General features: G+C 32.6%; 3 protein-coding genes and 2 long non-coding RNA genes across 7 annotated transcripts; 4 read left to right on the top strand and 1 right to left on the bottom strand.

Moving 5' to 3' along the window:
• The first annotated feature begins 13670 nt into the window (after positions 1-13670).
• LOC144558916 (tubby-like F-box protein 8) lies at positions 13671-19289 on the top strand. Of its 3 annotated transcripts, none has more exons than XM_078307789.1 (6): positions 13671-13945; positions 14170-14238; positions 15561-15947; positions 16557-16644; positions 16979-17111; positions 18148-19289. In XM_078307789.1, exons 3-6 carry the CDS (start codon positions 15576-15578, stop codon positions 18962-18964), a joined length of 1410 nt encoding a protein of 469 aa, XP_078163915.1. In that variant the 5' UTR covers positions 13671-13945; positions 14170-14238; positions 15561-15575; the 3' UTR covers positions 18965-19289. The 3 variants fall into 3 exon arrangements, with proteins under 3 accessions (XP_078163915.1, XP_078163922.1, XP_078163928.1); XM_078307796.1 differs by having other exon boundaries at positions 13700-13945; positions 15571-15947; XM_078307802.1 differs by lacking the exons at positions 13671-13945; positions 14170-14238; positions 16557-16644 and having other exon boundaries at positions 15809-15947.
• A 1785-nt stretch (positions 19290-21074) lies between these two features.
• Positions 21075-23474, top strand: LOC144566387 (uncharacterized). Its single transcript, XM_078316409.1, has 2 exons — positions 21075-21184; positions 21556-23474. Exon 2 carries the CDS (start codon positions 21574-21576, stop codon positions 23035-23037), a length of 1464 nt encoding a protein of 487 aa, XP_078172535.1. The 5' UTR covers positions 21075-21184; positions 21556-21573; the 3' UTR covers positions 23038-23474.
• A 12790-nt stretch (positions 23475-36264) lies between these two features.
• LOC144558902 (beta-fructofuranosidase, insoluble isoenzyme 3-like) lies at positions 36265-44190 on the top strand. Its single transcript, XM_078307782.1, has 6 exons — positions 36265-36564; positions 39173-40059; positions 40333-40494; positions 40981-41222; positions 43526-43619; positions 43861-44190. The coding sequence occupies exons 1-6, from the start codon at positions 36378-36380 to the stop codon at positions 44047-44049; spliced, it is 1761 nt and encodes a 586-aa protein (XP_078163908.1). The 5' UTR covers positions 36265-36377; the 3' UTR covers positions 44050-44190.
• A 6573-nt stretch (positions 44191-50763) lies between these two features.
• On the top strand, positions 50764-52072 carry LOC144566380 (uncharacterized). The gene is made up of 3 exons (XR_013515177.1): positions 50764-50925; positions 51004-51145; positions 51567-52072. It is a non-coding gene; the product is annotated as an uncharacterized LOC144566380 (long non-coding RNA).
• Positions 52073-55227: 3155 nt separating this feature from the next.
• Positions 55228-55981, bottom strand: LOC144547442 (uncharacterized). The gene is made up of 3 exons (XR_013509086.1): positions 55882-55981; positions 55461-55588; positions 55228-55327 (listed from the first exon to the last, which is right to left on the bottom strand). It is a non-coding gene; the product is annotated as an uncharacterized LOC144547442 (long non-coding RNA).
• Positions 55982-71369: the final 15388 nt, after the last annotated feature.

The following is a 71369-nucleotide window of genomic DNA, read 5'->3' as shown; positions in this document are numbered from 1 at the left end:
TCTCGCAAAACAAAATTCACAAGGTTTCATTTTACCTTTTTCGAATTCACACTAATAGATTATGGACTAGCTTAAGATTCCTTGATCTTTTACACTCTAGATTGATTAAAATCATGGCATAGACCTATATAGTTAGATGAAACGTATTTCATTATTAATTTGTTACGTTGCTGTAATATTTTCTTATTATAAGTTATCATTATATTAACAATTTTGAGCTCTGATATAAATTTGGTTCCTACATTATTAAAAAAATGATGGTTGAATCCATTAGTTGCATTATTTGAGATTCGAACCTAAATAGTCCGTGAATCAATTTCGAACGAATTATACTTAGATTGAGTTTGATTTGAATAAGATTCGAACCGAACTGGTTTGATTTGTTTCAGAACGAACTAATTTCGAATCAAAATAATTACAATTTTTTTCGAATCAAACTCAAATCGAATCATAAACTACGAACTTTTTGTGCAGCCTTGATATATATGCCGTCAATATTATATCTATAAAAAATGCTGAGATTTAATGTAAAATAATTTTAAGTGCACAAAATTTTGATTAAAAGACATATATTCATTAAAGGTAGCCCGCTAAAAGTGGCCGTCTCGCTAGCATTACACATGACGCTTCCAAAAATATCGAGCTCTGCACGGATAATGATTGATGTGTGTGTTTCTGTTGGGAATTCTCATCGTCTATCGTGCAAGTTGGCACACTCTAAATTTTTAGATTAGTATTCTTAGAATGTGTGTTAGAATGAATTTTAAAACTAATGGACATAAAAAATTTGTGTACAATCTTTTTGCATAAATAGTTGACATTTTTATAAGCTGCTCGTTTTTATTCCCCGAAATCTACCAAAAATAGAAAGAATAAGGTAATTAGTTAAAACAAAAAATATTATTATATATATAGATATTGACACTCAATTTAAAGTAAACCTAAATGAATACAACCATCGTGAATTTTTTCATATCCAACTATTAACTTCACAAAATTGTTGTATTAAACATGAATTTTCGCTCTCCTTCAATTGTTTTCTTGATTCTTGCATCTTTTATTTCTTTTAAGACTCTTCTACATTTCAACAACGCGCGCTTTCTTTTTATCATTTACCATTCTTAGAGCATCTCCAACAGTAATTGTTTATGGATTGCTTATGCTGAAACCATAGTATTAAAAATACAACAACAATAGTATCACATGTAAGATATCTACTTTCGGACTCGACGTATGCTCATTCCAAGAATGACATGAGTTGCTGACAAGATCTGTACACTGCAGAAAACGATCATCTATCTGAAGCTATTAATCAAATTACCAAAAAGCCTTCAAACAAATTCATACCACATATGCAATTCACGCAACTCAGGCTGACACTGTAATAAAAGCCCGAGCTAGTTCAGATAGACGATCGTTCACCGCAGAGTACAGATCTTGGCAGCAACTCAGGCCATTCTTGAGATGAGCATACGTCGAGTTCAAAAGTGTGACCCGTGGTCAGACGTACCATAGTACATTACTAGAGGGGAATTTTACATAATACTCTTATTTTTCAAAACAGAACAAAATACTCTCCTTCCAAAATTCTTAACAAAATGTCCTTATGAGCCCCATATTTCCCTCTCTTCCCCTCATCCCTCTGTCCTATTCGTCTCTATTTACTTCCCATTTATTATTCTAAACTTAAACTTTTGTTTTATATATTCAATATTATCCGTTGAGTTAATATGGTTTCATACTTGACAAAAAATTGGTTAACATTTTGATATTACATAAATAAATATTTTACAAGTTAATGATTAATCACTTATTTGTTAACAGTTGATTATTAAAAAAATTAAAACAAATCAAAGGTCAATAATTAATTACTTAAGAAATGACATTTTTTTTGTTAATAATTGATTATACCTAAACAAATAAGGGCGCTGATGCTTATTATTTATTTTTTTATAATTTGCTAATCACTTATCTTTATTGAGTTTTGCTGACGAATTTCGTGATGATTGGTGAACAAATTCAGAATAATCCAACTTTGGATGTATAAATCCATTTTCTTGAAAGAAATAATAGTATTATTTTACCTTTCCACCATGTAATCTATATCATTTTATCTCTACAAATATATAATTAAAATATTTGAACTTTGTCTTTTGTATTGGCATAGTAAATTGTCTTATACAATTTTTTTTTTCATATTCTTGATTCTCATTTTAAAACAAAAATGTTATAACCTTTGTGTGCATAAGAAAATAATATAGACCAAATGTAATAGCCTTATTTTTATCATTCTGTTTCAATATATTAGTTATAAAAAAAATTAAACTAAAAGCATAACAAGACATAAAATGAGCCCTTCGAATTAACTTTTATATCGTTACTTTCGTTAGTAATATACTATCAAATATTGATTCTCTTGCTGCAATGCATGAGATGGTCTTGTATCAAGATCAATTATTTAGTTTTATTTTGACTAAATCACTCGCTATCCTGCTCTATTTCTGTATAGTTTCTCATTTACATTTGTAAATTACATTGAATTTTTAGAGTCTTAATGAAACGAACAAGGATAGATCAATTCTCTACGAAAGTCATTTATACGATTATCGAATCAGTACCATATTTCATAAGATAGATAGATGTAATAAAAAAAATATATTAGATGCTCCGAATATGTCCAACTACGTCAGAGATATTAATTTCATATGGGTAATATTAAATATGTAAAACAAAAGTATAAGTTTATAATAAAGGAGAATAAATAAAGAAGAGTGGAAGGGAGGGAGGGAGGAGGTAAAGAGAGGGGAAATATGAGGCCCACAAGGGTATTTTGTTAAGAATTTTATAAGAAGGGTATTTTGTTCTATGTTTTGAAAAAAAGGGCATTATGTAAAATTTCCCCATTACTAGGTGTGCCAAAGTTAATATTAGAAGACATTAAAAAGTTTCTTTATTTTCTCTTTGAGCTGGTTATTTATTCTTTTCTTGATTCTGCATTTTTGCTTGCCAATTTAAGGTTTGGTTTAAGCTGATTGTTTTTCACTTTATTTTCTCTCTTCTGTTATAGAATTCAAATTTGTGGAGCTACTGAAGAAGTGTGGCTGGAAGGTGGTACCAGCTTTGAAGCGTCTGAACAGGTTTGCTATTAGTATAATTGTTTACATTTGGCATCTGGATTGATGTGGTAAGCATTGGAGAGTGATTGTTGTTATTTTATGAAAATTGGAAGGAATAGATCCTGGAACATGTTCTTTCCCCAATCTAATTAGATTAAGATTTTAGGTTAATGGGGTTACCAATTTAGATGTACCTGAAAATTCTCTTCTTCGTGACATTAGGAAGTTTCTCATGTTATGTGATGCAGGATATATATTGTTGTGTTAAAATATTGTGCTTTTTAGTTTAATCAATTTTAATTAAATTTACTTGTCAATTTTTATTATAGTAGAATAGTTATTCTGATTTAATTAGATTTTACTTTCTTTTCTGCAAGAGTTGATTATCATATTATTTGAAGTATTGAGTTCGTTTAGATGTTTGTAGTCCTCTTGTAGTTACAATTTTTTTATTATTGAAATATTGTTTGTTTTTGGTTTCCTTCAAAAATTCTCTCTTCTATCTGTCTTTAGTCTCCCAATATCTCAATCTAGATCTCAAGTATGTCTCTTCTATTTAGCTGAGACTTCTTTGTAAGCTGAAATGAATTGCGTTCTAATTAACTTTCTTTTTTTTGAAACCTTAGCAGCGGCTTCCAAGTATAATTTTCCTTAAATAAAATAAAACTACATCAATTCTCTACCACAACATCGTCACATTGAAGTCTAAACAACACATCATCTAAAGCATCTAACAGCACAACACATCATCTAAAGCATCTAACAACATAATACGACATCCAACATCACAACTTTTAGCAACCCGACTTTGAGTGATCGTCAATTTCTTCTCTCACCTTCTTGCTCTCCGTTACACCAATTGGCCAACAACATAAATGATGAGGCATCTATGACAACTGGTTTATAGGTAGGGAGAATGTCAAAGTTAGGGTTTGAGGTGGATCTAGGTTAAAAGCAGCAGTTTAGGGTTTAGAGACTGAAAAAGGTGGAGCGGCGGTGGTGGAAAGGCGGAGCAGATCTGGTGCTAGGGCAGCAGATCATAAAATGACGGCAGAGCTGACCTAGGCAGAGGCGGAGCCGACCAGTGGGGCCAGACGACCAGGCTAGAGACGGGCGGAGCTCAGGTGGCGGCACTGGCGAACTGGATCTCCTCTCTCTCTTCATTGGTTCCAGCCTTCTAATTAACTTTCTATATTAAAGAAGGCTGGAACCAATGGAGACACATGTGAAGAACAACAAACAGGGGTTTAGAAGTTTAGAAAGACCTATATGATCCTAGGGTACATTACGAGATCTTGATTGAGTTATCTTATTTTATAATATTAATTTTCCATTCAGCTTGTCTTATTGAAGTCTAATTTGTGCTAGCTTGAAATTCACCAATTGTATATTTTGAAATAATTTTATTTAAATATGAGTTTTAGATGGAGTAATTCCATGATACATGTAGAAAGATTTAGTTGTGATCCGTTGCAGAACTAAAGCACAAATGAAATCTCAATTATTATTTTTTATATAGCTTAATTTAAAAATTAGGGATTTTTTTTAGAATTCTTGTCCTTTTGTGATACTTAACTGATTATTTAATTGTTCATTGTGGTTATATTGTACATATTAAGGTACATTTTTTGAATTTGTGGTTGTTTTGATCATTGGATTGGGAATTAAAGGTGGATCAAATTTGGTTTGCATCGAGTCCAAATCATCTTTTCAACGTTTTAGTTTAAACTCGGATCATTCGATCAGAATTCAAATAAATTTGGTTCATGTAATGCGTAGCAGTCCTTTAAGATCTGTGTTAATATATAATTAACGGATCGGATCAAACTCAGACGGTGAGGTACTTTAGGGGAAACCCATCCGCTGCTTTTTTTAGTAGAAAAGCAGCCGGCTGCTCTCCATTTTCTCTCTATATCTCTCTTCAAAGAAGAGAAGAGAGAGAAAGTGAATCACATGGGCCTCAAAGTAAGAGGAGAGAGATAGAGAGAAGAGCACGGAAATAGCATGAAAAGAAAAGCACCGGATCTCATTCCTACTGTAGGTGACATGAATTCAGTTTGTATTTTGGGCCAAAATATCGATTGCTCCGATCCAATAAGCTGCTTTTCGACAAATAACCAACATTTTCCAATAATGTTTTTTAAAACTAGATTGAATCACTAAATCATATATTTCTACGCTGGACTTCTGATACTGAATTTTGGAGGATTTTTAATTTGGCCTATAATTTTGGTATTAGTCGAATACTATTGATTTTATATCAGTTTGGAACGGTTGTCTTAACTTTCCGAAATTTTTACTTATAGCATAAAAAAAAAAGATAAACCAAAAGACTATAAATTTGAGAGATTTTCATATTTACCTGGGTCACACAGCCAATTTGCAACCCATTTATGGGGTGCCGCAGATTGGCTTAGAGGTCCCCAAAAGCACAAAAAATGCACTCTACTATTGAATATATTTAAGTTTTGAGAACCTCTAAATCAATCTGTGGCCCCCATAAATGGGCCGCAGATTGGTTGTGTAGGCTGGATAAATATAGAAATCTCTCAAATTTAGAGTTTTGATTTATTTATTTTTTATTATGGTATTTAAAAAAAAATTCGTCTTAACTTTACCTAAAGAGCAGAGATTTGTATTACTTTTCATTTTGTGGTGCTTTTCTTTAGAAAATTTGGGAAGAGAGAAATAGGAAAATTTTCCAAGAGGCAGATGGAAAAGTACATTATTTCATATTTTCCAATATGTTTTAGTGAGGAGCTAGGGTTGGGTTCAAATGCCTTCATTTTTTGTGCTTTCATCGTACCTCTATTTTTAGAACCATAATAACATAAAATTTAAAACTTAAATGTCAAAATATAATATATATTATTTTCTATATGCACACTAAAAATATCATACCATTTTCATATTGTTTTGATTAGCATCAATTGCTTGCCAATATTCGTCGATGTGGACAAATTATAAACGTTTATTTTTCAACTTATTGATTGATATAAAACCAAAAGTTATATATTTTTTTATGTACACGTACAAAAAACAATATTGATGACATCTAACAGTTTTATTTTGACAAATAAATTTTAAAAATTTTATTATTAGAAAAGTAAAAATGAAGCAATGATAAATGCACAAAAAATAAAGGCATTTGAAACCTGTTCATTTTTAATATGTGAATTAGGAAGATCAGAGAACTAGAACATCAATTTACTGGATTTTATGTTCAGTTGAAGTAATTTTGTATGATCTTATTTGCTTTTAAGACTTGGACACAATACAGCGAATTGTGATGGACATTAATAATGTTCTCATCAATTTTTTGAACCGTTGAAACCCGCCTATCTCACAAGTGATGTGTTTACATGTAAAAAAAAAATTTAATTTTGAAATTAATTTTGCATAGACTCAACTTGTCAAAAAATGAATGCATTAAAATTAATTTATTAACTTTCTAATTTTGATCGCTCGACTTTATACTAAATTAATTCGAATGTTTAAAATTTTCACATGTAGACATTATTTGTAAGGTAGACAGATTTCAACGGTTCGAATTCGTCATTTGAAAATAATTCGATGAATTTTAAATTTTAGTTCACCAAAGAACTTGGTGAAACTTAGAAACATCCTACTTCTGCTCCGTATTTTTTTTCTTTCTTTTCAGCTTTGATAGATGTAAACTCGTGCAATTTTAGCGTTTAAGAAGGGAAAAAGGCAGACAACCCTACTGGCTACTGGGGTAGTTATTCTTTTTTTTTAAAAGAAAACAAAAACAGTATAATGACCCGAATCACATGATACTGATAGCATTCCAGAAAAACAGTAAAAGCTATTACCATGAAAAGCGAGAAAACCTAAAAGAAAAAAGAAGGGGGTTTTCTTTTTCTTTTGGTTTTTTTTTTGGGGGGTGGGGGGAGGGAGGGAGGGGCTGGGACTTCATTTTTAAAACGAAGGATAACAAAGAATTAACAAAAAAAAAATCAAACTTAATCTAAAATGCATCTAAGTTAATTTAAAAAAAAAATCAAACTTAATCTAAAATGCATCTAAGTTAATTTATATTTTTTTTCAATTTATTTAATATAAAATCAAACAGTAAAATAATATAAAATAATTTAATTTAATACATTTACTTTTTATTGTTTTCTGGGCATTTAATTCCATGCTAAATTAATTTATAAATTACATGTGAATATATTACTCGTAAAGCATATCAATTTTAAGAGTTTGAATTTATCGTTTGAAATCAATCCGTTAAATTTTGAAGTTAAGTTCACCAAGTTTAGCTTAAAAAAAATTGTAGTTCTATTCTTAACTTCTTATTATATTGAAAAATGAGAATACCATTAATTTTTGTTCGAGAGGTGTTTTTTTCTTTAAAATGCGGGAGCCATTTTTTTTTTTTTTGTGGACACTGAAACGCTAAAACTCACGTCCTTTTAGAAAATTATATTTTTTAAATCCATCAAGATGCCAAGTAGGTTACCTACTTATTTAGGATCTGTTCAGCTACTACTGTGTTCGTAGGGAAAAAAAAATTACTTAAAGTAATTTTTTTTCTACGCACACAGTGCTTCGACTATTTAAATTGGACTTAAATTCAATTTCATTTTCGTTTTCACGTGACAGCTGAACATGTCCTTATAAAAAATTAACAAATGAAAATAAACGGCTCAAATAATTTATATATCAGATATATACTATAAAATAAAAACTCGATACGAAATACAAATCCAGTCCGAGGAAATTATAGGTCGGTAGGTGAGGTCTTTACCTAGACGATAGCGACAAAAAGCTGCATCTACTAAAATATATGCTGAATGCCTGAATCACACTATAGGGGGAATATTAAATTTGTTATAAATGGAGATATCCGGTTTATGGAAACTGGAGATGACATGTAGCTGTCGACGTGTATTTCTCTCCGTTGTATCATGACGGAAGGGAACGGCTAGTCAACTCATACGACAGCCAGTGGGACCCGATCGGGCTACCATTGTAAAATGGTTTGGGCACACAAAACGCGCACCTAATTAACATGCCCAAGGATTTTGTTCTAAATTTAAGGATGATTAAGGTGCTTACTCTATCTTACTTGTTATGTTTTATGTGTACTAAAATGTATTCATTCAAGGATATTATTCTGAATGTGACGAATTATATTCGTAGTAAAAAAATTACAGTGTAACACTCTAACTAGAATGCGGCAAATTTTGCTCAAATGCAATTCGGAAATGGAGTTGTGATGAAATTATCGATTGGAAGCGGAAAATGAACAGAGTATAATTGATTCGGTGTGAATTTTGAGGGGATGAATTTTGCGCAAAAAAGCAAGAAATTTTAGGAGAATTGCTTTGTTGAAAGTGCAAACTCTGTTGTACTCTTGTTTTCTTATGCAACTTTCAAGTCCGGGAAATAAATATGTTGTTATTTCAAAAGAATAGCATGAATCTTCTGATCTCAACAGTTGATTTTCATTGAGATTCACGCATAAAAAAGCTTCTTTATTCACATTCGCACTTGAAAATTTAAATGGTGAAATTCGAAATAACAGGTTTCTATTATTCCAATGGAATTACAGCAGATTTATTTCCTCAAGCCTGAAAACCTTCAAAACCATTAAAAGAGAGTCAAGTAGTGGATTCAATTAGGTCAGCAGATAACATTTAAAGATATAGATAATAGACAACATTCTATATTTTGTCATTTTTTTTAAAGAATAATTTTTTAAAGCAAACTTATAAATTGATAAAGGATTAGCCTAATTGTAAATCCCTAACCAGTCCTACCGCATCACAATCTAATAAAAAGTTTCGATTTTTTTTTTTTAATCAAAATTGATTCGAATTCGACCTGAGTTGACCCCGATTTAAGGTTCGATGACTCAATCCCCGACCAGACACGAGCTGATCAGACTTGTGGTTGATAATTTTCCAAAGTCAATTTGACTTGATTCGAACCCGATCCGTTTAATGTCACTTTAAAAGTTACAAATCTAGGACCCATCCGTTCGACTCGACTCGAGCTCGAGCTCGAGCTCGAACACGAATCCAAACTTGATCTGGCATGATCCGAATTTTCTAGACATTATCCAAAACTAGACGCCCCGATTTGACTGCTGATACGATAGTTCTCCGAAGTAAAACTAACTGAACTTCATATGTCAGATTGCTAAATATCTACTAATAATTTCATGATAAGATTGTCTTGATATATTGTTCTTTTTTAAGGTTAGTGGCTTTAAATGTCTACTGACAATTTCATTGATAAAAAAATGTATTTACAATGGATCAAATGACCGTAATTTTTAAGTCTATTTTTTTATTCTCATAAAATCCTCTAAACTAATATAATATTCTATTCCTCTCGTAATAACTCTAATACCTTAATCATTCTCAACGACCGGATCCGCTTCTTCGACCGCCACCGCGTTTCGATGACAACCGAATCTACTTACTGTCGCACTCCAATCGAGATATTGATCACCCTAGTACTTTAATCACCATCTTGCTCTACGATCGGATCCGATTCTTCAAATGCCGCCGCGTTGTGACAGCCACCGAATCTACTCACCGTCGTGCTCTAATAAAAATGGAAACTCTACGTTCCGACCTCCGATGACAATCTCAAATATTATAAGCAGCCATTGTTCTATTTTTGGCTTGACAATCTCAGATAGTATTTTTTGTATTGACATTTGAGACCAACAATTATAGAAAAATAATTTAGCAATTGTCATCTAAATATTATTTTGTACGTCAAGCTAATGAGCTATTCAAGATGTACAAAAATCAATTCAAGCCTTTTTAAGTTTGTCAAGTTATATTGGAGAAAGAGGGCCTCAATATGTGCGATACAAGGACCAACTCACTCAACAACACACTGATAAAATCAAATTAGAATCACCAACAATCTGGTATGATAATCAAGACTAAATTGTTCTTTCTGCAAAGTCAAATTATTCAAAGTACCTGCTGCAATATCTTGAATAATCTTAAAAAAAAAATGTAAAATATGAATTGAGAAATAAATAAGTACTTTATAAGAACATTAGTATCAGTCCCTGTCCATAGAATTCAAACCTACAAAAAAAAAGGTACATTGACATTATGGAAGCGTATCCTCTACGGAGCCAATACCTGCGGAGCTTTTAATCTGATCCGTTCGTTTCGGGTCGGACGGATCAGATCAGATCTTTCCTGAATTGAAAAAAGAGAAAATATTCTCAAAATTTGTAAGATCTGATCTGGTCCGTCCAATTTGAAACGAACGGACCAGATTAAAAGCTCCGCAGAGGATACGCTTCCTTGACATTATGACACATTCAAAGTCGTTCAACAAGGCTGGGCTCCTTGGAAAATTAACACGTTGCGCTGAATTTGCCCATATATTTTAAGATAATTAAAATTTTATTTATGAATTCGGAATGAATCGATTTAAAAATTAATTGGGTTTCTTTAATATTCTTTATCAAAACAGAACATTCGGATTAAAATTAAAATTTTGAATTACTTTATAAGATCCGGTATTAACATCTTATCAAAATAGCTGCCAAGTCGATCCAATAACTAGTTTATTTATTGTACTAAAAATTAATCTTTAATCTAGTAACAAAATAATACTTTGCATACAAAAAGTCATCGGTTCAAATTGGAAAATCTTTTATAGATATTAAAGCAACTTGTGGTCATTTTTGCCCCTATACTTGTCAAACCTTGATAATTCGTTGTTAGCCAAAACACACAAAAAAAAAAAAAAAATTGTCGGATCTATTATTCTTTTCGTGGTCAAATCCATAAACAAGATTTATGTAAATTCCACCTCAACACTCCGCCTCAGAGGACAATTAATTAATCCATAATATTTTTGTAGGACCTGACTTATTCCAAAATAGATATCCACTAAAACAGAGGCTAGATATCTAGATTTCTTTGTAAAAAAAAAAAAAATAAGATCTCCACTGTATATTTTTTTAGATAAAGATGAAAGTTTTAAGTTTTTCAAATTTCAATATATACAAAAAAAATTATCTAAATTTCAAATCCGCAAATTTTTACACGAAAGACATTGTTTTTTTGTTTTTTCTACTAGACTAAAGTCTGGTTATTTTACAAGTTATATTTGTTCAAGTTAGAAAATAATATTTGTTTGCTGTGTGAATTATCTCCAAGAAATAAGATTTTATGGAGTATCGGGATATTTGAACTTCATCACGGCACACACTATTTTAATATAAAAGACAATAATAATATGATAAATTTGTGAATTTTTGAAATTTTAAAAAGTAAATATGATATTAATAAATTTAGAAGGCAGAATACATAATTTTAAAGTTTTTAGGAGTATAAATAATTTTTTTTCAAAAAATAAAATTGTAATCAGAAATGGAATTAGAAAATTTGAGGGGGGGGGGGGGGGGGAGTGATAAATCATAAAATGAATAATATGTGAAAATGAAAAAATAATGTGGTTACTAGAAATTAAATTCAAGACCTCACAAATATCAAATTTACAAGTACACTTTTGTTATTTTATGAGGAAAACTAAAGTATATACAAACTAAAAAAAAATCAATTCAATTAAATTTTAATATATATAATTAAGGATTTTAAAACCACAGAGTCATCTAACTTAGTATTCCTGACTTACATATGGTTCTTCACATAAGAATTTACGAAACTTCAAACAAGTTGGAATAAATTGTTTTGGATCTGTTGATCAGTTGGTGACAGTTTTTGTTGGGAATTGTTTTGATTTTATTCCCATCATTTTTTTTTCCAAATAGTAGAAATCATGAAAAAAATAAAACAAAACAATCACATCATAAAACACTCTTAAATCTGGTCCTTTTAAAAAAAAGTATATAGACTTTAGCCAATTTTTTTATAGGATCTGTTTTGAAGATACAGTGAAATTGAGGTCAATCGATACATTTAAAAAAAAAATAGAGATGTAAAAGTTTCTTTGCTCACTGACATAGAAAAAAAAACAAAATTTCTTAATTGCTCATATTACATGAATAATAGTGTCATTACATTTTTATTTTATTTTATTTTGATAATTAGACCTTTTCATTTCATTTTATTTATTTGTTGGACATCTTTCGCCTATGTATAATCACGTTTTCTGAAATATTCGAATTTTGACACGGTCGCATCCCCTAGATGCGGTCACTTTTTGGGGGGCGCATCTAGGGAATGTGGACCATAAATAGGGGGTTGCATCCCCTAGATGCGACCACCCCTTTTTTTTTTTTTTTTTTTTTTTTTTTTTTTTTTCTGTTTCCTTCTGCTACAGGAGAAAGGGAAAAAAAAAAGATGACCGTATCTAGAGGATGCAACTCCCTATTTATGGTCTGCATCCCCTAGATGCGGTCCTCAGAAAAGTGGTCGCATCTAGGGAATGGGGCTGTGTCAAAATTTGAATTTTTCAGAAAACGTGATTATTTGGTTTAGTGTTTTTTGGGTAGGTATATTTAAAAATTTCGGTTATTTTTGTAAAGGAATTAACTTTTAAGATACTTGTTGATCATTTTATTAGAAAAATATAATAACGTCATTAATATTATTTATAAATAATAATAATTCAAATATCTAGCTAAAATGACTAAATAATTTAAATCTAACATATTTCTATCAAAATTCTCATGCATACGAACAATTCGTTTATAAATTTATTTAACTGTTTTCAAAGAAATGAAATTTCATAAATCACCTAAATAAATATCACATTATTAAATCTCATCCCGTATAAATTCATCCTCCTTCAAATACGCCCGTATATCATAAAAGAAAAACAATCTAATTTATTATGTAATATATTATTTAATGATCTTGTGAAAACGCACCTAACTTAGATGAATAATCACAAGTTCACAACTGCTAGAAGCTTTGGGGGTAGGGGTGTAAACGGATCGGATAATATCCGATTTCGTCCGGATCCGAATCCGGAAAAGTACTAAAATTATCCGATCCGTATCCGTATCCGTATCCGAGACTATCCGTATCCGTATCCGAGACTATCCGTATCCGTATCCGTATCCGAGACTATCCGTATCCGTATCCGTATCCGAAAAATTATAACGGATACGGATACGGTAAAACCTTTAACTATCCGTATCCGACCGTTTACACTTTTAAACCACAACAAATGTGATATATGTTCTTAAATTGATTTATTAAATTGCATATTGGACGAATAATTTATTAAATTGCATATAGATATATATTTTGATGAACAATATAGCACTATGACATAATTAGTGACTAATATTTTAATAATATAATAGATGTTTTGTAACTTACAAGCTAATTATAAAAAATATCTGTATCTGTCCGATATCCGATCCATATCCGTGACATTTAATATCCGATCTGTATCCGTATCCGAGACTATCCGTATCTGAAAAATTATAACGGATACGGATACGGTAAGACCACTATCCGATCCGTATCCGACCGTTTACACCCCTATTTGGGGGTCCGTGTCCAACAGGAGCAAGTCACCAAGCAATTTCTATAACTATAATATAATTCTATTACTAAAATGGAATTAATAATTAATGAAAAAAAGTGAAGCAGAGCTCTCCTTTTCCTTTTTTTCCCCTTTCACACCTTTCCCCACTCTCTCTCTCTCTGCCTTCTCGACCTTGCCATTTCATTATTCACCAAGTCTCCTGTGTCTAGCGAGAAACCGACAGAGAGCTAGAGGCCTAGAGCGAGAGAACGAGCAACCTAGCAGGAGATTCATACGCTCTGATCCCTTCCTTCAGATTCGACTAGAAGGCTACTACAACCCAAAAGCGCGCAGCTTTCAGTAGATAGAGCAGCAATGTGAGTTCTTTTGGATTTTTGTTCTGAATTAGAGTGATTTCTGAACTGGATGCTGCTGGATCTGTGCTTCGATTTGGAATTTTTAGCTGAAATGTTAAGCGATTTCTTCCGAAACATTGGATTTTGTGAAAAGAAGCTTGCTTTGCTGTAATTTCCTTTCCGAAAAGAGAGGCTTAATAGTTCATCGAGACTTAATTTGAGTTCTAATTAATCCATTCCTGCAGATTTGCGCTCTTCTCAACATCGTAGAGTTGGATCTGTTGTTTCAGCTGCGGATTTGCAAATTAGTTTAGGTACGTTCCTTATAATTAATTTTAGTAATTTACTTGGGGATTCTTTCTATTTTATCTTTTCTATACATTTCTGCTATAAATACTTGTCAGGACTCTAGGTTAAATCTGTTCCCAGCTTACATGTAGTAAAAATAGTAGCAAGTACTCTTAAGGGGTGTTCTGTTATATACTGCTTAAATAATTTATCAGTGTAGATGCCTTATTTTGTAGACCCAATTATTACTGGTCCAGCTCAGAATTAACTTTATAATTATACTAGTTGTTGAGGTTTTTATGCACTTCTTTTACTTCCTCTCGTGTATAATCAATCTACTTCTTTAATTGACTTCATTAAATTGCCTTTTGTAAGAACAATTATGATTTCATTACGAAATTGGTTGCTTTCCCCCACTTTAATTAAAAAAATGTCTCTTGAGTGCGAAAAAAGCATGCATCTTTCTTGCGTGTCTCCCGACACTTTTTTTGGCTGTTTTTCAGTGCTTTACTTAATCAGAAAGTCTTGGTTTCGTAAAGCAATTCCTTTCAGGGCACATGTTAGTTTTTGAGGCTGCTTGTTTAACCAGTTTTGGCAAGAATCCTTTTAAAAACTTAAAGTATTTGGAAGGATACTTCTACAATTTCAAGCTATTTGTATAGCTAATTAGTTTGATAATAAAACCTACAGGATTAGGCTTAGTAATGTGCCATCGGTTCTGTAAACTACAGCCTGTTTCTCTACTATACTGATTGACTTTGGCTATATGGAACACAAAAAAGGATTTGTATTTTTATACAATTATGTCAAATATTTTGAAATAATTATTTTGACATGATATTTATAAGTTGGGCTTTCACATCAACATGTAATACTTTTCTGCCCATATTCAATTTCATAACACAAAAAGTGTTTACAGCTATACTCAACTACATCAGCCATTCAAAATTCAAAATGTTATTTTATTGTTAGTTATGGCTTTCATTGTCAACTGAACATATTGTCAATTTTATATAATTAATGACTTCAGATTGGCAACTTGCAGTTGAATTTTGTCAAAGAATTAGCAAATCAATTCAAAACCTAAATAGAATTTGTTATTATCATTTTATATCTGAAAGTTTCTATTGGCCAAAGCTTAAATCTTTCACATACTAAATTCTTCACTGATTACTTGCATCATTAAACAAACTATCATTTGCACAGGTGTTCATCTAGAACTAGCACATATTCCCACTTATTCCAAAACCTAATTTTCACATTGCAAGCAATAACACACACAACTATTATAATTACAAAATTTCTTCTTGCTTCAAGTGTACACTTATAAAATTCTAACTTTTGTCAGGTCGTTTCAGCAAATATGTCCTTTCGGAGCATAATGCTTGATGTGAAAGAGAGCTTAGGGAGCCTCTCTAGACGGAGCTTCGAGGTGAAACTCAGTGGGTTATCAGGTGTGAGCGGGCGTCACCGGGGCCGATCAGGAGCACCAGTTGTGCGGCCCCATGAGGAGCCCGAGGCGGTTGCAGATAGTGATAACACGTGGGCCGGGCTTCCTCCGGAGCTCCTTAGAGAAGTGGTGCGGCGGCTGGAGGAGAGCGAGGGCACATGGCCGAATCGAAGGAATGTGGTGGCGTGTGCTTCTGTGTGTAGGTCTTGGAGGGAGATGTGTAAGGAGATGGTTATCAGTCCTGAGTTCTGTGCAAAACTCACCTTCCCTGTATCGCTCAAGCAGGTCAGTTTGTTTATTTTTGTTTTATGATAGAGTTAGTTAATATTGGTATTTATTTTAGTCAGTTGAGTTGTTTCTGGACCTAGGTATGGTTAAAAAGGAAAATGAGGGGAAGGAGGTATGATTTGTTGTAGATGGTGAATGCATGTTTTAATTAGGCGGGGGGTGGGGTGGAATTGGCCTTTGCCCCCTCTTTAAATTTGCGCATGTGTGTGTGAGAGAGCAGGTAAGGCCATTGCCACCTCTTTATATTTGCAAATGTGCGTGAGAGAGAGAGAGAGAAATTAAGGCCAACATGGCATGGTTAGATTGCTAATAGAATGTTATAGTGGTTTAGGGATCGAATTTTGATGTAAAGAACGTTTTTAATTAATACAATCCTTGACAGCCGCTGTCAAGTTTTCAAGAGAGGGTACAGCCACTGTCACGTTTTTAAAAGAGAGAGAGAGAGAGAGAGAGAGAGGGAGGGAGGGTCATACTTGGCAGCCACTGCCAAGCTTTCATTAAAAAAAAAAAGAGAAGGGAGAGGGTCATTCTTAAAGAACAAGTTAAACTTTTGGTTATTTTGACTAAATTGAGAGTGTATCATAACTTCTAATACTATATAAACAGCCTGGGCCGCGTGACGGGACTATACAGTGCTTCATTAAGCGTGACAAATCCAAACTCACTTATCATCTCTACTTGTGCCTCACTCCTGGTAATTTTTTTATTTCTTGGTTATTGAAGGAGTCTATATAATATGTTTAAACTTGTGTATACAGCATGACACTGCCAAAGATTTTTTTAATATATTTAAAGAAAGTGCTCCTAAACAAGATGTTAAATTCTTGATCGGCCTTCTTGCAAAAGGGAGATTTTGTTGATCTGTAGTTTTTTCTTTCTTATTTTAATCTCTTTCTCAACTTCCTTTATTCTAAGAAAGAGTTCATGCAAAAAATCTTCTTAAGCTTAGAATACTTAAAATAATATTTGGCTTTCGTTAAATCCAAGGAATCTAACCTTTCTTTACTTTTCCAAAAATTGGGATGTAGCTGTATTTGCTGAAAATGGGAAGTTCCTACTGTCAGCGAAACGGACCCGCCGAACCACCTATACAGAGTATATAATATCGATGGATGCTGATAACATATCAAAATCAAGCTGCTCTTACCTTGGAAAAATGAGGTATCTCAAACATATCTCAGATTTACATATCTTACTCCAGAAGCTACAACTTATGAGTAAGGCTATGATTGGTCCGTACTATGGATCATAGCTCCGTTTTCAAAGTCCAAACAGTCAATCTGGACCATTCAACATGATCTCCATATGAAAATGTATTTGTGTATCGATTTTTACAGTTTTTACAATTTGTTTACTATTTTTTAGATAGGTAGAATATCACTTGATCTTAAATTTTAGAGCATTCAAATGTAGTGATTCTCTACCTATATTAAAAATTAGTAAAAAGAATGTAGAAAATGTAAAATTTAGTCTGCAAGTACATTTTCATATGGAAATAATGTTGAATGGTTTGGATTGACTATTTAAACTTTGAAAACGAAGATAATGGTCCATAGTATTGGCCAATCCGCACTATGCACAGTACCGTAGCCTCACTAACAAATTATTAAAGGTAACATACTGTTACATCATCCGTCAAATACTGATTCTGCACCAAAAAATTGAAAGAAAATTCAACAACAGTTAAGAGATCATGCACCGATTTTTTTTTTTGAAATTTTGAAGAAAAAACTAATGAATCACACACTAAGCATATCAATTATACTAAAAGAGTTGATCAAATTTTTATTTAACCCAAACTAATTCGAATTCCTTGCTTTTTTTTTCTTTAATGAAAAGAATTAATCAAAGAATTTTATTTTTTTTCTTCTATCATTTAGTACAAATATGGAAAGACAGTCAATTTTTCTCCACTTTATTCATTCTATTTTCTAAATATCCAAATTTTTTAAGCCTAAAACTCCGTAAAGTTACCAAGCTGAAATAAAATTAAACAACGGTTAAGAGATCATGCACCAATTTTTTTTGAAATTTTAAAGAAAAAACTAATGAATCTAAGCATAGCAATTATACTGAAAGAGTCAATCAAATTTTTGTATTTAACCCTAACTAATTACTAAAAGAGTCAATCAAAATACTGAACTGAACTGTACCAAAGACTAATGACTAAAATTAATTGTATGATAATAAATTCTAGGTCAAATTTTCTTGGCACGAAATTCATGATCTATGACACAGAGCCTCCACATGTCACCATCTCATCTTCGCCGATGCTTCCTCCACAACCCGTTAAGACAAGTCGCCGGTTCTCCAAGAAGGTGTCTCCGAAGGTACCTTCTGGGACCTACCGAATCTCTGAGGTTTCCTATGAGCTGAATGTTCTGGGAACGCGGGGCCCACGCCGCATGCATTGTGTCATGAACTCCATTCCTGCCTCTGCTGTCGGCCCTGGTGGGTCTGTTCCAGCCCAGCCCGACCCGCTTTTTGCTGGTCTTCCCTCCTTCGAGGAATCCTTCAGAAGCAACACCACTAGTGCTACCTCAATAGCTGACCGCTTTGCGGATTTCTCAAGTGCCAGGTTTTCTGACGTGTCTGGCAGGCTCAACAGGCCTGATGAGGCTGGAGAGGGGAGTAGCGGGCCCCGCAAGGTATTGCCTTTGGTATTGCGGAACAAGGCGCCTAGGTGGCACGAGCAACTGCAGTGCTGGTGCTTGAATTTCAGGGGCCGTGTTACCGTTGCCTCTGTAAAAAACTTTCAGTTAATAGCTGCAGTTGGATCAAGTGCGCCTACCGGTCACACTGGGGCGGTAAATCCACTACCAGTTGCGGGCCCCGCACCTCCTCCCTCTGGTGCTGCTGGGTCCGCTTCGTCAGCCGACCATGACAAAATTATATTGCAATTCGGGAAGGTGGCGAAGGATATGTTTACTATGGACTATAGATACCCTCTTTCGGCGTTTCAGGCTTTTGCTATCTGCCTTACCAGCTTTGATACCAAGCTGGCGTGTGAATAGAGCAAGGTAAGGGCGAAATGGTCATTGACCTGAATCAGGGCTATAAATTAATTCATGGCCGAGGTGCGAAGTAGTTTATTCGGGTGTAGTGTTGCTTTTGTTTGTGTTTATGTTTGTGTACTTTGTTGGTGTAAAACTTCCAACCAGACTTGCAGATGTGTTTCCTTTTGGATTTTTAATTAGGATTTTTTTTTTAAATTTTAGGATGAAATTGTGTTATGAGTGGATGACTTTTTCTGAATGCGACTTGTGCCAGGATAGTAGTTGTAAACTTAAATTGTGGTTTAGTCGAATTAAGTAATTTAGATTTCTAATTTGATCAGTTAACATTCATTAGCTTTTAAACAAAATAAGGAAGATCAAGGTACATAAAAGCGCATTGAAGTACAATATTGATGTTGTGTAGTTTGGTTTTTGCCTTTTGAGTCTCCAGTAATTAATGCTTCAAATCATTCGCTGTAGTTCTCTTTCTGGGTTACCAATATATCTATATCCGGGTGAGTGATCCACATATTTATTGAATTGGTATTCTGTCAATTTTAAGCTTCGTTAGATCCACATCACATAAAGTCGGTTGACGAATAAACTATATACATGCTAGATTAGTAATTGAAGTTGCTCTTGTTTTCAATAATTATTAGAGAAGGAAACTGTGAAGGATGGTAAACAAAATTTCTCGTTTAACATGAGAGCATGAAACTTTTTGTCAGCATGAATTCTGATCACATTGTATAGTTGATCATAAATGAAGAAGAAAAGAGAACAAAACTGCATGAATACGAAGATATGATATTAGAGGAGGGTTCAAATGCCTTCATTTTTTGTACCTCCATTTTTAAAAACTTTAATAACTCAAAATTTAAAACTTAGAAGTTAAAATAAAACTATTGGATATGATCTATATTATTTTATCTATGCACGTGTAAAAAATTATGATATTTTAATTTTATTTTGGTTGTCATCAAGAGCTTATAAAAAACGTACTAATGTGGATAATTTTTAGACGTTGATTTTTCAACTTATTGATTCACATAAAAATAAAATTGAAATGTGATAATTTTTTATAAGCACATGGAAAAAATAATATAGATCACATCTAACGGTTTTATTTTGACTTAAGTTTTAAATTTTGAGTTATTAAAGTTTTTAAAAATGAAAGCATGATGGAGACACAAAAAATGGAGACATTTGAACTCTCCTCATGATATTAATAACCCACTAAAAACATTTGTAGTGAGATTTGTTTTTTAAAATTTCTAAAGACACTCATTACATTATTATTTTAAGAGGAGGTTCAAATGTCTCTATTTTTTGTCTCTATCATGTCTTCATTTTTAAATGCATTAATAAATCAAAATTTATATTATAAACATCAAAATAAAACCATTCAATGTGATCTATGCTATTTTCTCTATGTGCTTATAAAAAAAATCTCACATTTCAATTTTGTTTTTATGTGAATCAATCATTTGAAAAATCAACGTCTAGAAATTATCAACATTAGTACGTTTTTACAAGTTCTTAATGACAACAAAAACAAAGTTGAAATGTCATAATTTTTTACACGTGTATATATAAAATGATGTAGATCATATCCAACGATTTTATTTTGACCTTTAAATTATAAATTTTGAGTTATTAAAGTTTTTAAAAATATAGGCATGATGGAGGCATATAAACTCTCCTCTTATTTTAATTATTGAGATATAAGTAATTTATAATTTAGAAAGTTTTCTTTTTCAAAGAAATCACTTCCTATTGTTTCTATTGATTTTTGTTCTAGAAGTCTCTTCTATAGTAATAATTAAAGTAAAAGTTAATTGTACGAGCATAGTAGTTTAAAAATTAAAATGAACTGAGTTTTATTTACTTGACAAATGACAACTTTATTTCTTCTAATTTTACTGATGAAGACGGGACCTGTGTGTACATATACGGTTATTGTTTTTTTTTTTTTGCGATTATTATTGCGACTCTAATTCGGTTTGGACCGAACCGGTTGATCGCCTCTATTTCCAACCCAGAAAACCTACCGTTGCGGTCCAGTCTAAAAACCATTCAACCAAACAAGCGCCTCGTTTTTTAGAAACCAGGGTTTTTCTCCTTCTACCACCTCTCTCCTTCTCCGACTCAGCGGCTCACCACGTTTGGGCTCCACTCACCTCTTCTCTCCTTCTCTCCGGCTCTCCGGGTTCCACTGGTTCTTCTCTATTAGTGCTGGTACGAATCTCCTTATTTCCATACTTTCCAACGTCCATTTTGTTTCTTTCATAATTTCATTTTGTTGTTGTTGTTAAGATGGCGCTGTTCTCTTTGATTGTTAACTGTAAAAGATAACAATGAATAAATGAGTTAGGCTACTATGACATTGGTGTTATTTGAAATTAAATAACACCAACTTTTAAACTCTTAGATCTGCCTTGAGATTCGTACAAAATAAAGTGCTTGAACAGTAAAAACGGATATTACGAATCTCAAGGCAGATCTAAGGATTTAAAAGTTGGTGTTATTTAATTTCAAATAACACCAATGTCATAGTAGCCTAGCCCACTATTAATTGTGTTTACAAATGTTTGAATTTGATGAAACAGAGATAAAGTATCCAAACCATGCCAGAGAGACAAAGTATCAAGCAGGAGATGGATGATTATCAAGTGCAGCAAAATACCTATGTAGATTGTGCTCGATTTTTTGCAAAGCAAGGCTTTGCATTCCAGGAGCATGACGAGTTTAGACCTACTGATGAAGAGAATTTTCTTGAACTGTTGAAGCTTTTAGGAAATCATAATGAACAAATAGGTAATGCTATTTTTGAAAATGCTACCAAAACTCTAAAGTTGACTCCACCTGGTATTCTAAAGGATATAGTCAACGTTGCTGCAAAGGAGACAAATAAAGATGTAATTGCAGAACTTGGAGATGAGATGTTTTCTGTATTTTTTGATGTGTCAAGTGATGTCTATAGGAAAGAGCAAATGACAGTTATAATTCGGTTTGTGAACAAAAGAGGTGCTGCTGTTGAACGGTTCTTAGGTATCGTTCCTGTTTCTGATACTGCCGGTGCCTATACTGTCGATACTGCAGTGCTGTCTTTAAAGACGACACTTGAAAATTTATTTGGTAAGCATGGCCTAACGTTGTCTAGATTACGTGGCCAATGTTACGATAGAGCTTTTGATAATATAGATGAGTTCAAGGGTCTCAAAACATTAATCATGAGGGAAAATGCATCAGCATATTACGTTCATTGCTTTGCTGATCAACTTCAACGAATTCTTGTTGCAGTATCCAGGGAAAATACTGAAGTTGGCTTATTTTTTCAAAAGGTCTGTAGTATTATCAAGGTTGTTTGGGCATTAGGTAAAAAGTGCGATCGATTACGTGATAAGCGAGCAATTGAAGTTGTGGAAGCTCTTTCAAATGATGAGATTTTAATAGGAATAGGTCTGAACCAAGAAACAAATCCTTTATGTGCACATGATACTCGATCAAGTTCTCATTTGAAGGCTCTAAATAGTGTGATTACACTATTTTCAGCCACGATAGATGTAATTGAGGAAGTAGAAAATGGTGGGTCATTTCTTTGGGACCAACGAGCAGAGGCTCGTGGAGTATTACGTCATATGCAATCTTTTGAGTTTGTATTCAATTGTCATCTCTTGAGAAATTCCTTACTCATCACTTATGATCTATCACAGTTCTTGCAACACAAAGATCTAGATTTAGTGAATGCTATGTGTTTGGTGAAAATAGCTAAATCTCGGTTGCAAAAAATGAGGGATAGTGGATGGGAATCGTTATTCCAAGAAGTGTGTGCATTTTGTGAGAAACACAATATTGAAATTCCAAATATGGAAGATTTGCACGTTGATGACCCACAATGTCCAACAAACACAACTAATTTGCATTATTATCGTGTTGATATGTTTTACACGGTTATTGATGTGCAATTGCGAGAGCTTAATGACAGATTTACAGAAACTAATATCGAACTTCTTATTTGCATGTCATGCTTAGATCCGAATAACACTTTTTCATCATTCAACAAAGATAGGTTGCTTCAATTAGCTTAATTCTATCTCTCTGATTTCAGCCAATACGATCTTGTTGTCCTAGAAAGTGAATTGGAGAATTACTACATGGATTTGGAAAGTGATAGAGATTTTTTAGAGGTAAGGGGCTTAGTTGAACTTTCTCAGAAAATGGTGGAAAAAAACAAGCACAATGTTTTTCCCTTAGTTTACAAATTAGTAAAATTGGCATTGATATTGCCGGTAACTACTGCAAGTGTTAGAAGGGTATTTTCAACTGTAACTGTGGTGAAAAATTGTTTAAAGAATGGAATGGGGGATCAATGGATGAATGATAGTTTGGTTACTTACATTGAGAGGGATTTTTGTATTTGTGTAGATAATGAAAGAATTATCCAAAGACTCAAAATATGAGACTTGTGATGGAAGGTTCGCTTTGTTGACTTGACTATCTAGTATTACTATGTTTGTTGTTGTCTTTTAATTTTATGTTATGCTAAATTTTAGCTGAAGTTGATATTTTGTTTAATTTAAATGAAAGTTTTTGTTGTTCCACTCATCAGACCTGAAACTCGATTGGGTTTGAGGATTGTGCTATGATTACTGTCGCATGACACGTAATTTCTATGGTTGATCGTTATTTTTAATAATAACTTGTATTAGGTAGTTTCTAATCTGAGGTTACTAGGTTTGGTGAATTTGTTGCAAGGTTTTGCAACTTGCAGTTTTTTTTATGTTCTCTTGTCAGTGCACTTGTAAAGTGACAATTTTCTGGATTATTCTGGAAATGCTAGTCCCCTGTCAAGATTTTCTTGATTGATTAAAAACTTGGCTATGTTTGCAAATGCTTGATTTTGTTTAATTTTGTGGCAGATTTGCAACTTCCAGGTTTTTTTATGTTGTCTCATGTCAGTGCACTTGTAAAGTGGCAATTCTCTGGATTATTCTGATAATGCTGGACCTCTGTCAAGACTTTGTTGATTGATTATAAACTTGGCTATGTTTGCAAATGCTTGATTTTTGAAAGTTTGATCTTACCATGTCCCAGTCAAGCTATATATATGTATACATTGTCACACTATACCAACCCATGCTTATATATATCTGTCAACTATACTGGCTTGTACCTATATACATCTGTTGAGTGACAATTGATATTTTGGTGGAATTATTTGGTGTTTCTAGATAATCTATTGGTTTATGTCATCTAAATTCATTTTGGATTGTTCATGTTATGCTTTTTGGTTAATGTAGAAGTTAAATAATGTGCTTAGGTTAGATGGAAAATGATCACTTATTTGTTATATGAGTGTAAAGAGAGATTAGAAATATATTTCTTAGTTTCATTAAGATCAAAGTTTTCCCAATTTCTCAAACTAAAGGCACCCAACCCTTGTTGAGAGTTCTGAAAAAAAAACCTGAAACAAACTAGCAATAGAATTTCCAAGCCTGATACTGGTACGTAATGACTGAACCATGCTGACATCATATCTTTGTTCATGCATCTCTTGCTCCAGACCTATATTAACCAACTTTTGCAAGATTTGTTGACATTCACAATTCACAAATGTTAACAAGAAGTGTTATTATAGGAGCCAATTTTGTTGGCGTCTTGATTTTTCTACAATTACCGGTGAGTCCATCTTTTTTTGGTCAGATTTGCAGGAAAAATGTTGTCAGATTGGTGGATTGAAGATGTACTTTTATGTTACATTCACAAATGAATAAAAATAGGGTCCCCTCAACACCCTCAAAGTGCAAATCTTAAGGTGGTTTTGATGTTACTGGCCTTAAATGTGCATTCCAAAAAATATGGTCCCTGAACACTCTCATAGTGCAGATTACAAATTGATAATGTTGTAAATTCTCAATTGTGCGGTTCTCCTTTCAATTGGGTTCAACCGTTAAAAAATGTAAAAAGGATAATTTCCACTATATACTAAGCTGTAATTCTAAAGAACGTTAAACTATTTCAAATGAAGACACTACAGAGGTACATGTGATACTATTTTCTTCGTTATATATATTATGACAATATGTTATGGCAACAATGTATAAAAGTATTCACATATTGAACCCTATTTGACTGGTAATGATGTCATTTAGAAGAGAGCTAATGCATGTATAATTTTTTTTATAATAAAATATTAAAATTTTGAAATGGAGTGAATACAGTTTGTAAAGCCACTCTTTTAGAAATTTTTTTTATTACTTAAGTCGATTAGCGAAAAATTTATATTTTTGCATTCAAGTTGTCATTTCTACAGCAATTTTAATTAAAACAAATTTTATTTTGACAAACTAATATATTCATTAACTGTGATTTATGCACTATACATATAAATTGTGATAATTGAGATTTTTAAGGGTAACTTAAAACAAATTTATAGATGATTAAAACAAAATAAATGAACAATTAAGATGAATTAATTTTTTTGATTGAATATAGAGAAACAAATTATACCAAGAAAAGAATAAAGCTACCATAAATTGCAATGCATAGGTATTTTTGTACACTGGACTATAAATTATCGGATTCAAAGTCCAAATAACCGATCCAAAACATTTATCTTGTTCTCCATATTAATATGTGTTTGGAGACCCAATTTTATATTTTTTGGAAATTTTTTACTATTTTTTTAGATTTATTGAAAATCGTTGTTTTTCAGACAAATCTGGACCATAAAAAAACAACGATTTTCAATAAATCTAAAAAATTAGTAAAAAATTTCCAAAAAATATAAAATTTGGTCTCCAAACACATATTAATATGGAGAACAAGATAAACGTTTTGGATCGGTTATTTGAACTTTGAATCCGGTGATTTATAGTCCAGTATACAAAAATGTCTATGCATTGCAATGTATGGTAGCCTTACTTCCAAGAAAATAAAAAAAAATTGAACAACTATGATTAATAAATTAAGAGAAATTTAATTATTTAGATATGATAATAAGCGGAAGCTCCTGTATTATCTCTCTTTTCTCTCTGGGTGGGATTTCTGTCAAAAGCGCTTCGATCAAAGTCTTATCCAAAACTGAGCCTAAACCGTCCGATTAGCATCAAATTCTGGCAAACGGTTTATATTCCAGGACCGTTTATATTTATTAAGTTTGAAATACATCTACACAAATCTCAACGCAGATTAGACGATATAGATCTGGATTTGGATACAGTTTGTTCAAAGCCAAACCCATTCACACATCCCCCCCTTTTCCCTTTCCCTATTTTTCCTTTTTCATTGAGATGAAATGTAGGGTTGTTGCAGAAATGCGAGAATTCGTATCCTCTAAGATATCTCAAACTTTGCGTGACTTTATGGAAAATCCTAACCATTTAAATACGTTCTGCACGAATCTCAAAGCACACATAATACTGACCCCTACATCACCCCCGAATCGGCACGAAACGCTATCCTCTGCGGAGTTTTTCCGTGTGCGGCGCTTTTAATCTGGTCCGTTCCTTTCGGATTGGACGGACTGGATTAAGGGTTCACCAAATTTTGAGTTTTTTTAAAATTCGGGCAAGATCTGATCTGATCCGTCCGATTCGAAACGAACGGACCAGATTAAAAGCGCCGCACAGCACCGCACGGAAAAACTCCGCAGAGGATACTTTTCCGAATAGGCACCGGACATGTCGGTCACGCAAAAGTTGAGATATCTCAGAGGATACGCACTCGAAATGCGATGGGTTTATTACTGTATGGTACTTCCAGAAATGGTGCCAATATCTGTTAGAAGCATTTTTGACTTCTTTACAAACATTTGAGTGCCATATATTTTGATAAATAAGCATCAGTACCCCTTTTCTTGGTGCCAAAAAAATTAGGTACATGGATAATTATGTTTCCACAACAAGAAAATTTGACATTGATATTGAAATCAATAGGACAGTCTTTTTTTAATTAAGTCAAATATATTTATTTTTTTGTGTTTCCTAAATTAAGGAAAGAAGGATTTCTCAGGCCAACTTTAAAATACACTCTTAATTTTAAAATACACACTCTTAATTCTTCAATATTTATTTATTGTCCAATTTTATAGATTTTATGTCTGTTTGATCAAGGGCTGTTTTGCAATTAGGCAAATATGAGTCAACTGAATCTTTTCTTAATTGGTTTATATGAGAATGAAAATTATTTTTCAGGGACAAGGGTTGCTGCCTTAGTTTAGCGCAAGAGGAAGAACAACATTCAAAAGCACAAACGGCACACATCACTGTTTAGCAAACTTCCAGATGTGTTGGTCGTGGAGATCCTCTCTCGATTGCCACCTAAATTCTTCTTTTGGTGCAAAAGTGTCTGCAAAACATGGCTTTCCCTCTCCTCTGATGCCTCTTGCCACAACAAGCACTTGTAACCGACTATGACAGGTTTTTTCTACAACCATGTATTTGATGTCAGCTTTGTGAACTTATCATGTGACATCAACAAGGTGGAGGTTGATGGGACGATGAGTGCCTTATCATGTCTCAATTATCGTTAGGTACTAGATTGTTGTAACGGGCTTCTCATTGTCGGAGCCTTTAAAAAGTTAGCACGGTTTGCACATGAGTTACATGTCTATAACCCAGCAACCCGGACTCTGTTCACCTTGTGGAACCCTATACAACAAAATCACGATATCTGGTCTGCAGTTTTTTCTTTGGCTTTTGATCCTCAAGTGTTCCATCAGTTTCACGTAATTAAATTCACGGGCGAGCTTGACATAGACATATTCTTGTATGAGAGAGGCATTTGAAAACATCACAAAATGTTGGTGTTGGATGTGAGAATCAACCAGTATTCCAAGGGCACTTTTGTTGACGGGAGGGTTCATCGCTTAACAACTCAAGATGAAATCCTGAGCGTTGATCCAAACAACTGTTCCTATCAAATTATCCGTCCACCAAATCTGGAAAACCTTGATCTGATTGAAATTGGACAGTCCCGTGGGGTCTTACATTATCTGTCTATGTGCAGTGATAAAAGGCTATTTATTTGGGTTCTTGAGAGCTACACTAGACAAGAGTGGACTTTAAAGTACCAACTGAACCTTGATGCAATGTATCCAGTTCCCCTGCCTAATTATTTTAATGATCATTGTATCAGTCGCATTAAGTACAGCGGGCACTTTTCATTTCATCTCGAGAAAGATGTTCTCTTTATGCCTATGGGAAAAAATGATTTTGTGTCACTTGATTTGAGCACGGGCAAAGAAGATAAACTTGATAGTCTGGGCAACGATAAACTTGATTTATCCCTGCGCTGTTGGGTTTACATGCCTTGTTATTCTTCACATGTCTAGAGAACATAATTTGGGTTCCACAACTCTTTTTTAAAATGTGTAATCTGTTTTTCTATTGAGTGATTGTGATCTAGGTTTTAGTATTGTTGTTACATGCTTTTAGTAATTTGCTTTCGGGTGACTTCAACATTTTTTGAATCTACTTTATAGTTCTTGTTTGACTTGACTGGTATAATAGTTTACACTTAACAGAATGTACATCTGTCACACCATACCGACCCATACCTGTATATATCAGTCAACTATACTGACCCGTACCTATATACATCTGTTGAGTGACAATTGTTATTTTGGGGGAATTATTTGGTGTTTTCTAGATAATCTATTGGTTTATTTCATCTAAATTCATTTTGGATTGTTCATAGTTATGCTCTTTGATCAATGTAGAAGTTAAATAATGTGCTTAGGCTAGGTGAAAAATTACTACTTGTTTATTATATGAGTGTAAAGAAAAATTACTACTTAGTTTAATTAAGATAAAGAGTTTTTCCAATTTTTCAAACTAAAACCACACCTTGTTGAGAGTTTTTAAGCTTGTTACTGGTACATAATGACTGAACTGTTCATGTTATACTCTTTGGTTAATGTAGAAGTTAAATAGTGTGCTTAGGTTAGACGAAAAATTACCACTTGTTTACAATATGAGTGTAAAGATGGATCAGAAATATATTTCTGATTTTCACTAAGATTAGAGTTTTTCCAATTTCTCAAACTAAAAGCACACCTTGTTGAGACCTATATAAACCAACATTTGCAAGGTTTGATGACATCAACTTAGCTTACACATCTGAGATATCGCTGAGGACTCTAGTACCTTCAGTTTTATTATATTTATTGTTCATCATTATATAATATCATGTCAAATGCTTCCTTGTAAACTTTATAATTTTCTGGCCAAACCTCTGACCAATTTGTCAGCAGTCATTATAGGCTAGGGAGATACCAAGGTTTTGCAATTAGAGGCTTGGGAGATTAAAACCACAATTAAATTGATAGAGATAGGATAGGGGGTTGGGGGTTCACTTGACAAGAAGTGTTATTATAGGTGCCAATTTTGTCGGTCTTAATTTTTCAATAATTACCAGTGAGTTCATTTTTTGTCTGATTTGCAGGAAGTCTTGTCAGATTAGTAGATTAAAGATGTATTTTTATATTACATTCACAAAGGAACAAAATATGGTCCCCACAACACACTCAAAGTGCAAATCTAAAGGTGGTTTTGATAATACTGGTTTTAAGTGTGTTAAATTTTGACGATTTGTTCTGGCAACAATGTTTGTAAGTACTCACAGATCAGCACTTATCTTTTACTAGTTATATTAAAAATCTTGTACAGTCTGATGCTTGCATATTGCCACTGATCATTCACTTGTGTCTAAGTTACACATAAATACACATTGATGCTTATTTGTCAGTGACCTAAAAAATCTGCATGATATTGTTCCCATTTTCTTACCAAGTTTAAAGCAAATAAATTATAAGCAGCCAAACTCCGATAGAACCCTATTTGACTGGTAATGATGTCATTTAGAAGAAGAGCATGTAACAAGCTAATGGCTATATAGTTTTTTTTTTCTAATTAAGTATTAAATATTTTAAATGGAGTGAATACAGTTTGTAAAGCTATTTTAGATTTTGTTTTATTACTTACCATATCTAATGGTTTTATTTTGACTTTTAAGTCTTAAATTATGAGTTTTTAAAAATAGAGATATGATAGAGGTACAAAAAATAGAGGCATTTGAAATCGTAACAGTATTACCACGAGAGAAGAAAAATAAAAAGTACAAAAATAAAAGGAGATCCCAATTGTTTTCTTCATTTCTCTAAGAATGAATTATAAAAGGAATTTTTATAGAAGGAATTGTATGTATGATTACAAGTCATAAACATGCAGGTTTTCTTTGATTCTGACGAAGACAGTAAGCTTGACATTAATTTATCTGATTCTGAGTTGACGGTACAAACTATTTCAAACATCCACGTGCCATGTCTAAAGTCTAAACTAACATAATTTTTTAGTCACCACATGTCCACATCGAATTAATTCACTTAGAGCTAGGGCGTCATGCTTTCACGCTACATACATGTTCGCACGGAATATATGCTACAAAGTTTCGGTATAGCAAGCTATACCTTTTAAACCTTTCTTATACTCTGTCAAATCAGATAATAAGTATACTATCCTATCGATGAGTATGCTCAGGTATCGATCCACAGGGACGGAAGAAAATGACCGGACTTATCCTAAAATCACTTAAGATTCTAGAAGTGAGAGAAATTGGTTTGGTTTAGTTCTAACAATTCTACTGATTTATGACAAGTTTAAAAGACAATAAAAGAGAATTAAAGTTGTTTTCAATTGATAAAAAGGCGTTTCCAGGGTTCAGATTTCATTTCTGTTCAGCCCCGAGGCATACGGCCCGTACAGATTCCCGTACGGTCCGTATGGGACCCCGAGTTGATGTTGCAGCTACTGTTTTCTGTGTTGATACTAATGTTTAGGGTTTCTATCGACCAGATCTAGATACCTAACCTCAACTTTTGCATTTTGGCTTAGTACCCGATTACCGGACTCAAATACTTCCCTCTTAGATGCGTTAAACCTCAACTTTCGCATTTTGGCCTAATTTATCTAAGTTACTTGTTGGTTTACTAAAAGTATCCAAGGACTTTCGCCTCAAGGAAAGTTTCACCTTTCGGGTACTCCTTGGTTTCACCCTACCTCATATACTTTATTCGGTTGGATTAAATGTCATAGACTTGGCTCCTAACACTTAGATGTGCGCATTCATCTAACGGGATGACTAATCAATTCAAGCAAGCACAAATAAGGCAATCAAAATACTACACAACAAGGTAAAAACAAGTATTCAACACAAAACCCAAGTAGCATGCAAACAAAGCCAAACTAGAAACTACATCTTAGCCCTAGAAACAAAGTAAATTAGCTACTCATGTTCACAAGATAACACAAATAACAAGAAATGAAAGAGTTCATGACAAAACAGTGGAAAATCCGAAGATCCGTTGCAAACTCGCGTTCTTCACCTCTCTTCCTCTCTTCCTCCTCTTGTTTTTGCCCTAGGAAAGATTGTCATCATTCAATGACCCAATCCCCCTTTTTCTGCTGTTGAATATCTCCTTTAATGTCTCAGATCACGCCCCCAGAGGCTTCCTTTTCGGCCTCCTTAAATTATGCTCATTTCAGATTCCAGCTGGATTTTCCGAATTAGCGTCGTACGGTCCGTACGGGATCCGGTACGGACCGTATGCCTGTGCTTTGTCTCGGAGACTTTGTGCCTCTGTTGTGGAACCTTCTGTGTGGTTGGGCAGATCTTGTACGGTCCATACAGAATGTCATACGGACCGTATGAAAAGTAGTTAGATCCAGTTTTTCGCCCTTTTTTCCTGCAAAATACCAAACAAAGTATAGCAGTACCACATTTCATCGAAATACAAGTAAAAAAGTCCACATATATAGGCTTTAAAGCACAGGTTTCAGTGTAAATCAGGGCCGTAATTTAGATATAATATGGAGATATCAATACACATTGTGGCTTTTGTTAGTGATGATAAAGTTTGATAAAGTTGTGATTTCCAACATAATTCTATGTACATCCCATTAAAAAAATATTTTTATTAACTATCAAGTATGCAAGCATTATAAAGGGAATCAGACAATTTCAAGCGGGAATCATATTGATTTAGATTTGATATCTATCGGATACGCCATGCTTTTCAAGATAACTAAGTTACAAATATGATGCTTGATGATGTTTTGTGCAGCTTAGTTGTTCACTCTCTCACCGCGGTAATAAGATTCTTAATGCCAAGTCAAAGCGTTGATTGATCGGTTATGCCTTCAACGACAAGAGCCGGGGATATTGGAACAAGAGCTTCACTTCAATTGAACCCAACGAGTTCAGAGTCGACAAGAGGAATCACAACTTATGAAATTTAATTATTTTCACTTTCTTCTATGAAATTTAATTTTCTTTTGCTTTCTTCTATGGAATTAATTTTTTATTTCTTTTATAGAATTGATTTTTTTTTTCAATTTTATCTATGGATTTTTTTATTACTTTCTTTTTAACTTCACACCACCTAGTCCTGGAGTACTAATTTTGGAGCTTAGAAATTACTGATGAGTGTTTTCTTCTCACTCAGTGCTTAGTGTGATATTTTTTTGTGGATGCCTGGACTAAGCAAGCCAGTGATCCCCTTTCAGTATTTGTTCATTAAGAAAAATGTTTGACACATCTATGGATTTCCTATTGGGACGATATGCATCGGTCCAGAATCCGATGACGGAACGCGATTCTAACCGATATAAAAGGGTTTTTTTTTTGTAGTAGTGAGGTAAATCCATCATAATTCGCAATTAGTATAGACATGACGTCAATATTCTTGTCATGTTTTATTCATTATTCAGTCATATCTGCTACGTACAAACCTACTATTCATGTCTATTTTATTAAACTATTAAACTTCTTGTCATGTTTTATTACCTACTATTCACTCTGTATTTCATTGTGCAGCAAAAATTTGTATTTTTGCATTCAAGTTGTCATTTGTACTACAATTTTAATTACATAAAGTTTCATTTTGACAAACTCATAGAATAATTAACTTCTATTTATTTTTGTTGGACTTCATATTACTTCTTTTGAAAAATGTTTTATATTATTTCTATTCTGTTCTATTCGTTTTCTTGGCTCCTGAGTCCTGACCTATGCCGTAGCTCCATTGAAGATGATTATGAAGTGATGCTATTTTGAGATTAATTGTTCGCTCCATCTAATTATAATTCATATATTTTAGATAAGAACAAATTAAAATCAGGGATATTTTTACCTTTTTAAAACTGTCTTTACTTAATTTCCTTTATTTAATTATTTTCCAACATAAACATTGTTTTTTTTTAAACTCTAATTACAGAAAGAATGTCTGATATAAAGCAAACAAAAATAAAATAGCTGTAATCCCTCCTACCGATTCATCCCCTAAAATGATTTTACTTTGCTTCCTAGACATCTTAATATATAATTACAAGATCTCTCTCAAAAAAGTACTTTGGCATTAGTTGCCGACTGAAATTAAATAATAAAAAACAAAAACAATCATACAGACCCTCCAACCGACATCCTCACAGAAACAGCCCACAAACCTCTCAATCACAGTTGAATGCGCCAAAGGAGATTTTCAGTTTTGTTTTCACACAATTTTGCGTGCCTAATACAGTCCTATGTAATTGAACCAATATTTCAAATGAAAGACTGGGTACCAGTTGCACATAGCTTCAATTGAACCAATATTTAAAATGAATATACACCAAATTCAACGACTTTGAAATTCGGTCACAGCGCTAAAATATATGACAAAATATTAATCAAATCTCTCCTGTTCAGATAATATATTTCACTTCTCAAACATCATTTACACTAATTTTTCATGGAATAATTTCACTCTAGTTTTATGTGATTGAAAAGGTGACATTATTTTTCCAAATAATAAAGATAAATGACACTTTTGGTTAGTTAAGCTATCCTTCCCTAGTTGTTTCCCCCTTTTCCTAATAATTGTGCCTCAAATGTCAGATTCCAGTAAAAAAAAGTTCTAAAACAGTTTCATAACATTAAAGAAGTTACAATTCAGAGTTAGTGATTCAGATTTTGTACCAGTTTGTTTGAAAAAAGAAAAATTACTAAGCACCACATAGACTATCCTGACTTCATTTATTTCACCTTGCAAACATCTAATATCGAATAACAGGTTTAGTTAATATATTACCTACATCATTAAGCTATCTCACACTTGTTGTCTCCATACTACGAGGTTGATTATAAATGAGGGCTTTCTTAGTAAAATAGAAATGCTTAAAAATCTAGGGATTATAAATGAGGGCTTTCTGGTGGGGGAGAAGACACCAATCGGCCCCATCGTCGTCGGATTGCTATTTTGCGACCCAATCGCTCAGAAGGTAATCGAGACAGAGGAAAGAGTGGAAGGGTTTATCGAGTGGTGACTGGTGAATCACGTGTCAAACGGTTTATTTCCGTAGGCTAGGCTTAGACCAGGCTGCGGAGATTGAAATCAACGTTTTGGGCCGGGCCATACATTACAATTTTCGTTGAGCTAGCTCTTTTTTTTTTTTTCCCTTACAATTTAATAAGATGCTTGTAGTTTTAAAAATAGACAAATATGTACTGCATCTCTTCCATCTCTTTTATACAAGTTTATGTGTATCATTTGGAAACTTCAAAATTAAATATCTAATATTATATTTATTCTTCTAAGTATTAAAAACCCACATATTTATTAAATTTATTGACTTTTTAATAAATACTCATTTTAAATTTAATATTTTTTTTGAGAGAAAAGTGAAGGTCTGGCCTTCAAGTTTCGTAAATTTATAAAATATTTATTTGGGAACTTTTGAATGGTCTTAGAATCTTTAGATCGAGTGATTCTTTTTATCTATCTAAAAATAGTAAAAAAAGTTAAAAAAAAAATGTAAAATTTAGTTTGTAAGTATATTTTCATATGAAGATCATGTTGAATCGTTTAGATTGATTGTTTAGATTTTAAAAGTGAAGATATTGATCCATAATACGGATCAATATGCACTATGCATGCTACCATAGCCTCACTCAAAATAAGAAGTATATAACATGTTTAAGAGAAATATTTAATTAGTCTCCTAATTAACCTGATATTTTGATGGAAAAAATAGTTAGTTTTCTTACTTGTCACACAGTGATATTTTGATGGAAAAAATCGATTATTTTAGAAGTTTCTATGGGTACACTAATCGACCTGAGATTGTTCCCATTTTCTCACCAAGTGCCAAAAAAAAAAAAAAAAAATCATGTATCAATTATTAGGTGAAAAACAAAACAGCTCAAACTGCAAAATTTGGGTTAATCCAGTAGAATTCTATTTGACTGGTAATCATTTCATTTACAAGAAAAGCATAGTGTTAAAATTTTCTAATTAAATATTAAAATTTTGAAATGGAGTAGATGGTATATATATACAGTTTGTACGTAGAACTACTCTTTTTAGAATTTTGATTTTATTACTTGTAGTTGATTAGCTAAAAAAAATGTACTTTTGCATTCAAGTTGTCATTTCTACTGCCATTTTAATTACAACAAATTTCATTTTGGCAAACTGATAGATTAATTCATTAACTGATTTTTTTTTCTTGGAATTTGTATTGTTAGTGATGTGTTGAATCTAATTGATAATTATTAATTCTAACCATTAATTATTTTATTTTGAGAAAAGTTTTATATTATTTCTATTTTGTTATATTCGTCTTCTCGGTTCCCCGACCTATGCCGTAGCTCCATCGAAGATAATTACGAAGTGAATCTATTTTTGAATTAATTAATGTTCAAATCTTTTGGATCAACATTAATTTGTAAAACGGCTTAGATGGTTGCAAGAGAAGTAATGCAAAAATAGATATAACATAATACACAAGTAATTTTTAATTTTCTTTATTTACTATGTAATTTTACTATAAAAAACTTTTGTAAAATTCCAATATCTTATAATAGAGGGTTGCTAATTAAGAATAACATTTTCATTGGGATCATCTACAGTATGCAAGATAATGATAGGCTACTGATGTTATTTGACGAGTAATGTGCACTATATCTAATTATAATTCTTTTGGATAAGAACAAATTAAAATCAGGGATATATTTAACTTTTTTAAACAGCCTTTACTTTATTTAATTATTTTCCAACAATAAGCATTTTTTTTTTAAACTCTAATTACAGAAACTGTATCTGATATATATACGTTGCAATCTCTAGCTCCTGCCAATTCACCCCCTAAAAAGATTTACTTTGCTAATTCCTAGACATCTTAATTACAAAATCTATCTTGATTTCTTTCTCTCTTTTCGTTAACTTGGCACTTGTTGCCGACTAAAATAAAAAAAACAAAAAATTTATATATAGACCCTCCACCAAACATCCCCACAGTCACAGAACAGCCCACAAATTTCTCTATCAGTCTCAGAAATTCTATATATCTGTCTCTCCTCTCTCTCTCCACCCATATCCTGCACAAGATTCATGAAAATGGGTTTTGTGCTTAGAGTTTGCTGTGTGACATGGGTGGTGGCATTCATATATTTACAAGCTTCACTGGTACAAGGATCTCATGTTGTGTACCAACATCTGCAAACCTCGTCAGTTCCAGATTCTAATGTTATCGTCACCGACGGTTATCATTTTCGGCCCCCGAAGCATTGGATTAATGGTAATTTTTATTTATCTACATACTCAGAAGTTTTTGTTTTATGGTTAATTAGTGGTTAAAATTACCATTAACAAATATATCCATATAAAAAAAAAGTTATTTACAAAATTCTAGATTCTATCTCCTCATATAACATAAAATATAACATAAAGTAAATATTTACATACTCAGAAGTTAACGTTTGATTATTATTTTAGTCTTTTGTACTAAGAAGTGCATGTACATCGTTGCTATTCTTATTGGAGGCATATACTTGAAAATAGTTATTTTCATTAGATATTAATAAAAGTGTTATGTATAAACAAGAGAGAGTTCTGATAACTACTTATCTATATTATAATTTCAAATACTCAAATTTTAAAAAATATGACTTAGTAAACATCACCTTGCTACATCATTAGTGCTTAAATATGGGGGCGAAAATTAGAAGAAAAATTAATTCTTCTTATTTACATAATTATATCTGGATGTCATATCATAATAAACCTTTTTCTGTTTCACAAAATTGGTGGAATTTACTCAAAATTATTATCATTTAATTAGATAAGATTTCTGGCACAGATTGTGGGTGACACCACTACAGTACAGCAAAATTTTGGCATTAATTGGTTTAACTAAAGCAGAGGATTTTTTTTTTTATTTATATTAACTAATTTAATTTCCCCTGGTGTACGGTCAAAAATCAAATTGCACGGAGGAATATTTTGCTGGAAATTCTGAACGGGTGATCGGTTCTTTTGGGCTAAAAAGCAAATAAATAATAGAAAATAAATATAAAAAGATTAAAAAAAACGTGTCCGCTCTCTTTTGCACTTAATGTGCAGCGGACATGGAACTATCCATACAATACAAGTAAGAGAATTTCTGGTTCAACTTTTTCTTTATTTTTTCTTTGTTTTGATGGAGAATATAGATTCTAGTCAGAGGAATACATTGAAAAAGACATTCCTATATGTGGTCCATATCTATTAGAGCTTTTTTTATTTTTATTTTTTTAAAATCAGAGACTATATCTAACGCTTGCAGTATACTTGCAAATATTCAATCAGTCATGTTCTATCAAATCCTTTTTGAAATTATTACTTTTCATGTTCTAAAGTATCACTTGGTACTTTAAAAAATAATTACATCGATTTTGGAGCTGAGAATAAAAACAAAATGCCAGCCAATAATCAAAATAATTTTCAACAGAAATGAAAATTATTATTTAGTACAATAGATTTATTTTTGATGAAGAGTATATATAATAGAAAATTTTACTTGATATTTTGTGAATTACGACTTCCTATTGTAGGAGCAAAAAAATTTGTTTGAAAATTTTGCAATTCTAATTTTAGTTTTGTTTGGATTATTACATACTATGATGACAAATATCACTTAACAGCTTATGAATTAATTTTTCGTGTTGTTGCTAGGAATAATGACTTTGTCTCGAAAAACTTTGTTGGGAATTTCTTAATAAAATGCATTTAAACTTCTATAAATTGATTAAATTATTGATTTCCACTTCGTATGAAATTCTGATTCAACTTTATTTGTCACGTTTTGAATTGTTATATTCCCTGAAATAATGAGATTATCAAGAACATCTCTAGTGGATAATATAATATGTTTTCAGGCAGAAAGCCAGATCCACAATTTTCTATTTTAGTAAAAATGGATTAGGCACATATTTTCCATTTTCTTCTATGTTATATTTGGAGCTTTTAAATATAGGTTTGGAGCAATAAAGTTGGAAATTTTTTGACTATGCAAGTTATCAGTACTCTAAAAGTAAATATAATTCTTAACAATATAAGCTTTCTTGTTGGGATTTGGTATATGATATTGGTCTCCCAAAGAAGAGTTCACTGAGATCACCCGCCATAGGGTATATGAACCTGTCCTCCTAAGTTATTATTATTTTTTTTTTCTGTAGTATGCAAATATAAGTGAATTCATATTCTCTGCTATACATAAAATTTGATTTTGAAATCTGAACCGTCCAATTAGAATCAAAACTAATTTGAACCAATTTACAAATTAATTGGACCACTTTAAGATTTGTGCCAATTTAAAGTGGATGATCCAATTTTTTCAGTGACAACTCAGTTTGTATTGTTACATTGACAGTCCCTATCAATCTTTCTCATAAAAAAAAAAAAAAAAAAAAAAAAAAAAACAACTCAATTTGTGTTGTTACATACAAATTCTACATAAGTAATATAAAATACTTTACATAATGTTACCGAGCATCTTATATGAAAATTATCTCATGAATAAATATTTGTTTCTAGCGTTTATTTCTTTACTTGTTAAGACGTTGATTTTCTAATATCTAATTTTTTTATTTCTCTCGCTTTCTTGGGGAAACTTTGTGGTGTCTTCAACAAAATGATGCAAAACAGATCCAAATGGTATGCTTCTCAATCACTTATTTATTGTTCTAATTTTTTTTTTTCTCCTTTTCTCATGTCTTTTTGCAATAGTGTTATTTACATCTTACTACAGTCTTAATATTCTATCTCATTTTTTACTGAAATAAATATTGATTTACACACATATATTTAAGCCTACTAAATAAATATTTTTAATTTTTAACGAAGACTTCAAATTTGAATCTGATCAGGACCTCTGTTCTACAAGGGATACTATCACCTCTTTTACCAGTACAACCCCAAAGGTGCTGTTTGGGGCAACATCGTGTGGGCCCACTCAGTATCAAAGGATCTAATTAACTGGATTGCGGTTGATCATGCAATCAAACCATCCAAACCTTTCGATATATACGGTTGTTGGTCTGGTTCAGCCACAATTTTATCCGATGGCACACCGACAATCCTCTATACTGGTATTGTAGCAAAAAACGATACTAACCCGAATAACATATTATGGACTCAAGTACAAAACATAGCGTATCCCAAGAACGTGTCGGATCCGCTCTTGATTGAATGGGACAAACCGGATTATAACCCGGTAATTGCAATTGATCCCGGAGTTAATGGAACTGCATTTCGAGACCCAACAACGGCATGGTATAATCCAATAGACAAGCATTGGAGGCTTGTAGTTGGTAGCAAATGGGACATGAAAGGCCAGGCCCTCTTGTATAGAAGCAAGGATTTTAAAAAATGGGTCAAATCAAGGCACACGTTACATGCCGCTAGGGGAACGGGTATGTGGGAGTGCCCGGATTTTTTTCCTGTAGCGATGAAGGGTTTACAAGGCGTTGACACATCAGTGAACGGTAAAGGTGTTAAACATGTGCTCAAGGTTAGCTTAGACTTGGATAGGTATGAGTATTATACCATCGGTACATATGATATTAGAAGGGATAGATTCACGCCGGATGGCACATCGAAAGATAACAAACACGGGTTGAGGTACGATTATGGCAATTTCTATGCCTCGAAAACATTTTATGACCCGCTTAAAAAGAGAAGAATCTTGTGGGGATGGGCAAATGAATCGGATACCGTTGATGAAGACAACACGAAAGGCTGGGCTGGAGTTCAGGTAATAATTCTATTGGCAACACAATATTTTCTTATAACATCTTTTGTCAATAAGTAAACCGTACCAAATAACTGAGTATTTTTTTTATAATTTAATTAAAATCTCCCTTCCAATTAAATAGATATGTCTCTCTGTGGGTTTCTCACAAAGCATTGCAAAATGAGGGGTTTGAACTGACATCTATATAATCATATTACTAACACTAATTTAGATGTATTCAAATTTAATGTTTTTTTTTTTTTTTTTTTTCTTATTTTGGTTGTGCAATTGTAGTTGATCCCAAGGACAGTTTGGTTAGATCCAAATGGGAAGCAACTATTGCAGTGGCCAGTGGAGGAACTCAATTCTCTGAGAGGAAAACAAATCAGTGTTAGAAGCAAGAGGGTCATCATGGCAGGGAACCCCCTGGAAGTGAAAGGAATTCAAACTGCTCAGGTATAAATTTAATAATAGAAATTATTGTCCAGTACATAATTTGATTTGTTGAAGGTTACTTTGCTTTGCCTTTTTTATAAAAGTGCTCTTTTCATTTTTAATTAAAAGATGCAATGCAACATTTGTTGCACTGTGCATAAGAAAGGTTTTGGAAACAAAGATGATAAATTGGTGGTACACGCCCTTATTTGTAAAAATGGAATAAATAGATGCTCTATCTATGTTTCCCTTTAGAATCTGAAACTAATGATTAATTCTGAAACTACTAGTTCTCAAGAAAAATCTTTTGCCATTTTCAGTATAAAAGACGTTAATTTTAAAAATTGCTTGGTAGAATCTAAATGCATGGGTCTAATTTGAAAGAGAAGTTTGTCCATTTCCTTAATTTCTTGAACCTTCCAAAGATAATTATATACAAGGATTCAATTTGAACTCTATTGTCTCTAGAAATTATTCTCTAACTTCAAATAATTTCCAACAATATAGGCTGATGTAGAGGTGACATTTGATGTATCGGGCTTGAACAAAGCAGAGCCATTCGATCCAAAATATATGTACGACGCACAAGCTTATTGTAAAATCAATGGTGCAGAGGTAAAAGGAGGAGTTGGTCCCTTTGGTCTTTATGTTTTGGCTACTTCAGATTTGCAAGAGAGAACAGCAGTCTTTTTTAGGGTTTTCAAATCAGGGAAGAAACATGTGGTGCTCATGTGCAATGACCCCACCAGGTATGTTTATTTCTTGCTTGTCATTTATTTTCACCTATGCATATGACAAAAAGATACAGTTTTAATTTGTATCACCATCCGATTGTTATTTGGTACTATTTTCCTTGCTTGAAAAAAAAGGTTTAACATCTGTTTGAGTTATAGACCCTTTAGTTAGTTGCTAACTGTCCCTTTGAGAACTATTGAATTAATAATGCAGCACGAAAATTTTCCATACCCCGTTAGACTTACTTGAAAAATATTAATGGGAGACAAGAATTTACAACCACCAATTATTGCAACAGTATGCATGATTTGGTGTTAGAGATTATAGGTAAGAGATATATAGATGGTGTATAACTGTGCCACCAATTATTGCAACAGTATGCATGATTTGGTGTTAGAGATTATAGGTAAGAGATATATAGATGGTGTATAACTGTGGGAGATATTTTGAATTGTTAGATTAGTGGCTAAGTGGATTTGTGAGAAAATTTCTAGAAGGATTAATTAGTCTATAAATAGTCATTCTGTCATGTAAAATACACAAAAATAATAGAAAAAAACTGTATTTTTTTTTTGTTGATAAAAGTGGAGCAATCTCCACCTGTTTCATTTGAAACATAGATAACTAATACGCAAATCTAACTTAAATTAAAAAAAATATTGATCTATAACCGACAAACTACAAATACCCTATCTATCACCCCTTTAACTACAATAGACAAAATTTTCAGTTGCACTCAAAGGTAACATCATAAGTATCATAAATAAATTTAATTAATCTCACTTTCACACCCATAAATGACCACTAGATCCTCCACTTCCTTCTGTTGAATTACATGAATAGGAAGGCCATGCACCTCCTAGAAAGAATGTTGCATCTAATCTTACTTTACACCAGAAACTAGTGATACATTTACATCATTAAAGCACAATCTATTTCTTTATAACCAAATAGTCTATATGGAAGCCCCACAAATCATTTCAATTTAAATGCTTATTTTTTAAAGGTATGCATGTATTTATAAACCAAACATCTTCCAATTTGTTACCTAATAATAGGAAGTTATTTTATATAGATCCATCTCCATAGAAAAGCTGCAACAGAGCATGACACAAGCAAGTGACACACACACACACACACACACACACACACACACACACACACACAGTTTTAGGCTAACCACAAAACACAGAGATGGATCTCCATGTCATCCTAGCCTCTTTTCAATATAACATCTTTTGTTAATATTTTCTTTCTTTTAACCTACCATAGAAATATTTTTTATTTTAAGTGAGATTTTTTCATGTCAAATTATATCATATTTATGATTGATAATTCTCCCATTTTCTAACTAAGTACAAAAATAATGTATAGTGAAAACACCAGGAGAATTCCATCTTTATATAATTTGACCCTCTAATGGCAACCTAATTGTAAAAGAGGACACTTTTTTGTTGTTGCAAATCATACCATTCTTGTAGATAATTACCTGTTAACAGCCTAATTCTGAAAGGAATATTTATATATTTATACTATTTTTCATATAAGCTTTATCTACTGACATATTAGGATCTATGGTGCCTTTTCTTGTAGTTCAAAAGCAACTCAATAACACAACTACCTTGTATTATAGTAATAGTATATGGTGCCTAGATTTTTAATGCGCACGCCAGTTTCCATATATACATAAGTGTGATCTTTTATGCATCAGTATCCTCTTTTGAAGGGATATTTGAAGTAGCCTAGAGAATCCTTTTGACAGATGGTTATCTCATTGTAAATTGAACAAGAAATTGTTGGTGCCTTTTTATAGTGGATCATAGGCCATTAGAGGAACCAAGTGTGTGTATATTATTAGATTGCGACATCCAACCGTGCTTGTAGTAGTTATAGATAGCTCTTTCTCTTGTGCTTTCTCCTCACTCCTTTACCTGTTTGAAGTAAAAGGGATGGTGATGAGCATCACACTAAAATCTTCAAGTAGGTTTTTATAAGTTGGTATCCATCTTCTAAAGTCAATTTTCATGCTTATGTTTTTTTAGTATTAATCACAATAACATTTTGAAGCATAAACACCTTGATAGGTTCTTGAATGGTGCAGTTAAATTGCCAAAAGACAATGAATTATGTGGTAAGCACAAGAATATATGCATCATTGTATCAATTTATTGTTGCTGCTGAAATTCCCCAGTATAATTAATCGATTTTTTTTTGGCACACTGCATAATTTGTCATCATTGTTTAGTTTTTATTTTATTTTATTTTATGCCTGGAATTGACTAATTACCTGAGTTTCCTTTCTTCCTTAAACAAACAGTTCGACTCTTGTACCGAAAGAGTATAAACCCACATTCGCTGGCTATGTCGATGTCGATCTAACCAAGTCTAGCACGATCTCTCTAAGGACTCTTGTAAGTTACTATACTTCTTTCTTCATTTTCTTAAATAGAAAAAAAAAAAAAAAATCACATTTGGCTTTTTTATTGGCACTCATAATTTAAATTCCAAAAAATCTTTCCAATGTCTTTTTTATTTCTTTCTATTTTGCATCTCTATAAACCAACAAATTAACTTTGGAGAGAATTCGGCTAATATATAATTCATTTTACCTTCTCTAACTTGGTTTTTTCTCTTTCCCTGATCTGGTGTTAGCTTGACAACTCGGTTGTGGAGAGTTTTGGGGCAAAAGGTAAGGTGGTGATATCATCAAGGGTATATCCGACGCTTGCTCGAGGTGATAATGCACATTTGTTCATCTTCAACAATGGTGCTGCTGATGTTAAGGTCACCAAACTTGATGCTTGGGAGTTGAAGAAGCCACTTATGAATATCGGCCTTTAGAATTTTATTTTGGCAGTTCTATTTTCGAGTTAAGAATGCAGTTTCAGTAGTTTTATTTTGATGCTTAGAATAACTTTCTAGTTTGAAATATGCTTGTATACCTCTATAGAACCTACAATAAAAGTTTTAGTTCGTATTTCATTGTCGTTGTTATCTTGCATTTTATTTTTTCTTCCATCTCCTATTTGAGGCTCTCCAATTTAAAAAAACAAAGAAGTCTTTGTCTAAGCAATAGATGTTTTATTTAAAAAAAAAAGAACTTAATTAGCAGGTCAATTTTGATCCTTTGAAGTCAATATGGAAAAATGGATGAAGAATAAAAATATAATGGCATTTGCATACAGACCATTAATTGAGAGAGATGATGAACAGAATAAGACCCTAAGAAATAATTTGGATGTTTTTCTAAACCTCCTTTCAAATTCAAAGGAGAAACTACCCTCTCCAATTTAGTTTGTAACAAGTGAACTACTCCTAGCTAGGTATCCTAAATTGAGGGTCATTTTATAGAGGAGAAGATGTCTGGTCCCTGGTCAATTACATTCTTTAACTAGTTATACTTTTGTTTTGCTTTTCATAGAGCGTGCTTAGAAGTACTTCCTAGAAAGGCTATGCTTGATGAAGCAGATGATAAAACGAATCTACAAAATCATTCTTTCATCAATGGCACATTTCACACACTGGCTTTTACAATTTAAGACAGAGGTCCCTAGCGCTGGGCGTCACTAGTGGATGCGTCCTCTGCTTTTGGGGTTATGGCAGGTTACTCTGCCAAAGCAGGGGTGGTGGTAAGGGTAAAGATTTTAAGAGAGTAAGCTTTGGCTTCATGGAGCGCACAAGCACTAGAATGAAAACAGCACTGAATATGATTCGTGCACTGTATAAAGCCAAAATGCCCAAAACTACTCTGTCAAAATCTTTACCCGGATGCAATATGAAAGTGAGAGAGTTTAGTTCACAAAATAGCTAAGATGGTTTTCATTTGATTTTTACCAGCTGGCTTGCCGTATTCTCATGATATTGCAATTTGAAATAATAAGAATGGGGCTAAACAGCTATATGTATCCAACTCACAATTAAATAGAAGTTGAATGCAAATTTCTCAAGTCTCAACCAAACAAGGATTGTTTGCAAAAGATTTAAATGAGCGAAATCTTATAATTCCTAACAACTTGGGGGGGGGGGGGGGGGCATGCATCGTTTCGGGTCTCTAATAATCATATTGTTCGAGTATGAATTTGTAAAAGCACCATTTGTTTAAGGGGGATTTTTGAGTCTGGTTAGTATAACATCAGTGTTATTTCGGTTTATATAACACCAACTTCAAAACCTATCGAATCAATTTCAAACGACGAATGCAAACCGTTCAAACTGATCTACTTCATTAGTTGTGCGTTTACATGTAAAATTATTAACCTTTTGAATTTATTTGGTATCAAGTGAAGCGGTCAAATGTGTGAGTTTTTATGTTAATTTTAATACATTCATTTTTCAATATTTTTACCACTTAATTTGATACTAAAATAACTCGAAAATATAAAAAATTTGAATGTAAACGCATCACTCATAAAGTAAATTGGTTTGAACGGTTTGGATTAGTCGTTTGAAATCTATTCAATCAATTTTGAAGTTAGTATCATGTGACACCGATGTTATACTAGCCAGACTCGGGATTTTTTGAGATAAGTTTATAAGGAGGATTTCATATGCCCCCAAAAAAAAATCTCAAAATTACATATTTTCTCTCTAACATTCATATCATCATTTTTATCCCTCTAAATTTCAAAAACTTACAAATTTATACAATTTATTATTTTTTCTATTAAAACTTATTTTAAATTTATAAAGTGCTTATTTTAGTATTATTAAAAAAATATGTAGCATGTTTAAGAGAAATGTTTAGTATTTTAATTGGTTAGTTTTGAAGACAAATGGAAGCGTAGGCATAAATGTTGTTATATATTCCGCACAAGTAGAGAAACAAATATAATGTATTCTTGGAAACTAATTGAATCAATTAGAATACTGAATATTTTTTTTACACAAATTATAAGTTTTTACATTTTAATAGAAGGTAAAATAAGAACTTTATAAATAAAAAAAGAGTCTTAATAGAAAAAAGATAATAAATTGGATGAATTTGTGAGTTTTTAAAATTTTGACGGATAAATATGATATTATAAATTTTGGAGGGAAATTACCAAGAAAAGCTCTAATAATGAGATGAATCAACACATTTCACACACCGGCTTTTACAAATTTAGACAGAGGCAGCTTCGAAAGTTCCGCCTCTCTCCTAGGGTTCTCCGCAGAAAAGCAGAAAAGAAAAAAAAGGGTGATCCAGTTTCCCGTAGGTTTGAGAGTCGCCCGATTCACCTCGCTCCTCCACCCTGCCCCTTCACCACCCTCCTTCGTCTGCCCGGTTCATCCTGCTGTGTCTCAATTGAGCGGATAGATTTGTTCAAGGATTCTGTTGCTTGTTGTCTTTTCCGTTCGCCTCGACTTTTCGAGTTCGACTGAGGGTTTGTAAATTCATTTTGCCCCATAGTATCTACTATATCTATATATGAATAAGGTATGTACGTATTTTGATTGTTGCCGATGACAAGAATGCGAATAGTTGTCTCCTTTCTCCTCTCTTTCTTTTTCTTTCTCCTCTCTAAGTGGTGACTGTCCTGGTCCGGTTGATTCAGTTTCCGGTTCAGGTTTGATTCAGTGCCATCTCAGCTGAGTGGTGACTGTCCTGGTTCGGTTTGATTCAGTGCCCTTATTTTCCTCCTCTCTAAGTGGTGACTGTCTCGATCCGGTTTGATTCAGTGCCCTCATCTTCCTCCTCTCTAAGTGGTGTCTGTCTCGATCCGGTTTGATTCAGTGCCTCTCGGATGTGAACTCCTCTGGGCGGCGTCGAATTCGGAAAGAAGAAGACGTTTCGTCCTCAAGAATTTGGCATAGTCTGCTAGATATGCAACTCGAAAAAATTACTACTGTGTCTACATTCTCAGAGAAGAAAATCGAAAGACCCATCTACTTGTTATTCGGGCGCGAATAGATCAATTCGCATTTTCTGACTTCACGTATCTTTCATTTTCTGACATAGCAAATTAGATGATTGCACAAGTAGCTCAATGTATAGGTTTTAATGTTTTTTTAATTTTGACAAAACAAATCTATGTAATAGCTACTTTGTAAATTATTGGATCAATGCAATCACCTACGGACTTTCAACCAATAAAAAAAAAAAAAATTTAGACAGAGGCCACCAGTGCAGGGCGTTCTCAGTGGATGCGTCCTCTGCTTTTTGGGTGTTATTGCCGAAGGAGGGTTTGTGGCAATACAAAATTTATAGATGGTTCATTTGATTTTTACCAGCTGTCTTGTTGTATTCTCATGATATTGACAACGACTTATAATGAGAATACAACAATTAATAAAAGTCTACTGCTTTTAGTACCGTTTTTAGATGATACAGAATTCTATTATAATTATTTAATAATTGGATGGGAATATCTTGACAACGACTTATAATGTCACACGATATGGTTTGTCTGATTTGTGTTGAACGCCACAATCTGATGTGACTTATTAACAATAAAATTTTGAAATTTGAATCAAATGGTTCCCAATGCGTGTCATAGTTATAACGGAGGCCCAATGTTGCCAGGACTAATATATTTTAACTAACGGGCTGATTGATGGGAGCCCATTTTGATAGGCCCAAATAGTTCCATCGATAATTTTTTTATAAATAAAAAATAATAAAAAATAATATAGGAAATTAGAAAGAGTACTTTAAACGTGGTAGATAGGGGTGGCAACGAATCGAACCGAACCGAACCGAACTTACCATAGGTTTGAGTTTGGATTGAATTAATTTCGAACCGAACCTAGTTTGATTCGTTTCGAACCGAACCCATTTCGAATCGAATTAATTGCGAACTACACATTTTTCGAATCGAACCCGAATCGAATCACGAACTAAATTATTTTTTAGCAGCCCTAGTTATACCAGTAGTTTATACATTAATTTTTTCTCGCGGGACAAAATTCACATGCTTTCTTTTACCGGTATGAACTATGAAATTAGTATTTTTAAGTTGAAAAATTGTTCATGAAAAAATACATCAGAGACGGCTTTTCTGGTATGAACTATGAGAGACGACCGAAGAGAGAGGAGAGACAGTCATCTAGGCCGGAGAGAGGAGTGACAGCCGGAGAGATAGCCAGTCACCGAGAGCATCGGCTAGATTTTAGAGCTAGAGGGAGAGTGAGTTAGGGAGAGGTGGGGAGAGAACTAGGTTATTGAGATTTGAGAGCGATGGAGTGTCGGCTAAGTTAAATTATGACTCTCTATCTTGGATTTTAATTTCATCAGGTAAATGGACGGCCGATGTTATTATGAGATTCGAACCATAAAAGTAACCGAACCCATTTCGATCAAACCAAGCTAGGTTTGAGTTTGATTCGTTTCAATTCGAACCCATTTCGAATTGAATTAAACTCGAATCAAACCCGAATCAAACCTGAATCGAATCACGAACTACGATTTTTTTTGCCAGCCCTAGTGGTAGATGAAACTGAAAAAAGTTTTAAGATTTATTCATTCGAGCTGAAAAAGTTTTGGATATATTAAATATGTTCATTATTTCTTGAAGCAACTCTCTCTCCTCGATTAACCATATGATGGTGGAATTAGGATCTAAAGTCAGGGTTAAATTCATGCATGTGCATAATAAGCCACGGCATTAGAAATATTTACCAGGTCGTGCCCCGTTGCACCCAAAACATCTACAATTATAAGGTAAGAGAGATTAAGAGAGCAAACATCTTCAGACCACCAATCTAGGTAAATCGATTCGCGGTATGTTACTTTGTATGCAAGTGACTGGAGGCCTCTGGATACAAGTTCAAGCTCGTCAGCTTGGTTTAAAACCTCTTTACAAGAAATAATAGGCTCAAATGATTCTTTCCAATATTGGAGAAGATAATTCAATTGAGAAACTTTTTTGGCTGAAAAATTAATTTTTTGCTCATATGATCCTCTATCATGTTTAGATAATAGGCAGCACAGATGACAGGGACAACATCGGAAGAGGTCAGCTCAAATTTGTCCATAGCAGAATTTTGATCTCATCTGATGTGTGCAGGCTCCGCCGGGTAACATTATACATTTTTTTTTATTGGAACGCTCTTCGATTAGCTTGTGCATATATATGCTTTCGTTTACCGGACGGGACTGCAAATAAGAAATAAATTTCTATGTATTAGTTGTATGGAAGAAAATATATTGATTAAATTGTATAAGTTTCTATGTGATGTCCAGTGAGAAATTGTGCTTGATTACTTAATTGCTGAAATGCTATTTGCGGAATAGTACTAACACTTCACAACAAAAGGCTGTTTTTTCTCTTTTGTTTTTCGGTTTTCAAGAAAAAGAAATTAAAAAAAGAGCATATATATATATATCAATTGCTGAAGTCAGTCTCCCCTCTACATTCCTTTTTATATTTTAAAATATGGCTTTTAATTCGTATCTGGTAACTAATGATTTACTAACTTAGGCATTATACTTCAATATATCAATTTTATGTAATTTGTAGTAGTGAATTTATTAGCTTCCTCCAATATATCATTATAGCTAAATGAAATTCCCATCATTTTATACAACTTTTTTTTGGTAAATTTTGTATATATCCATAAATTGAACAGCAAATAGAGTGCTGCTTGTTCTATATATAATACTTGTGGACAAATGTAAAACAGATGTATTAAGTAATGCAAGCTTCTGAAGTCACATCCAAATGACATGAGGGAACAGGTCTGAAGTAATTGGCCAAGTTAGGTTGCACGAAACAAATGTGTTATAGCTAGTATATTGTTTCAGAAATATATTAGATAGCTAGGAGCTGCAGGTAAGACAAGTTATTTTGTTTTTATTTATCATTTCCAGATAATTGATATACTAATTTTTTTTTCAGTGCTTATGTTCTTTGTTTTCTATGAATTATAGACTATTTCTTGAGAAATGCCTCATAAGAATTTAGTACTGTACTTTTGGCAGAATATAGTACCAGCATATATAAAATTTAGAGGATTGTTCAAAGGCTTAATTTTTTTTATTTGTCAGTATTTTAAATACCTAAATAATTCTGAGTGCTTTATTATTTATTTTGCATTATTTTCCATTCATTTGGACTGCTTCAATATTTAGGCAAACTGCATAAGATCACCGGACTAGTTAACAGATCAATTTACTGTGATATTCATAATTTCACCCAAAATATCAAAATACACTATCCTGTTATTTTCCTGGCAAATATAACGAGTCTCTCTAATGCACACACACACACACACACACACATATATATAATGGTAAAAATTAATTTACTTCTTGAGATTTTATTTACATCATAGAAATATTTACAAAAAGAGAAAATTGTGAGAATGCCACTCCAAAACTTTGAAAATGTGAGAATACCATTCTAAACTTTGAAATTGAGAAAATGCCATCCTAAACTTGATTAATTGTGAAAATGCCATTTAGAGTGTATTCTTATACTTAAAAAATAAAAATAAAATAAATTCCTAAAATACCCTTAAATCAATAAACAAAACCCTAGCCTCCTTCGCCTGGAGAAACGAACACGCTCTCCCCTTCTCCTTTTTTCCCCGCATTTCTTCCATCTCCGCCACAACTGTCTCATTCTCTTCCATCTCCGCCTCAGCCAGTTGTTTCACCTCCATCTCCGCCTAGTAATTTACCAGCACCTGTCTCGTCCCCGCCTCCACCTAGTAATTTACCAGACAGGTAGTCTTGAACAGAAGGAGAGAGCTACAACTCAAGAAGGTCCTTCTATTTCTCAGACTAGGTTCGGCCAGGTAAGCATATTGTGTTATTGTTTAATTATTAGTCCAGAGCATGGGGTGAATAATTTATTACTGATATGTAATGAACAGAACGAGCATTGGTGTAACAGACTTGTCAGAGGCAACAAATAACCGAGAGGTTGGGGCAAATGAATTTCAGATAGAAAAATTAATTCTGAAGCTTTTGCCTTCTAGAGATGGCGTTGTCTTACGAAGGCTTCTCATGACTGCGGTATGCATTTTTCATCTACCCATCAGAAAAGTTTAACCAAGTGCTTGTTGTATTTAGCAAATGAGGTTGGAACATAAATGACAATATCAAAGGCATTTGAAAGAAAATTCTAAAATCAAATGTGTGATACTTTATTTGCTCATTTTTGCTTTTCATATCATCATAGACAAATCTAAATTATCATATTATGTTTATTAAAACAACCAACTTAGTTGTATATTGGCGAGTTAAACATTTCCTTGCAACTTTAAATCTAACATTGGCATTATTTGCAACTACGAAGATTTAAAATTTGAACTATAATTCTTTGGAACTGTTGATTCTTAAATTTGCGCTTGTAGCCCACCAACCAATTACCAAAAAAAAAGAAACTCCAAGTAATTACATCCATCAAATGATCTGTTGTTTTGAACTGGAGCAGGATGGGGCTTCCTTGGTAGAAGCCATGCTTTCCAAAGAAACCATCTTTTTTCGCTAGTTTCTTGTAACTGCTTTTGCCGATTCCATTTGCCAATGGCTGGTGAAGACTACAATTGGCAAAGAAGGGACCCGGCAGCTAAATAGAGAAACAACTTCACAATTGCAAGCAATTATAACAGATCGCAGGGTGAGAGTGGTACTATTCAAATTGGTTAGAGATGCGAGCAGACGGCCCTTTGTAATGCTACGATCAGCTTGTGCATTGTTAAAAGTTTTTGTTGTTGCCTTGGCAAAAGCTTTGCACCGTTTTGTCGTGCACTTGTCAGAAGGATACTTACCATCATTTTTGCTGGTACCAAGGCAAATTGTGGGCAGTACATAGAATAGCTTGAATGGTATTTCTGACATGAAGAATTGTAATATTCTGTTTCTGTGACATGAAGAATTGCAAGATTGTAATATTCTGTTTTTTGTGATTTCTAAGTATTGTTTCTGTGATTTCTCTTCACATTCCATTGAGCTTATTTCAAAATTGTAATATTTGTCAGGATTTTAGTATGGAGTTTGAATTGAACTTGTGTTTGTTTTAGGGCTTTTTTTGCAAAATTGTAATGAATTGTTTGCTTCTGGTATGAATTGTTTGTTGTTTGAACTCATTTGATCTTTAGAATTGTAAAGCAGGTGAAGTGTTTGTTTGAACTCATTTGTGGATTTTTTGTATGTAGTCAAAGAGACGGTTGCACTTGCACAGCAGCTGTTAATTGGGGATTAATAATCGCCTTATCTGACCAATTTAAATGGAACATTGATTTGACATGCGTGTTGCAATTGAACCAATTTAAATGGAACATTAACGTATAATTACATCATTATAACCTTGTTCATTAGTTGGGGAAAGTGGTTTGGTTTGACCAAAATAGAAAGATTCTTACTTTATAAAACCTTTGATTGAAATTTCGTTTAGGTGAGGCATTATATTCCTATTTAACATCTGAAACAAATTACACCCCCTTTTCATCAGTGGAGATTGCTACAACTCATTTTAAAATCATAGCTTAAAATCCAAAACAAACACAATTCACTTAACTTCCTAACATAATGCTCTAATTACATCAGTGCGCTAGTTGGGACTCACTTAACTTCCTAACATAATGCTCTAATTACATCAGTGCCTTTGCTGGAACTCTCTTGACATTTGATTCTGAACTGCGCCTAATACCTACACATTGAAAAACAAACCATAAACCAGAAATTAACATTATAATGCAACGAAAACAGAAAATCAGAAAGTTTTGATGGATATATATAAATTTAAGAGTTAATTGGTTTTAGTGTTGTTACAAATGAACTGAAAGGAAATATACCGGCTGGTACGATAACCTTATACAATAGTACATAGCCTACCTTGTGTCAATCTCCCCCCCACATATCTCCAGAAAATTGGCAGAGACAAAAAGAGAGGCTAACCAATGTACAAATATGTCATGCAACAATGAGTAAAATCTGAAATAGAAAGAGCAAAACAAAGCTCTTAATTTTGCAACAATAATCTAGGTCCCTACAGTCCAACTAATTAAACAAAGAACAAGGAAATGAGATAGAGACCAACATATTCTTACTCTGGCTGTTAGATGCGTACCAGTATGGGCTAGTACATGCTATATAGGTTTTAGTTGCAACAATTGATGAGCTCCCAATTATGCAAATAAATCTTACTAATTTCTACTAATTTGGTTAATTGATGAGATAAGCATCTAGCTTTTTCACAAGCTTTGATTAAGAGGAAAATTTAGAGGAAAAAATAAATATGTGGGTCAGTGGGTGGAGATACAGAGCTGTCTAATGTTATAAATTAAACAAAAATTAACCGAAATTGCAACAAGCCGTCAAAAATTAAACAACAATTGTTGAAAATTCACCTGTCAAAGGAAGCTTGTTCGGTTTAAAAGTGGAGGAAATATGGAAGTTCGACGCGACTGTGGGGAGGAGGCGCGGCGTGGTAGGATCGAGGCGGAGCGAGGGAGAGAGCCATTGGTAGCGTACTCCGGCAGAGGCTGAGTGAAAGTGAGAGCGATTCGAGATAAAGGTGATCAGCTCGCCGCCGATTCGAGAGCGAGAGAAAGAGAAGGGTTCTGGTTTGAGGCGGAGGGAGGAGGCGAGTTCCTGGAGGCGGAGGCGAGTTAATCGCCTGAACTGAAGAGGTTTGCGTTTTGAAGAGAAAAACGATTACAACTGGAGGCAGGAGGGGGCAAATAACCAATTAATTGTATGAAGGGTATAATAGGAAATACAGAAATATGTATACCAAAATAGTATTTTTCAGTGAATTTTTAATAAAAATAGTGTAAGAATACACTCTAAATAGCATTTTCACAATTTAAACAAGTTTAGGATGGCATTTTTCCAATTTCAAAGTTTAGAGTGGCATTCTCACATTTTCAAGGTTTTGTAGTGGTATTTTCACAATTTTTTCTTACAAAAAATATGGGGAGCCTTTGGTCTTTTTGCTACTGGTGAAAAGTTACAAGGCTATATATAAAAAGGACCTACTAATTTGTTCCACGTTACAAACAACGATCATATATATCTCTTGCAATTCATTACACAGAAAATCACAAAATGTACAATTTTGTTTAAGGATATAAAAGAAACAGTTACAAATGACAAAGTGCCAGTTTAATTAATTGCAGATTGTCACAAACTCCATTCTCACATCACCAGAAAACCATGCCAAAAGCTTACTTAATTGACCTGAATATATAATAATAAAGACATTGCAAACACATAAAAATAATAACAATAAGAGAAATGTTATTGGAAGTATGACAATATCTCTAAGCTGTCTAATTATAATCGGTTAATTTATACCAGATACAAAAGCAATTATGCTATTTTTAAAATTGAACAACCTAGATAAAGTCCAATCCCAAATAAAACACAATTAATGTTTCTATTAAAGTAATGGTGGCTAGAAATACATTGACCTTGCATATATATATATATATAGAGTGAGTCTATGGTACTATGCATATTACGATTTGTTACCGTGCTACGGCTCTATATTTGAGTTTTCAAATCCTAACGGTTGATCCGAACCGTTCATCTTGTTCTCCATATTAATATGTGTTTGGAGACCAAATTTTACATTTTTTGAAATTTTTTTACTATTTTTTTAGATTTATTGAAAATCACTGTTTTTGGATGGTCAAGAATTTTCAGATCAAGTGATTTTCTAAATATCTAAAAAAATAGTAAAATTTTTTCAAAAAATGTAAAATTTGGTCTCCAAACACATATTAATATGGAGAACAAGATGAACGGTTCGGATCGACCGTTAGGATTTGAAAACTCAAATATAGAGCCGTAGCACGGTAACAACCTGTGATATGCATAGTACCATAGACTCACTCTATATATATATATATTCTTTGCTCATGATTTATTAATATCTTTTGCACTGTTTGTTAGTGCCTGCTATACTTCCTGATTAATCAACCTTATTATGTTCATAAGCCACTTTGATGAGCTTAAGCTTAAACTAGCTTAACTTGTGAAATATATATACACAAACATGAAATGAAATCAGTACCTGAGAATAGATGCATGTATGCTCCAATAATCGCAATGGCTGCTCCAATGATATTTAATGGCTGGCCAAGTCCACAAGGTGAGATTATCACGAAGAAGTTGCATGATCAGAGTGTTGTCCTTGTAGGAATCCTCGCCAATTGAATCCAACTCAGCAATTGCCTCGTCAAAAGCCTGTTAATTAGCAAGCTTAAGGGTTAATTATCCTGGTTCTTTACAAGCTCAAGGGTTACTAAACAAGAAAAATCCAGATAAGAATTGTAGTTAAGTAAAAAAAAAGTTCAAAAGATTTGTAGATCTAATTAACCTGCTTGGCATGAGAGCAAGCCTTGTCAAGTGAGTTGATGCCACTTATTGATCTTCCTTTCATCCCCCTTTTATACAAGATATTTCGAAAGGCAAAAGCAAAATTGGAGATTATGGCTCCCAGGAATCCTAAAATACAAAATCTATGTTTAAGTTCCCTTCCAACTAGTTGAGACTTGAGAGCAATATTTATATGACACAAAATTGGCAAGAATAATAACTAATTAATCGTAAATTTATCATATAAACAGTGACCCACAATACTGATCTGATACTTTCACATGCAGGCAAGCAAAATCTTTTGAACATCATACATGACAATATTAACATTTTTTACATTTTTTATGATATTTCATATCAAGAAACCTAGGAAATTGTACAAAATTGCTGGTCAAAAGCTAAAATTTAATTTCTGTACTTACCAATCAAGTCGAAGTTGAGCTCTGTTGCAGCCGCTAGAGAACAACCCACAATTATCGGCACAAGTGAGAGGTAAACTGGGGTAGAAAACGTCTCCCCTAGCATAAACCCTGACACAAGCACAGTGAAGGCTGGCTCACTGCTCTTTATTATATGTGTAAAAGAGGCAACCACCTTGGACATGCTGACAGTTGCTGCCACATGTCCAATGGAAACCTAAATTACATAGATATAATTAAATTCATTAGTTAAGAAGTATGTCAGTTAATGCGTGCAGGAAAGGAAAGAACAAAGAAGAGGGCTGTACTCCATTCATGAAATCAATGACCCCTTTTTTTCAAAAAAAATTTAAAAAAAAAAAAATGAGAAAGAAGCCCCCTGTTTCAATTTCATAAGAATATTAAAATAAATGCAGTACCAATATTATATCCCATACGGTGTTGATTACAACAAAGGATCGCCATCCTGGATCCTAATTTCCTAAACTCAAAACCCTCTGACAATTCAAGTTACTTTTGCCAATTAGTCCTTGAAAGTCTTACTTATTTTAGATTCTAATTCCCATATAATATTGATTGTAGTTATGGTCATGTTTCGTGAAACATGCATGCAGAAACATTTTTTTGCAATTTATAAATTTTTCATATCTTAGTGAATATGTATGCTTAAACTTACTTAATGAACAATATAGCCGCAATCAATAGTTGCGGCATCTAACATTTATCCGGCCTAGCTAGAATCGAGCCAATTAAGGGATTTGAGAATCACTTGGGTTCTACGTATTTCATAATAAGCCTTTGAAGTTATTTTTTATTTTGTAGTATAGACTTCGGCGTACAAGATAATAGGCCTTATAGTTATAGTTATCGGGTATGTTAAATTTAGAGAAAAAGAAAAAATTTCGTGGAGGAATCCCAAAACCACACATCACAGCAAGTCAACAACCTCCATTTTTATTGATGTAATGAAATTGTTGGTTGGTCATTGCCACCCTTCAAAAAAGGAAAAAAAAATAGAGTAAAGATGTTGTCCCCCTTGAATCTGTCCCCTATCTGTCCCCCTAACAACTTTCTTTTTTTGTTCTCTCACGTGGTCAAAACCCACCCTCTTCAATCTTCAATCTTCTCACGTGACGAGGAGAGCGTGGTGCACCATCGAGATCCGGTGAGGAGAGCGTGGTGCACCGTCGAGATCCGGCGAGGAGAGCGTGGTGCACCGTTGAGATCTGACGAGGAGAGCATGGTGCACCGTCAAGATTCGGCGGAGAGAGCGTGGTGCACCATTGGAGGGGGTCCATGCTAGCCCAGCGAAGGTTGTCACAATGCAACATATGAATACTTCATTAGTTAGATATGAATACTTCAGTTGTTAGATATGCGTACTTCATGTTACATATGAATACTTCTTGGAAGAGGTGGGATGAGAGAGATGAATCTGACTTTGAATTTTGAATTGTATAAATTATTTCGAAGATGTATGAATACTTCGTAATCGTCAGTATGAATAATTCTTTAGTTAGATATGAATACTTCATTGTTTTAGATATGCATACTAGTCTGTTGAGAATATTTCTTGGTCCCAATCTGGGCAGGTGTGAATATTATTAGTGTCAGATGCGAATATTGTTAGTGTCATGTGTGAATACTTTATTAGTTAGATATGAATAGTTATATATATGAATATTTCATTTGTTATATATTGAGTACTTCATTAGTTAGATATGAATACTTCATTTGTTAGATATGTATACTTCATGTTAGATATGAATACTTCTTGGAAGAGGTGGGTGAGAGAGATGAATTTGATAATAAATTTTGAATTGTATAAATTATTTTGAACATGTATGAATACTTCGTAATCGTCAGTATGAATACTTCTTGGAAGAGGTGGGGTGAGAGATGAATCTGACTTTGAATTTGAATTGTATAAATTATTTCAAACATGTATGAATACTTCATAATCGTCAGTATGAATACTTCATTTGTTTAGATATGAATACTTCTTTATTTAGATATGAATAATATATAGTTTCGCTGTAGTGGTCCCCAATCTTGGCAAATGTCGCTTTCAGACGATTGCGGTCCCCAATCCAGGCTGTCACAAGACGTCAGCGGTCCCCCTGGTTGTTACTGGTCCCCTCCAGCTTGTGTTTACATATGACAAATGTTTATGATAATAAGTATGAATACTATAAATTCGTAAGTATGAATACTATATGTTTTGACTATTAATAAAATAGCATTAATCTTGCTCTTTGGTGGTAGTTAGCACGTTTTAACTATTTTTTTTGTCTTTTAGTGCGGGGGACAGATAGGGGACTGAAATAGGGGGATTGTTAGTCGATCCCAAAAAAAAAATATATATATATATATATATATATATATATATATATATTTTCTACATCACCAAAATAAACAAGTGGACCATGAACAAAATAAAATCTTACTGGCTGATCGTCACCCTGAATTGCATTTCCACTCATGAGTGGGACCCACCTGCCAGTGGCAGCCCTAAGTTAATCGAGGAAAAGGGAATTTCTTGATCAGGAAATCATCAAATTTTCGCTAGGAGGGTTCATTGGAGAGAGGCGAGAAGCTAGCGTAGGTTAATTTGATTTGAGAAGGGTTTGTTAGATTAAGGGAAGAAACATTGATTTTAGAGATTTAAATAGGAGGCTACTGTTGGTTTTTCACAATTTGGCCCTCAGAAATTTAAAGGAAATATTTTGTTCAATATGATATTGCTTTTCTTTTAGTCTATATATGCTTATTTGCAACATTAGAAATTTACGACCTTTTACAAATGATCATATTTATGATAAAATATGCCAATCCGTGGACAATAATGGCTCTATATTTGTCACTTAAAGCGGTCATTTTAAAACTAGTAAAAATGCAGATAAGTATAATTATAATTCATTAATAAAATATAAAATATTGTCATTTTTTATTACAGAATAATTATGTTAGGTGCAGAGTTTTGTCTAATAGCACTTTTGACAGTATGTTGTGTTTGGTAGAGGAACAAAACAACAATTTCTGTTATAACGTTTTTAATTAAAAGATAGGAGTTATAGCTTTATCTCTTCTCTCTTTTTCTTTTTATCAAATAAGACCCAAATAATATGTTGTTGTTCTGAATTTTTTTATTTGAGACATGTAAAACAATTTTAGTTGGAAAAAAAATTGAGAGTAGGATATGATAATCGGTAGGCTTTTGAAGGATCATGATTTTAAGTTATTAATTTTTTTTAAAAAAAAAAAGACATGATAAAGACATAAAAAATAGAGACATTTGAACCCTCTCATTTAAAAAAAAAAATATATATATATATATGATGAAGACACAAAAAATAGAGACATTTGAACCCTCTCATTCTAAATATACAGAAGACACCCTATCAACAATAACATCAGCTACCTTCCTTTTCACTTTAGATCGACCTCCTCAGTATAGTGGCCATTAATTGTATAATACGACTTTCCTAAGCATAAATATCAGATCACATTTACTTTTCTTTTGTCAATTGAAATGATATTGAAAGCAGAAAATGTGAAAAATCCAGTTCTGGTACATTGCTATCATGCTCTAATTGTTTAAAATTAAGGCACCTGGCCTGCAGGCTCCTCAATTAAATCAGCCAACTTTTTTACAATCATAACAGATTCGACTAAGCGAGAAGTTATGTCCTTAGCCTCTAGAGTGTTCTCTAGGTGTGATGCGAGCTTGAGCACATTTGTCAAATGAATACTGAACGAGGCTGCAGGGGTGGTCTTCTGTTTTATGGAGAGAGAAAGCTGTATGAGTACCTCAGCAGATTCGGAGCACATCTCCTTGCAAGTTTCTCGAAGCTTGGTACTGTGCAAGTTCTTTGTGGAGTACTTTGTAGTGAGGTAGGTCGAGAGAGAGTCAATGGCGGAGGCACACTTTCGGCTGAGATCTCCTATCTTCTCATACTGTTCTTGTATATGTCGCCAAGGTAATTCCCAACTTACAAACTTAATCTGCAGTGCTCCAAAATTATGTGTATATATATATACTTTATTAATGGATGCAGGTAAAGTATTGATGATCATATAAAAATTGAAAAAAAGAAGAAGGGAAAAACAGAAGAAAATCAAAAGCATACCAAAGAACTTTCCTTCTCCTTAGAATCGATGAGGGACTTGAGAGGATGAAGAAAAGGCTTGTCTAGCAAATTATCATACAAACAATTCTCTCCAAAGCATTCTTCATCTAATCCTGCAATAGATAAGAGTAACTCTCTTACATTTCATGTTCATTCATACATGTATATGTACATACATTTCTTTTTATTTTCTTTTTAACCACTAAACAAGTAGAATATTTATAACCTTTGAAGGCACCGGCAAGGGTATTGAGATACTCTTGAACCCTATAATGAATGTCAACTCCAGCCCAGAAGGGTGGGAGAAAAGATGAGAGAATTATGAGAGCATAAGCAATCCCCAAAGTTGTTGCGTTTTGGTACAATTCCTTAGTTGGATGCAATGCCGCCCCTAACATTGCTAGCAAGAATGTTGCCGTGCCATAGTCATACATTTCCTCCATCATTTTTACAAAACGCAGAAGTATCCCAATAACAACTGCAACACAACTCAAGAGATCATTTCTCATCATCATCATCATCATCATCATCATTATAATTATATATGTACCTAGTGATGTCAAGTATGGACCTTGCCTACGGGGTCATTGGGACACTCAAGCACGAAGGAAGGAATTATCCTTAAGTAAGGTTTCAGAGGATCAAAGCAATGGGGTAACACTCTTGTTAGTTTGACATCAAGAATATTTTGAGGATTATTGTTGTTATCGTTGTCATCGATAGTCGTCATGGTGGGTGGTGGTGGTGGTGGTGGTTGTTAGAGCACAGAACAACCCTTTTTTATAGACTATTATTTATGTTTTTTCTAAAAAAATATGTGTACTTCTTTTTTTTTTTAAATAGATAGAAAATAACATGATCTAAAGATTTTGGACCATCCGTAAGTAGTGATTTTCTCTATAGGTAAAGAATGGTTAGAAAATTATGAAAAATATAAAATTTGATCTCTAAGTACATTTTTTTATGAATATCATATTGAGTAGTTCAGATCAATTGTTTAGATGACTATAAAAACAGAGATATGGATACATACATAGCACGGGCCAAACTGAATATGCATATTACATAGCAGCCCATGTTATGGATTCATTTCTATTTTAAGAGTCCAGATTTGTAAATATTAATATTTTATTAATATTATTATTTTTTTTATACATTTTTTACTGGCTGTAAAGTTAGCATATATGCGTGGATGAAATTAACTTACTCAGAGTAAATATGACGGGCAGGAGAAATGCAAATTTCGCTTTTCCCATTTCATGTTTGCTAAACATGCACAGCCCGTACCCGAGCAGCATGCCAAGAATATTCGCAACTATGTTAATTATCACCTTATTTAGCGTCTTGCCTTTATAAAAACAAAGAATTAATACACCAAAGCACGATTAAATGGGAATCGATCTAGGCAGTAGACCGAAGAACAAATGCATAAGAAGTCGATCGGACTTACCAACATGAAGCTCTGCAGTGGGCAGAACTGTTGCCGCAGCAGAAATGATTGATTTACCAAATCGGTCTTCAAATTGCTTTATCACTTGCGTGTAGATCACCGCCACGATAATAACCGTAATGGAAACTCTAACACTGTAGTAAAGCTTCCTTTTGTCTTCACATGCCGTCATTATTATTTTGCCAACAATATTTTTTGCACTGGAAAAAGCGAAAGCCATGTTTTGGTTCAATGGAAACAATGAAACTATAGGACTAATAAACGTACTTTGTTTGAAGGTTGTACTTGACTACTTGTATATATTATATATAGAAAACGGGGAGATAACCGTTTTCTTTTTCTTTGGCAAGATGTAAAGGACTAAAGGTGCTTTTATAAGAGTTAATGGTCAGTGCATTTGAAGAATGCATGCAATTAACCAGGACATTTTATTATTCGGTTGCTGAATGTAGAATAATCAAATTAAAAATATGCTTAGACTAATAATGTTCAACTGAGTAGCTTTATTCTTTGATCTCATGAGTCATGAATAGAGAGCTAATATTAGTTAAACATGTGTTGGTAGGAGAGCTTTGACCTGAATGAAGAATTTACTGCTACATATATCATAGAATGGCGCTTGCATATAGCTGTTTCCCCAACGTTCAATGGATGATGTCATCAGAAATTAATTAAGACCAAAAAAAACATATTCTATGCTCCATAGGAAAGACATGCCGCTGTCAATCCTGTGCCCCCGTAAGGCCGTAACCAGGGAAAGCACTTGATGTTGGACTTGATCTTTAATTAGATCATGACCCCTTACCTAGAAAGGGCTAGAATTTCGCCCCACAATTATATTTATTTATATTTGGACACTACTGGTGTCACATATATGAAATTTGGAGGCTAGACTTCTACATTTCTCTTCAAAAAAAAAATTTATTTATATTTAGACCCAAAAAAAGGACTTGTTCTGTTATGAAGCGTGTTGTATTTTTCTGCGTCCATTGTATCTTTACCTTTTAATATTTTAATAATAAAATTTTAAAATTTATATATCAAAATAAAACCGTTAAATGTTATATCTATATAATTTTTTCTTCATGTAAAATAAAAATTATCATTTTTTTTATATAATTTTCTACAAGAATGAGACAATATCTGCGAGGGTAAAAAGTGACTATCCGCGAGGCTATACCGACATAAAGGTGTTTTTTTCTATTAGTGACGGTATACTGACAGTATTCCTCGCAGATACTATATATAAATCAATAAATTAATAAATCTTAACGTTCAAAATTTATCTATATTTGCTCAAAGTCTTGATACCGATTAAAAGAAAGTCGAAATGTCGTATTTTTTATATGTACAGAAAAATATTATAGATCAAATTAATTTAATACCGGTGCGCTTATGGTCTGAGTAATTAAGTTATGCGCATGTATTATTTTTTAAACCTTGATCATCACGTTCTGTTGCTTTTATCACAAAGCTAACCGGAGGACAGAAAATTCGGACTGTCACTGGTAAGGACAAAAAAAAAAAAAAATAACACTTAACTAATATAGCTAGTCATGACGAGTACACATTTCTGAAAGTAATTATAACATAATTTTTCCCAAAATAAAAAGTAACAGAACTTCGTTTCAATTTTTTTTTTTGGCAAATTAAATTGTACAGAGATTTTAATTAGTTGCAACAAATTATTAAACAACATTTGAGGGGTCTATGATCTATGATGTATGTTAAAAATTAAGTTCAGTTATATATCCTCAATTAATGGGGGGGTCCAATAGCACTAATTAATAATTACACAATATTTTGTATAATTAAGGCCCTCTCTGAAAGCATGGGATTACATGGAAATTTGAGGCTTTTTGATCCAGTGAATAGAATTTCTCAAACACTGTTCAGAATTTATTTTTTCTGGAGCTGTTGATTTGTATTCTTCCATCAAACCTCATCTTACACTTATTATAGTAGGAAAAATAAAATTGACTCACACGTAATTATTGTTTTTCCCATTAGTTGGTTCGTCTCTCTCCATTTTTTCAAAAATTGAGGAAAATGAAAACTCACGTTAACTTTGTCTTATAATTTCTATCATCTTTATTCAACCTTGTTTTAATTACCGTGATTAGTTTGCTAATTATTTTTTTCGGTGATGGAATAACAAGATTCCTGGCAGAAGTCTTGATTTTTAAGTTTGTAATGAAAAAGTTGTTTTATATATTACAAATAGTTAAGATTGTTTCAAAAATTAAATCTATATAAGAACTAGTATTTGGTCTAGTGGCAAATGCACATAGTCTGTACATGCACATGAAGTAATGACTTCGAAACTCAGATGAAAAAAATTATTTGCTATAATAACAATGATATTAAATATTTGAGTGGCTTAACCTCCAACTTTACTTAAAAAATAAAAATTAAACCCATATAATGTAATATGTAAACTTGACTAATACTATAATTTATTGTAACAAAATTAAGTATCACCCAAATTTACTGAAATGTTCAGACCTAACCTTTAAAAAAGGCAAATGCTTCTGTGCATACAAGGACCTATTTGTAAAATAAACATATTTTTATTTTCAAAGTTCAAACAGTCGATCTGAACCGTTCAACTTGTTCTCCATATTAATATGTGCTTGGAGACCAAATTCTACATTTTTCTGAATTTTTTTACTATTTATTAAGATGGGTACAAAATTCAATGGTCTGAATTTGATATTTTTTGTACTCATCTTAATAAATAGTAAAAAATTTCAGAAAAATGTAAAATTTGGTCTCCAAGCACATATTAATATGGAGAACAAGATGAACGGTTCGGATCGACTGTTTGAACTTTGAAAATAAAAATATGTTCATTTTACAAATAGGTCCTTGTATGCACAGAAGCATCACTCTTAAAAAAATTGTATAATTTTGTTAGTACTAAAAGAAGGTACAGTTTAAAAAATACGTCAATTAATTAATTTACGAAGAGAGACTCCCACCAGGTAAAAATAAATAAAAACAAATTAAATATAATATTTGAAATCTTTTTGTCATTTTATACGCTAGTTGAAAATAAGAAATAATAAAAAATTCTTTTGAATATTCCATTTCGACGAAATTTTGGTAGTATAATGTAAAAAAGTCCAGAGAATTAACACCACGTAAAATCAGAGAGGTAGGTACAAGATTCCGTTCAGGGTAGGTACAAAATATTAGTAAGGGTGTATTTTTTTTTTTCCCTCTCATGACGAATTAGAGTAAAAAAACAGATAAGGGTATAAAAAAATCACAATGTGACCAGATATGTTACGACACGACGCAGTTCAGTCACAACACAACACGGTTCCATTACAGCATGACATGGCACGTATGCTAGTCATATGTTGTGAATCGCGTGTTCCGTGCCATGATCATTCACGTTACGTGATCATCTTTTGAAAATTTGATACGACACGACACATCACACGAAAGATTTGGTCACGACACAGCACACGGTCATGTGAGTCACCTATAATTAGGACTGTTAGATCTTGATCAAATAATGAATCTTGAATAAACTAACATAAATTATGAAAAAAAAAAATAGTTAAACATGACCAAACATGACCGGTCACATTTGAATACGTCACACGTGGTCACGGTATACCTTGGTCATGGCATGACTAACGTGCTGTGACCATTCATGTGCCATGTCTATCCTTTCAAATTTAGTCACGACACGTCATGTGATTCAAGTCATAACATAACTAGTTACGACATGATATATATTTAAATCTTTAATTAGTAGCAAATTTTTTTTTCACCTAGCGAAACAATGATTCTTCTGAGTGTAGTAGTAAATTGGACCGCGTCTTTTTCTTTAATTCTTTTACACGAATCAGTCTAGACTGACTTTCTTTTCTGCGTAATTTTCTTCTATTTGACTGTGAATTAAATTCAGGAGTAGATATTATTTTCATCTAGAAGTAGTAGATATAAGTATAAAATATTACTGAATCTAAATTTTTTTTCGAATCTAGAGATAGACAAATGTCTATCCCTGATCCAATATAAATCCGCGAATGCGCACATGTCTATCTTTATTCTATGATCATTGCAGGAAATAAATCTGTTGTGATTCTTAAGGAATCACATGACTCTATTATTCCAAATCTAATCTTTCACTTTTTGGAATGAATAAATCTCAACAACACTTACTTTTTATGGACGAATCTCTAAACAGATAAATGGATGGATTTGGAATAACAGGGTCCAGCAATCCCTTAAGAATCACAGCAGATTTATTTCCATCATTGCAAAGGATAATATACGTAGTCTTCATGAGCCTCAGAAATCAGTGGTAAGTTCGGACCTACGAAGTAATTCAAAGTTTGAGATTAAATCTAGACCGCACAATCAAAATCCAGATGCTCTAATTTTTGTACCAAAATATATCTTAATATCCGGATCTAAACTCAAAACTTAATTCTCAATGGCCGGTGCAACTGACTCGCGCGCATTTTATTGGGCAATTCTTTCAATATACAAAAACATCCCTTCAATAGATAAAAATACAATTTTTGTGTGACGGCATACATTTTTTTTTAATTTCCAGATTTGGTGGTGACTAAGAAAAAGATGTCCATCGGTGCGATAAGTAAACCTTTGACTGCGTATTACCTCATGCAGGTAAATGGACGGTCGCTATTATGAGTTGAGATCCACTGAAGTAACTCAACTTTTGAGTTTTAGATTCGGACCGTTTGATTCTAATTTATGATAATCTATCCGAACTGGAGTGCACACATCCTAAGTAACGAATTTGAATCTCAAAGTGATTTCAAGCGACGGATTCGAATCAGACGGTTCTGATCCAAAACCCAAAAGTTGGGTTACTTTAGGGGATCCGGATCAAGTTGTTCTGACTGCGTACCATGTAACCTGCGGATTGCTCCGTACTGTAGGTTAATATATTTGTTTTTAAAATTCAAACCGGTTTATCTCAATCATTTAACATAATCTCTGTATTAAAAAAAAACGTGTTAATTAAATTTTATACTTTTTATATTTATTATTATTATTTATAGGTAGAAAATCACTTCATCTAAAAATTCTAAACAATTCAAATGTAATGATATTCTATCTATTTTAAAAATAGTACAAAAATTATAAGAAATATAAAATTTAGTATCGAACTAAATTTTGATATAAAAATCATGATGGTTCAGATCGACTTTATAAAATGTATATCCAAAGATATTAATTAGTACAAACTAATATGCACTATGCATAGTACCATAACCTCACTCCAGAAAATTTATTATATAATAATATGAGACTTTTGTGAGCATAAATATAAGAACACATTTTGGTACGTCCACAATTAAAATTAAAACCGGATCTGAAAAGGAGACAAATTCAGAAAGAGAATGATTGCAAACCAAAAATGTACAAAATTTGGTCCAAAATTATATTTGCAGTTAAATAATTAACTAGATAAAATAAAGGAACAGAGAAACTACTTTTTAAAAAAAAAATTGTATGAAGATTTTTATATGCAACAAATTTAAAATATGAAAAAATACTTATAAAATTTACATTTTAATTAATATTTTCTCTATTAAGTTTTTCATACGTCTGAAGAACAATATATGAAAAGAGTATGAGGAGATCTAATGCAAGGGCGGAACTAGAAAATCTCAATAGGAGAGGTTAAAAATTAATTAAAATGCACAAATTGTAGCTAGTGCAAATTGAACCCAAGCTCTCCACAATAACAACATAAGTTCTTACCATTAGCCTACAAGTAGACATGTGTTAATTTATGAGGAGAGCTAGATTATATAAAATATTTCAAAAAAATAAAATTCAATTAAATTTTAGTATATATAACTAAAATTCTAAAATTATAGGAATGACTTAGCTACCTTTTCAATGACTTTAGATCCGCCACTGATCTAATATCATTGTATATCATTGTGCTTATTCTCATGTACCTCTTTAGTTTTATTTTTATTTTAACAATGTGCTCTTTGTTATCTTCAATTATTGATCACATGAGAAAATGAAGCTTCCGCAATTACGAGAAATAACTCATCAAATCGGACAGCTTGGATTATAGAGCTTTACCTGGGACTAAAAAGAAGTCTTAACTAATGTGGGCCCAATTAACATTAATCACCATTTCATTAATTTTTTTTATTTCAACTTCAAACAGCCTAATAAGTTGAGAGTCCGTTTCCCTGAAGTACCTCAAATTTTCAGTTTGGATCCGATACCCTGAAGTCCTCTTTAATATTCGTGCAAAAGCAGATTGGACATCCGGATCCAAAATGTCTGATGTACCTTAGTTAATATTAATTCATAAGTTGAGAACTGAGAAATCTATAACGAAACGAAGCTCTCTTTTTTGTGAAAATAACAGTAGATTAAAATTCATTGTTTAATATTAATTAAAATTAGAGTTCTAAATAGTTAGCTACAGTTATGCAATAGGTGCATTATAGCTTTTCGGATCTCAAAAGCTATAAAGCTATTAACTGTTTTTCTTTTATAATGATTCTAAATATCTAGCTATAGTTGCGCTATAACTGTGCCGTAGCTTTTTTTTACTTTAAAAACTGTAACGTTATATTTGCTGTTTAGAACCTTGATTAAAATTAATACACATACATAAATTTAAAGTAGATAAAAATATCTGAAAAATTGAACAGCAAAGATATTTTGATACGTTTCTGACCGAATTAAATAATATACATATTTGCAAACTCGGCTGGATAGAATTTACGAATTAATTAAATGACTTAAATATTTGACTACCAAATTAATTTATGTTGCACTGATCAGCAATATATAAATACGTAGTCGGTACATTTTCCTCAATATACTAATTAACCTCGTACAAAAGATAAGCTAATTAGTACGACTGACTATTTTAGTGGTAAAAGACAAAACAAGCGCTGAATTATTCGATTGATTAAATTTTGATTGAATTATTAGTGAATTTTACGAATTATTTGTGAATTTTTTAAATTATTTTTGGGTTCTTTTTTGTTTGCTCAATTGTGGGACTAAGATCTCTGATCAGGATAATTTCAAATAATTTCCGAATTATAGATGAACTATTTTTGAATCACGAATTTTTAACTCCTTTGAACTGAATCCGAATAATTCATTTGTCACTATGTCTCTGAGCGAAAATTACAAACCCGCCACACGAATGGATACGAAGACATAGCAACAAACGTTCGCTGATTCTTTTCTGTTTCGCTTTCGTTGTACTTGTACCAAACTGTGTTGCTTTTTATATAATTCCGAATCCAATAGTTTCGATCTGCTACAATTTGGTTGTATGCGAGGTGAAGAAAAATTCGATTTTAGTACTGTTTATTTGCTTAAAGGAAGAAAATTCGATTTGTCTTATATTAAACCTTAGAAAACAAAATTATACATATATATTTTCTCTGTTGTTTACATAGATTATATATGAAATTTGAGACAAATTAAAATTAATTTGCGTAACAACTATGCGCCGATACAATCGAACGGTTAATTTTTTAAACTGCTTGGTAGATGACTAATTAATTTTTAAATTATTCCAAGTTTAAATAGATAATCTATTTGAACTAAATGACAATATATTGTATTGAGCAAATTATTTGGCCATCTTTTATTTTGACAATCTTAACAAACTTGAAAAATAAAGATTAAATTTGAAATTTAAGTCTATAGTCATGATATATATTACATGCACGCATCTCATGTCTATAAAATATGATGAGATTTGATTTATATTACACTTATCAAGTTTCTTGAAATTTCAATTATTCAAAACTAAATGCCCTTGATGAATTATCAAATAATATTTAATTAACATGTAGTTTGATTGTAAATTTATTATCATGTGTCTTTAAATTTACATTGTAATTTTCATTTTAGTTTGAATTTATATATAATTTATTGTTAAATTAAATTGTCAAAATAATTATTTTCAAGAATATATATTTATTGTAACTTTCCAGTATTGTGCATCCAAAGAATTCCTATGACACTAATAATACGACAAAATGAGATTTAGGTTTTCGTGCTATGCATAACACATCAATTGACGGCCATTTTTATTAATATCCCTAAAAAAAATCAAAATTTTAAAAATGCCCCTGTCTCCCATTTTTTTTTAAAAATGCCCTGACCGCCAGAATTACGGGCGGCCCAAAACACAAGCGGAGCGCCCGTGGCTGGGGCGCCCCATGGCCTTTTTTTTTTTTTTTTTTTTTATAGAGAGATTTTAGTATTTTGATTTGAATAATTTTGTGAAAAAAAAAGTGTTCTTATTTAGAGTGTATGCCAAAAAATAAAATATTTGATATATTTACGAAGTGATGTCGTAAATTTTTATAACTTCGATTTTTTTATTTTTATTTTTTTGGTGAACTTTGATTTTATTTGTCAGTTGGATATCACAAGTCTAAATATAATACTAATAAGAACTTGGTCTTTATTATGATTTTTATAATATATGTATAATATACACATATACATATACATATAGATACACATACACATAGACATACACATATACACAGACACATATACACAGACACACACACACACACACACACACACACACACATACACACATATACACATATACATATACTAGTATTTTGATTTAAATAATTTTGTGAAGAAAAAGTTTTCTTGTTTAGAGTGTATGCCAAAAAATAAAACATTTAGATATATTTATGAAGTGATGTCGTAAATTCATATAATATGCAATAATTTTTTTTTTACGAAATTGATTTTCAGTGGTTCGTATAAAAGTTATCCAGATTCAATTAATTTTATTTACATATATTTTCTTATAATTTTGAACGAAAATTTTAACTGAGAATTTTTATTTTTTATTATGTATGCACATATATGTTGATGAATGTCATTTGGAGATGCAATATGTTGGAGATCTTTAACCAAGAGACATCATGTCATGGATCACATGCATACTCTTTTTTTGATATGTTGGATCTAATACGCCTTAGTTTGTATGAAATTTCGGTCCAAACTAGATCATAACCAAGCATTTTGGCAATTTGAGCCCATGGGATTACTAAGTGGTAAGGACATAACTTTTATATAAACATTGTATTGGATCCAGAGGAGTATATGTTATGTTTTATCACATGGGATTGCATGTGTACAAAAGGCAATATGTATATATGTTGCATGAATTGTAATCTTCTACCTTTTTTTGTCACAAATTAATATTAAATTATAATTGTATTATGGACCAAAGCAAAAGTGTATGTGTATGTGTATACTAATATTATTTGTTAGTTGGATATCACAAGTCTAAATATAACACTAATTAAGGACTTGGCCTTTATTCAAAATAGTAGTTTAGAGCTACTAAAATAGTATGTGTATATATGTAGCTTTGTATATGTATATATGTATATGTATATGTGTATGTGTATGTGTATGTGTGTGTATGTTTGTGTGTGTGTGTGTATGTATATGTGTATATGTGTATATTATACATATATTATAAAAATCTTAATTAGTGTTATATTTAGACTTGTGATATCCAACTGTCAAATAAAATCAAAGTTCACTGAAAAAATAAAAAATAAAAAATCATAGTTATAAAGAGTTACGACATCACTTCATAAATATATCAAATATTTTATTTTTTGGCATACACTCTAAACAAGAAAGTAATGTTATCGTTTATATTAGTAGTAACTATGTATTAATTAGAGCAAAAAAAAAGTAATAATTTATATTAGTAGTATTTTTTTTGTTTATATCAAACTTCTAAACGTTAAATATTTATAAAAAATGAGAAGAACATTGCTTTGATTATTGTACCATATGTATAATGTTATCGTTTAAGAGGATAAGTCCTAAAATTATCCTAGTCATGTGACAGTACAAATTTAACCTGAAATGAA

The sequence above is a fragment of the Carex rostrata genome, chromosome 1 (genome assembly GCF_964058835.1).
Source record: "Carex rostrata chromosome 1, lpCarRost1.2, whole genome shotgun sequence".
NCBI lineage: Eukaryota > Viridiplantae > Streptophyta > Magnoliopsida > Poales > Cyperaceae > Carex > Carex rostrata.
The sequence above is the reverse complement of the archived record's forward strand: the minus strand, read 5'-3'. Positions and strand labels throughout refer to the sequence as shown.

Coding starts and splice junctions, on each gene's coding strand:
- LOC144558902 (XM_078307782.1), top strand. CDS start 36,378: ATGAAAATGGGTTTTGTGCTTAGAGTTTGCTGTGTGACATGGGTGGTG. Junction 40,060..40,332: donor AAGGCTGGGCTGGAGTTCAG/GTAATAATTCTA, acceptor GTGCAATTGTAG/TTGATCCCAAGGACAGTTTG. Junction 41,223..43,525: donor ATGTGCAATGACCCCACCAG/GTATGTTTATTT, acceptor TTAAACAAACAG/TTCGACTCTTGTACCGAAAG.
- LOC144558916 (XM_078307789.1), top strand. CDS start 15,576: ATGTCCTTTCGGAGCATAATGCTTGATGTGAAAGAGAGCTTAGGGAGC. Junction 15,948..16,556: donor TCCCTGTATCGCTCAAGCAG/GTCAGTTTGTTT, acceptor CTATATAAACAG/CCTGGGCCGCGTGACGGGAC. Junction 16,645..16,978: donor CTACTTGTGCCTCACTCCTG/GTAATTTTTTTA, acceptor ATTGGGATGTAG/CTGTATTTGCTGAAAATGGG.
- LOC144566387 (XM_078316409.1), top strand. CDS start 21,574: ATGCCAGAGAGACAAAGTATCAAGCAGGAGATGGATGATTATCAAGTG.